Source organism: Crinia signifera, chromosome 3, assembly GCF_055691185.1.
Source record: "Crinia signifera chromosome 3, ASM5569118v1, whole genome shotgun sequence".
NCBI lineage: Eukaryota > Metazoa > Chordata > Amphibia > Anura > Myobatrachidae > Crinia > Crinia signifera.
In genome coordinates this window covers 178,651,043-178,723,131 of record NC_139219.1, presented here as the reverse complement: position 1 = coordinate 178,723,131, position 72,089 = coordinate 178,651,043, and the positions used below count along the sequence as shown (strand labels likewise).

The following is a 72,089-nucleotide window of genomic DNA, read 5'->3' as shown; positions in this document are numbered from 1 at the left end:
CTGAGTCCTGCAATGCACCCAAATGGTATTTTTTGGTCACATGTGAGGCATTGCCGTACTTGGGAGAAATTGGGGCACAGATTTTGGGGTGCTTTGTCTCCTTCATTCCTTGTGAAAATGAAAAATTTTGAGCCAGAACTGCATTTTTGTGTAAAAAATTTAATTTTTCATTTTCACTGCCCAGTTGTACCACAATTGGTGAAACCCCTGGGGGTTTGAAATGTACACTATAGCCCTAGATGAATTCCCTGAGGGGTGTAGTTTGCAAAATGGGGTCACTTGTGGGGGGGTTCCTAACTTTTAGCATCTTATGGTGCCTAGAAACCTACATGGTGCCTAAAAAATAATCTCATAAAAAGGAGGCTCCAAAATCAAGTAGGTGCTCCTTCTATTATGAAGCCTGTGGTTTGGTCAACGTGCACACTAGGGCCACATATAGGATATTTATGAAAACAAAATAATTGGGGGAATCAATTTTTAGTCACATTTCTCTAGTAAAATCTACTGTGTTCCTTAGAAAAATGTATTAAAATTGAAAATCTGCAAAAAAAATGAAATTTTGAAATTTCACCTACACTTTGTTTTAATTCCTGCGAAACACCTAAAGGGTTAACAAACTTCCAAAATGCTGTTTTGAATACTGTAAGGGGTGCAGTTTTTGAAATGGCATCATTTATGGGGGTGTCTCACATACAAGTCCCTCAAAGTCACATCAGAACTGAACTGGTCCCTACAAAAATCAGTGTTTGAAATTTTCTTGAAAATTTGAGAATTTGCTATTCATATTTTAAGCCTCCTAGTGTCCAAAAAAATTAAAAGGAGGTTGAAATAATGATGGAAACATAAAGTAGACATATGGTCTATGTTAGTTATTAACTATTTTGAGTGGTATGATTATTTGTCTCACAAGCAGAAAATTTTACATTTTGAAAATTGCAAAATTTTCCATTTTTTTACGACATTTTGGTATTTTTCACAAAAAAACACAGACTGTATCGACCCAAATTTACCACTAACTTGAAGTACAATGTGTCACGAGAAAACAATCTCAAAATCACTGGGATAAGTAAAAGCAAAAAAAAGTTATCCCCACTTAAGTGATACATGTCAGATTTGAAAAAAAGGGCTCTGTCAGGAAGGCAAAAACAGGCTGCGGCGGGAAGGGGTTAAACAACAATATAGGGAACCATCTAAAATACTTACATTCAGGAATGCCAACTTTGATTTGTTTAGGGAATCAATAAAAGAACCATAGTGGGATGTTCTATTTGAGGGGAAATGTGGGAAACTTTCAAAAAGTTGTTAGATACATTAACAAATAAATTTATCCCAAAGGGAAATAAGGGTAATATCAGCAGGACAAACCCGTCATGGTGCAACAAGAATGTAAGGGAAGCAATAAACAAGAGTTAAAATGATACAAGGCTAAAATGGATGGGGAGGCATTCAAAAAGTACAAAGAGCTAAATAGAATTTTTAAAAAGGAAATCAAAGCAGCTAAAAGGGAAACTAAAAAGCGAATAGTATTTTTTAAATACATCAACTAACAGTTAATAAAAGAGAACATAGGCCTTTTAACCAATGCTTATGGAAATAGCATAGGGAGGACCGTTAGTAGAATTTACAGGCATCCCAATAGGTGTATTGACTGATGGAATTCAAAAAATATATAAACATTGTTTTGATAAATCTGTATAGATAGATAATTATTTAAAAAGGTTTTTTTAATCCACTGATGTATTGTAGTTGATTAATGGTTAATAAGCCATCTTTGTAGAAAATGGCAGTGTTTTAAAGTGCAATCAATCACAGAAAGCAGAATAGCAGTGTGATAATTAGATGGTCAAATGCAGTATGATTGCAGTATAGTTGCTACTCGTGGGATATGCTTCTGGATGGGACACAAGACTACGACTACGAATTGCCGTATTTTTGGGATAGTAAATGTCAAAAATAAGTGTATTTCTGGATACAAATACACCTATTTTTTTTTACAAATTTCCTTTAGTAAATTTCCCCCAATATATCAGAGGCGGCCTCAATATTTACATGGCAACATCAATACGAATACAAATTGCCGTATTTTCGGGATAGTAAATGTCAAAAATAAGTGTATTTCTGGATACAAATACACCTATTTTTTACAAATTTCCTTTAGTAAATTTCCCGGTACTTATGTAGTATCTGGGCGCCCGATTTAGAAATCGGGTCGGATCGGGCACATCGCATCGCATGCGATCAAATCGGATACGATGCGATGGACCCGATTTTTCCATAGGATTCAATGTTAAAATGGACCGAGCCCGAAGCGTGGCGAGCGTAGCGAGCCCCGCGAGGGGACACAGAATACCGTCCGCTCACCACGCTACGGGCTCGGTGGCTCGTTACGCTCGCCACAGGTTTATATCCAACTCCATGCCCACTTGGATAGTAGGGGTATGAAAAGGACCCCTTTTTCCCATTGAATTCCATGTTAAAATGGACTTAGTCCATTTTAACATTGAATCCTATGGAAAAATCGGGTCATCGCATCGCATCGCATGCGATATGGTGCGATATCTCATTGCATCTGATTGTATGCCTTAACTTAAGGCATACAATCAAAAAATCGGGCGCCCAGATACTACATAAGTACCAATTTCCCCCATAATCTCCACCAAGATGTGCTGGCCGGCAGTTATTGGGTGGCCCAGCGTTTCCCTGCTTACAGTACATCTAGGAGCAGCTTTTTTAAAGAAGGGTGAGCCTGCTAGAACTTAACATATAATTCACTGCAGAGGAGATCCTCAAGGGAGAATCCCCCAAGAGTTCTGATGGAACTACGGGAGGATTTAGCAATTCCTCTGCATTAAATCTTTTTTTGTCTAGTATAGTGCCAGGGGACTGGAGAATTGCGGATGTAGTACCGATAGTTAGAAGAAAGAAAAGATGACGCAGTGAATTTTAGACCTGTGAGCTTAATGTTGATCGTGGGGAAATTATTTGATGGTATTTTAAGAGATGGAATCCAGGACTTCTTAGAGATTAATAAAATCAGTGGAAATCAGCATGGAAACATTGGTGCCAAATTAACCGAATACATTTTGATTAGGAAGTTAACACAAAACTAGACATCGGCAATGCTTTAGATGTGGTCTACCTGATTGTGCAAAAGCATTTGTGTGAAATGCTTTTGCACAATCAGGTAGACCACATCTAAAGCATTGCCACATAAGAGGCTGATTTACAAAATGGATGATTTTGGGACTAGAGTTTAACAGAGGGTAGTTGTAAATGTTGCATTTTTAAAACAGTGTTAGTGCATTAATGATATAGAGGACAGAATACTAAACAGATTATACATCTTTGCGGATGACACAAAATTGTTCAGGGTGATTAGAACAGGTGAGGATGTCTCCATGCTATAGAGCAGTGGTAGCCAACCCTAGCCCTCGAGAGCACTGCACTCATTAATCACTGACACATTTTAAAAGATACACAGATGGAGCTAATTAGCTCACTTGTGATTCTGTGAGGAGACCTGTAAAACATGCACTGTTGGTAGCTCTCGAGGACTAGGGTTGGCTACCCCAGCTATAAAGAGACTTGCATAAACTAGATGAGTGGGCAGATAAATGGAAAATGAGGTTCAATGTTGATAAATGTAAGGTTATGCATTTTATAAGACATAACCAGTGTGCTCTTATAATCTAGATGGGGTAGAATTGGGCAAATCCAAATTGCCAATAAACTAGGGTGCAGTCACGAATGCCAAAATGATACTAGCCTGTATAAAAAGGGGTATGGAGACTTGGGATGACAATTTCATTATGCTACTCTCAAGGCCCTGGTTAGACCTCATCTAGAATTTGGAGCACAATTCTGGGCCCCACACTACAAAAGGACATTATACAACTGGGAAAATTCCAGAATAGGGTTACCAAGCTAATAAAAGGGACAGAGGACAGAATAACCAAATTAGGATTGTTTACACTAGAAAAGAGATGTTTAAGAGGAGACATTATTAGCATGTACAAATATATCAGGGGCAATAAAAAGAACTATCAGTCTCCGACCTCAAAGCAATGAGGTTGCCTAAGACACATGGGCATGCGTTCAGACTAGAGGAGAGAACATTCCATACTCTTTTAAGGAAAGGCTTTTTTATGGCAAGGGCACTAAAAGGTATGGCACTCTCTTCCAGAAGAGGTGGTGTTGGCAGACACAGTGAATACATTTAAAATAAGGTTGAACAAACATTTACTAGAGAAAACCATTCAGGGGTACAAACCATAGCCACTATTTTAGCCCATAGTTGAAACAAAGGGCATAATGCAGGGATACCACATCTAGAACGGATTCAGTATTGAATCCCGGCGGTCAGGATCCCGGTGTTCAGAATCCCGACGCCGGAATCCCGACAGCCGAAATGCCGACAAGGGGGGGACGTGGATCGCCCCCCCTTGCGGGCTCGCTGCGCTCGCCATGCATCGGGCCCGGTGCCTTGCTACGCTCGGCACACTAATTTATTCTCTCTCCAGGGGTGTCGTGGACACCCCAGGAGGGAGAATGTGTCGGCATTTCGGCGGTCGGGATTCCGGCGTCGGGATTCTGAACGCCGGGATCCCGACCGCCGGGATCGTAACTGCATCCCTCTAGAACATACCCTCTAATGCAGGCATGTCCAACCTGCGGCCCTCCAGCTGTTGTGAAACTACACATCCCAGCATGCCTTGCCATTGTTTTAGCATTCCCTAATATCAAAACTGTGGCAAGGCCTTCTGGGATGTGTAGTTTCACAACATCTGGAGGGCCACAGGTTGGACACGCCTGCTCTAATGGGTACTGTAAAAAACAAAATGCTTGAACTTGTTGTACATACATCTTTTCTCAACCTCAATTACTATGTTAGTATGCTAAATATGAAGCTACTTATTGTGTCAAAAGGAGGTCCATATTATGTAAAACAAGCCATAACCCAAAACAAGTTGTGTGCTATGAGGATCAAGGTTTGTGCACACCTATAGCAACAATTTCAGGCTTTTGAGAAATTGCTTAGCAATTTATACCTTTACCGTTTAAGGTGTTTGCAAGAAATCATGTGTTATGTTGCCATTTTTTTTATAAAAAACTACTTATGTACATCAATTATGTCATTTTAGCATTAACAATGCTAAAATTGATTTAAAATAAAGGTCAAACATTTAAAAAAAATAACAACATTTCTTTGACACCAAACTAATAGTTGTTAAAGTCTTTAAAAATGTAGCAAGTAAGCAAAAAAAAAAAAAAAAGTTTCAACAATGATAAATGACTTACTACTTTTTGAAAATGCCAAATTAGCATACCAGAAAATTCTCAATTTCTGGAGCTGGGTAAGAGAAAATGTTAGCAGTTCAGCATTTGTTCATTTAAGTTACCATGTTTTTTCAATATGCTGTGTAATCATCCCATAATACCACAGCATAGAAAATATAAAGTCATTAGTTTATGGACTAGTGCAGTGGTGGCCAACCTGTGGCTCTTGAGCCTCATGCGGCTCTCCCCCTTGTAAAGGGCGAATCCTGCTCCCACTGCTGCCTGCCGCCCACCGTCTGTCCCAGTCCCTCCTGCTGCCGGTTCCCTGAATCCCTTCTCCTTCTGAGGAGAGGAGAGCGCGCATCGCACATCTCTCCTACCCCTTACTGTGCATCCTTGTGACTGGGCCATCCGCCAATCAGAGCTCGTGGGCCAGCAGCCAATCAGGAGCCAGCCAGCGAGCTTTGATTGGTGGGCGGCCCAGTCACAGGGAAGTGAGGGGGAAGGAGACGCTTGGTGTGCTGTGCGCTCCTCCCATCGGTGACATGACAGGAGGACTGCAGGGGGACACCAGACTGTCCTCTCCCCGCCTTGCAGCAGCAGCAACAACGGTGAGTGCTGCTGCTGGGAAATTTGCACTGTGGGGGCATAGCAGTTTGTGGCACTGTGGGGGCATAGCAGTTTGTGGCAATGTGGCGGCATAGCAGTTTGTGGCACTGTGGGGTATACCAGCTTTTTGGCACTGTGGGGGCATACCCGGCACCGTGTGGTGCATACCTGGCACCGTGGGGGGCATATGTGTATCTGGCACTATTGGGGACATATGTATATATGGCACTGCACTATTGGAGGCATATTTGTATCACACCCACCCAAGGGGTCCAAATAGACTACGCCCCTTTTTTTGGAGCATGCGCCTTTGGCGCGCGCATGATGACGGCTCTTTAGCTTGACTACCGATATTTTTCGGCTCTTTACCTCTGACCGGTTGGCCACCCCTGGGCTAGTGTATTGAATGTAAATACTCTAGCCCCTGCTGAAACCCATTGTTGTAATTTCAAAAGGAGTAGAGGAATATGCAGAGATTTGAAAATTAAATATCAATCCGCCATTCAGTTGTTGACTGAACTCAACCACAAGTTCATATTTTCTGGTAGACAAAACAGTATTGAACATATATCTTTATTACCAATTGAAAAAAAAAGTACGTAGAAGTGCACAGGTAAACTTAAGACAATTCGCTAAACTTTATGTACTACATAGAAACCCAAGAGTATGTCATTTACAGAAGCTTCAGTTGACCTAACAAACTTAACTATGTTCAACTTTGTTTTAGGATATCCAAAAAAAGAACAAATTATTAACAGCTCTACCCACTGCTAATGGAAAGAAAAATAAGATGGAAACCAAATATATTACAACAAATATGAGAGGAAATAACTATGACACTTGGTGGTATCCAATTAGCCATGAGATTTTCTCATGGCTAATGGATTCACCCGAAGCTATCCAATTAGTCCCGAATAGCCTGTAACACAAATTGTTAGTACAGTATAAGCACCCATATATATGTGGACACCAGTGGCGTAAGTTCCTCCCATAAATATAAATATTGGTGCCCCCACCCAATATATCCACAAAAACACAATGAAAACTCACACCTCTGTACAGGGGTGGATTTAGAACAAAACAGGGGTGGACCATGACAGGGGGAGGGGGTATTTTTGCATGCTCCCAAAACAATGGGCGTGGCATCACAGCAATTTCTTGGCCTCTAAGGTATGATGAGGAGAAGCAGTGGTGGAAAGTGAAAAGGTGACAGGGGGGCAGAGAAGGAAGAGAGTGTAAGAGAGAGAGGGGTGACAGAGCTATTGAGAGAAGAGAGGGAGGGAGAAGTGTGAAAAAGGTAGTGAAGAGAGATACGGGCGAGAGTGGGAGACAATAGAGAAGTGCCCCCTTCGGGACAGAAACCCGGTGGAAGGCGACTCTATTGTTTCCAGCAGTTTTGTCCATCACCCTATCTGCATTTGTGTAACTGTAAATGTATGCAAATAATCTCACACACGCAAACTAATTTGAGCTGCAGATTAAGAAAAAAGAACCCATACACACATATACCTACATAAAATCACACACCTATACACATGCATACTTTATATACATGCTGTCATACACATGCATACATAATTTAATCACACCCATGTACACATTCATACAGTACAATAATTACACACACACAAACACACAGATAAAAACATACAGTATATAATAGTTATACACAAACGCACACACACACACACACATAAATACATACATTGCACCTTCCTGAGACACACTCACCATGCTGCTGACTTCACTGTACACTATACCAGCACTCTCCATGCTGCTGGAGGGCCTGGCCTGGCACTGAATGACTGTACACTGTACAGTCTAGTTCCGTGTAGCCCCGCCCCCTTTTCAGCTGCCTGCTCCTTCGGAGCAACGAGCTCCCTCTTGGTCTGGGGCTGCAGGGCGAAACTGAAAGTAAACTTAAGCTCCCAGCAGCCCTGAGCTTCCTTCAGCAAGGGCTGCTAGGAACTGTAGTTCATATTCCTTTGATTACTGCGGTGCACCCAGTTATAGATGTATTTATCTATAACCTCAGAGGCTTGGTGCTGGCTCCTCTGTGCCCCCCCTAGTGGCTAACACCCGGCGGCCAATGTCTCCATTGCCTCCGGGAGTTACGCCACTGGTGGACACATTGTTAAAATAACTGGACATTTGCAATTGGCTCAAAATTATTTTGCATATATTAATGCCTGATACTATTTTTTTTTGTGATCAAGTCCAATGTGTATAAAGTCATAAGATAATGTTAAAGATTTATGACTATGTACTAAGGCACTTTGCAGAGAAATAAAGTGGATGGAGAGAAGTACTGAGAGAAGTAAGAGCTGGTACTTCATCTCCATCCACTTTATCTTTCTACAAGTCTTAGCCAGTGCAATCTGAGTGTTTAAATGTGTAAGAGGTCCATGTACTAAGGTCCATTGTGTGTTCATTCTAGTGGGACACCTTCTGGGAAGACAACTCTCAATTTAAAAACACATCTCTGCCTAAGAGCAGATGTGCCATAAAATGGAAAGTAGATTTCCTTGTGTTTGCAAGAGACTTTGGTAATTTATGTACAAATAGAATGGCATAGTAACTCTCATGAGCAGGGCCCTCTCTCCTTGTTTGCTTCTTAGAATAAGTCTCTGCCACCCTGATTGCGTCAGTGTCCGCTGCTGCAACTGTCTATGTACCATGCACTCATACTAATTAGCATTGCAAATTTCTGTATTGTCAGGCATTGCGGAACCCTTAAGGCACCATATAAATATACAATAGTAATAATAATAATCCTCTACTGGTTTACAGCAGTGTCAAGGATTGTTTGTGTGTTTCTTCCGAATTCTCTATTCCGTTATATATCCGCTACAAGACAACCTGGCAGGCAGCTTCATGGTTACCTATTTTTTGTTCCTTTTTTGGTAAGTTTTGAGAAAACTACATTGCACAAGATAGACTAATGTTGAAATGTTTCATACACACTGGTAACAACATACATACTAGTAGAAGGCATGAAAACAGATTTGAGAATGGAACGTAATATTTCCTATAACTAAAGCCACAAGCATTTGGATCAGGAGAGTTTGCCTGTTGTTGCATTTTATCACTAACACTGCTTAATCTATTACCGCAATTTAATGTATAGTGATCTAAGAACTGAAGTGCGAATGCTCATTAATCACTGCATGTCATACACAATCATTATTGACATGTGGTGTCACTAATGCAACACAGAGGATAATGACCTTATGCAAGCATACAAATGATTAACTATCTGCTTATTTTTATTTTTTATAGAACCTGAATAAAAAAAAAAAGGAAGGGTGTTAGGGTGTAGTTAGATGACTGAAATTAAGAAAGTAATTGATAGAAATAAAAGCATGTCTTGTGATAGAAATAGGACGTGTGTGTATTATAGGGAACCGGTGCCAATATAATGCTATTTCTTTCCAATGTCTCTTTATGCCTCTGGGCTGCACACAATACTAACATGCATGCCATTGGCCAATGTAAAAAGTACTGCATACACATCGGATAGTAGTGTTGTATCCATTCCAACATTCACTACATTTTCAATTCAGCGGGCAAATCCAACTGTTGGATTTGCCTGCTGCTCACCCAGCCGATGATGGGACGTAAGCAATGTCTGAGGCGGGCAGGAGGCTGGCGCTGGGTGAGCTGCTGCTGCCCACCCAGCACCGTGCTCCCTGCCTCAATCCAATTTTTTAAATATAAAAGTCGGATTGAGATGGTTGGAAACTGTTCCAAAACCTGTCGAATTTGGCCGCGTTTCCGACAAAAGCGGGTGGAGTGACGGCTATTTCGCCAATCCTCCTTGTTTCTGACAGGTTTGAACATTCCGACCTATCGGAAAAAGGCAGCCAGAAATGAATAGGTCGTAATCCCTGTCTTTCTGACAAGATGGCAGTTTCGACTGTAATTGAATATACCAAACAGTGGACAAGCATATGCATACAAATCAGGAAATCCATTGTGTATATAGATAAACCAATGTATGATTAAATATTTAAAGGGCCACTTTGAACACCATTACATTATTTTATTTTTCTAAACTGATGTTATTGTTTTTTTATGAAGATAATCTATGTAGAATTTATTTTTAAGCATAGACCCTAGGTCAGGCATGTCCAAACTATGGCCCTCCAGCTGTTGTGAAACTACTCATCCCAGCATGCCTTGTAATAGTTTTAGCATTCCTTAATTGCAATACCGTGGCAAGGCATCATGGGACTTGTAGTTTCACAACAGCTGGAGGGCCATAGTTTGGACATGCCTGCCCTAGGCTGTTCTCACACGTACAACTTATATTTAGTTGTTACCACATGTTTACAGCTACAGTACAGGCTTCAATTGACAAGCTGCGTAATGGCACGAAACAATAACATAGGTCAAACTTATTATTTTGATGCCTCGCAGAAGCCTTCTGATGCAATGATCTGACACCACAATAAGAGAACCAGTTGATCAAAGCCTATAAAAGTAAATTTTTTTAAAGACTCACAGTATAGTCATGTTTTCCTTAACATTCCTGTCAACACTCTCAAACTGCAGCACATGTTCCAACTCCCGGCACCCACAGAGACAAACTAGTATATTAACTAGTCCTTGCAAATGATGGTCTTGTTCAGATGTGGTGGCAGCTATGTCCTTTGGTATTTCTGTCACTTTATACAATTGCCAATGCAAGCCCTTCCTTAGTGTACATCTGTGTATAAGGATGCCAAAGGATTGCGGCACCTACTTTCGGTAGATGCTGTAATACCACCTGGTGCTTCTTTAGACGTGATCTGTCCTACCATTAAAACGTGCACATGCCCCATAAGTGCAGATTTATCTGTCGGAGTATGGCCTCCAGAGAACAAAATAGCGTCTATGTATGCAAGCACTTCAGTAGCACTCCCACAACACTGCAATAGCATGAATAGAAGACTGATGGCCCATCTCTGTGCATCTGTTTAGTCACCTCCCAGTCACCGCTTAGCACTTTTCCAAAACATTTCTGATACTGTGTGTCTTAATCACAACAGTGGCTTTGTGTGTGCACACTGTGTAACACTAGCATAGAGGGATTTTAAGGATTTTTGTGTACATACAATATTTTAAGAAAAAATGTCTATCTATAAGACAGGGCTTTCTGACAATTTTCTAAAATCACTTGATCTCTAGAATGGGCCACACTGCTGCTAAATAACCCAAGTTCACCAAAAAGCCTCAATGTTTGTGGGCTTCAATGATCCCCATACCCTGAAATATTCTAAAATGATCCATGCATGCAGTCTTAAGGTTCCCACACACTACAGTGATTTTTTGCCCGATTGGCCAATTTTTACAGTAAAACAGCCAGAGATGCATTTGGACATGTTAATGTGCTTGAGCAAGTTTGGGTACTCAGATATTTGTGTTTTTGCCAGCAGCACAGATCAGCCTGGAGAATTTCTGGCCATACCACCAACGGCATTCAATTTTTTCTGAAATCTTAAGATAAATCTGTCAAAATATACTGCATGACATATTTCAAAGGAAATCTTAAGCTAAATCTTAAAATCACAGATCTTTCTAGTGTGTGAGAACCTTAAAGGATGGCAGGAAGCATTTCTAGTATATATGCAGTCATATTTCTAGGACCCTAGATGCATAATGCAGAAAGACTGTTTGTTCCAAACATACCTAATTTTTCAAATTACATGTGGTCTAATCAAGGTCAAGCAGGTATGCACCCAGATTAAGTTACTGCTAGTCTACAACTAAGGGCTACAATACTCGGTATGTGCAGCGAATCCGGTTTAGGATTCTCTGCACAGTCGCCGTGTTCCATTCGCTGCCAGCCCTCCCTGTCGCCGTATTCAATGCCGCAGGGGCTCGCTGCCCATGAAGGCGATTCTTAACTTCGCCGCAGGCAGCTGGGGGACGGTGGCAGGCAAGGAGATGGAAGCCTCCCTGCCTGAACCAGACACTGTGGGGCAGAAGCAGGGCTCCTGGGGACACAGGCAGCAGAAGCTGCCCCCCGGGAGAGCTAGCAGGGGACTGGGGTAGGGAGCCGCTACACTGCTCGTGCATATGTAATGAGTGGGAGCAGTGTGAAGTGAATATATGAAAATGTAATGAGCGGCTCTCGGCCCTCTTCTGGCTGTTCTGTGTAAAAAATAAATAAATATATTCATGTGCTGTAAGCACATGAATAAAAATAGCATGTCCCTTCACATAATAAAATTCCTGATTTTTTTTCACCAGATTAAAAAAAAAAAAAAAAAAAAAAAAAAAAAAATTTAAAAATTTTAAAGATCACATTCCAGTTCACCATAAAAAGATGGCGATTGCTACACGGTGACACACAGCGAAAATCACCTAGAAAGCAATTCGCCATCTGATCATCGAATACAATCACATTGAAAAACCATAGCGAATTGCGGTGACTATCAGACGGCGAATTGTCCATCATTCGCTGTTCACCGTCGGTGAATAGTGCACGTTGAACAGGGTGAATTAGTTTTTCAGTAAAAAGATTCACCTTACGGAAATAGCACGAAAATAAAAATAAAACGTTCACCGTAGAACATGGTGAATCGGCCTCATTGAATACTGCCCTAAGAATTAAGCCAATGCAACACAAAGGAAGTTTCATGAGCATCTGTAATGGTTTCCAGTCTGTCTTGCCTTCCCCTCCTCTGACCCTATTCTCCCTTCCATGACCTTTGTTTGACTATAGATTATGATTTTATACAATGCTTACTCAAACAGCAACATCTCACTATCCCTGTGTATATTCCCCATGTCCAAATAGCTGTGAGGTACAACTAAAAGAAACAGAAGCTGACATTTACAGATATAATAACACATTTTATTACATGCAAAGTTGTTAAATTATGTATTTTTTTTACCATTATCTTTTATTTATATTGTGAAAAAACATCACATGGTGCTGCAAAATCAGATTTTTACCACCAGTCCCTGCCTTACTGGAGCGTACAATCTTATTCCCTTACCACAGGCACAAAAAGTATGGAGAATTTACAGAGAAGTCAACTAACCAACCATGTTTTTGGATTGCGGAGGGAAATCAAAACACCCATAAAAACATGGACAAATTATAATCCAGAAATCAGCCAGCTGGTGGGAATCAAACCAGAAATGCCAATTTATTAAATTTATAAAGTGAGTTTAAATAAAAAGCAGGGACGTGCAGTCAGGGGAGGCAGGGGAGGCAGTGCCTCCCCTGTCATCAATGATTAATATAATAAAAAAATACTTATGACACATAGTTTGTGTCATACATATATGCTTTATATCATTCTATTTATTATGACTACATTTTCTTTTTCATTTGGTTTAGGAGGCACCAAGAGCGGTGCCTCCTGCTGTCTTACGTAAAGTAGCAGATACAGGGGGCAGGAGGTGGGCGGAGCCGAGCGCCGGGCTGCAAAAGCCCATTAAAAAAAGGTGCATAGGCGGCACCTATAGCAGTGCCTCGGTGACAGGGACGTGATTTCTGCCTATATGAAAGCACACCCCTGTCACTGAGGCAAATGTGATTGGGCACAGTGGTGCCACCTCAGTGTTACAGGGACGTGCTTTCATATAAGCAGAAAGCATGTTCCTGACTGTCACCAAGGCACAGGAGGGGACGGACAGGCTACGCGGCACAAATACAAGTAGAGGAGGGGGTGAAGGGCGCAATCGCTAGCTGACCTGGGGCTCGGCGTCTGGAGGATCGGGCTGGACGGCGGGGCTCCCGGGGAAGAGCTGCGGCTCACTGTCCTGCTGTGGCTCGGTCTACAAGGCACAGGAGGGGACGGAGAGGCTACACGGCATGAATACAAGTAGAGGAGGGGGTGAAGGGCGCAATCGCGACCGCACCTGGGGCTTGGCGTCTGGAGGATCGGGCAGGACGACGGGGCTCCCAGGGAAGAGCTGCGGCTCACTGTCCTGCTGCGGCTCGGTCTACATGGGCTGCTCGGCACTCAGCAGTCTGCACTCACCACCACAGGCCGCCCAACTGCTCTCCTGGACTTCCCCCAACCAAAGCCAGGACCCCAGGACAGGTGAGCGCTGCCGGGAATGTGTACACGGGGCCAGCCTGACAGTTAGCTGGGGCTTGACCTACATGGGCATTGCTGTGGCAAATAGTCCCTGGAGAGGGAGAGGAGTGCAGCAGCAGTGCAGGCAGTAAAGTTAGGAGCTGGAGGTACTGTCCTGCTTGCAAACATGTAATTTTCGGAATTCTTCCAATTTGCATATCCTTGCCCACAGTTTGGGGTAAAGATATAGGATTTGTGCTCACAGGGGGTGAGATTCTAATTTACTCGCTATATAGCGAGTTCGGCCCCATCCTGGAGTTTAGTTGCCGAGCCATTCTTATACATTAGGGCGGGCTGAGGGCGGACAGGATCGCCAATAGGAAGGCCCAGCACTTTCATGGGCATCCCCATGAAAATGCTAGGCATTTCCATGACTACACAGGCAGGCCGATGCCTGCCAGGAGCGGGTGGCGGATGTCACAAGATGTCCGCCGCCCGCCCTGTCTTCAGGCTGGCACATGCAAATAAAAGTCAGTTCAGACTGACTTTTATTTGCGAAGCTAGGAGAAAATCAGTCGATGGTCAGCGACCATCAAATGATTTCTCCTGTAGCAGAGACATGTGCCTCACCAGCTCCTAACCTCACCGCACGCCACTGATAAAAAGTACATCAATGGAATTACTGGTGTGAGTCATTTAATTGTTTAAACTAACTTTAATGGAGTTTATCTACAAATCAATATAGGGAGGCTGTGGTTCACAATAAGTCAAGGTATGAATTGTGTACAATATTCAGCAATACTGATTTTGAAAGAATGATCAGGTAGACTGTCGTTAACCAGTTTGAAAATCATCACAGCCAGACATTTTATATGCATCTATGTCAATGCCCCATGCACAACTATGTTCACAACAATTGTCAAAATTCTACTGCAACTTAAAAGAATAAACTTCTGCAAAAATGTTCAAAACACTGAGAAGTACATCTGCACTTCACCCTTGGGTTCATGAGAACTCCTCCTTTTTCCTACTAAATGTGTTGCCATTTTGCCCCTTATGCACTTAACTGTATGTAATAAAGGACAGTAATAGAATGTTGAAATGACCTTTATTTTCAAACATGACTTAGTAAATTATTATTTTCATTTTAAATATAAATGATTTGGCCTTCTATTATGCATATTGAAGCAAATAATGTTATCGGAGTCTTGTGGAACTAAATATTTGTGTTAGTCTTCAAAGAACAAGATCATTGCAAAAGCTAATCTGATCATCTTTAAGTATTTCAAATATAGATTTAATAATTCTATTGCTTAAATACCATGGTACATTATATTTGCAACTTATGTAAAATTATGAACCAACACACTAGGTAAAAACATTCATCTTTGCAAGATACCACCTTTGCTTGTGGCCTAAAATCAGACATGGTGTAAACTGCATAATGTAAAGTTACACTGATTTATGTTGGGCATATCTACTGTTCCAGAATGGTCTAAATTATCCCATATATGGCCACTAATATTTTTATTGATACATAGGTACTGATGGAGACTGATTAAATACTTGCCTTTTCTAAACTTTACTGTATGTATTTCTATATAAAACAGTTTATCAACACACGTATGAATATATAATGAAAAAGAAAACATCCACACAAATTTGTATCCAGATTTTTGTGGTTTTTATGCCTAAAACAATATCTGAAGTGAAACAAGGGGCTTTATCAGCAGTGTATACATGAAAATGTGAAAGCATCCATCTTATTCTGCAAAAGTTAAAAGTGCTTCATTATAATTTCATTACTTTCTAAAACAATAACACTTCTTACTAGGTTTTCTTAAATACAGTAGCAAGTTAAGTAGATTTTAAGCATGCATCTGATAGTTATTTTGCATAGCTGTATAGAAATCATTTCAGTGGTTACATTTCTCTAGAGGGCAGTCACATACAGATACTAAGATGATGTTATCTCTGAAGCAGTTTTGGCCGTTAAAATTGGATATTTAGGACTGATGGTCATTATCACACTATCAAATTAGAGGCAGTTTTTAATGGCCAAAAAATGGACCACCAATCGTGTGAAAATATATGGGACCGGGTAGAAATCCCTGATCCCATGTGTTATAGCAGGTCCAGTGGCTGCGTAGCAAGGCTTACAGCAGAAAGAGCTAAGAGACAGCTCTGCTCGTTACATAAGAATGGTATTTATATAGCACTTTCTTCTAATAGTACTAAACTTGCTTTACAGCACAACATACAAAACAAGCTTAACAAGTGACATTAGTGAAATGCTTGCGTAAACAGGAAAGTCTTGAGTCTATTTTTAAAAGGATTCCAGAGTGGAGACCTCTGGAACTGAGGGGGGATTTCCATAGAGTTGGTGTCACAAAGCTGAAAGCTTGACACCAAGATCTATTCAGGGAGATTCTAGGTACTGGTAATAGCACTTCATTAACAGATTGCGGTAATCATACTGGACAGTAAGGGATCACGATCTGCTTCGAGTACCTTGGGCCCTGGTCATGTGCCATATGACTGATTGCCATCGCAGTCACACGAAGCTATAGAAGCTCAGCAGAATCATAAATCATTACTAGTAGCCTGAAGAAACAAACCAAGGGAAAAAAATGAATGGTGGTCAAGCTCTTCTTGTAGCCTGTCACAGATAATAATGTTTCAAATAAATAAAATCACTTTTTTCATGGTATTGATGCTTCAAGTTAAATGTGGTAGCATAAACCATCTCAAATTACAATACAGTATTAAACAATTTGTTTCACTTTAGAGTGATAATATATGAAAAACAAAATAAAATTGCAATACCACTACCAAGTAACTTTTTTTTCTCTAAGCATTGCCACCACCGGGCTTGAAGAAGGTGTTTTTAATAAAAACAAGGTGCTTTTTAAAGAACAAAGACGACAAGATTTATAAAATTATCTAAAATTACACTTCAAGAAAGGAATAGATTTTTAAGCATCAAACATTTTAAATGCATAAAAAAACTCTAGCTCTGTAAACTTATGTATTGAGCATATGACTGGAAGAGCTAGGGTTAACAAAATGTAACAAAGTCTGTAGTTCACATATTAGAAAATGAAGATCAGAGCAGCATAGGTATTTATTGGGTGAAACTCTTTTTGATGGACACATTTGGAAATCTGGAGGAAAGTTCCTGAACTACTCTGCTGTCAATCTGTGAACAGAAGGAAACATCCAATAGAGCAAGCTCCTTGCAGCATTCCAGTAACTTCCGTAAGGCAGCAGGACTCACCATTCTAGTACCTAGGACAAAACAAAGACATGAAATCAATTAATAAAAGGTATTTCTGTATCATTTAAACAAGATGTTCGTTTATTGACTAGGTCACAAATATAATGTGCGACTGATCTTTGCAGCTAGGGTTCAATATTATATTTGAAAATCACATTATGCTTAAATATCTACAGTGAATAGGATATTTTGACATACTAGATGTAGATTAAAGTACACAATAGTTATAGTTTTTCAAACAAGGTGATCTGAACTCATAAAAACAGTGTGACCACTCATGTTTAGGATATACATCGGTGGTATAATAAGAAACATCTGAAACCGTTTTTTTCAGGTTCCTTGAAAAGGTTTTAAATATATATCTGGTACAACTGTTTCTGTGAACAAGTCCTGTTTCCACCATCTATGTCATGGGTCTTCAACCTATGGCCCCCCCAGATGTTGTGAAACTACATGTTCCAACATGCATTGCCACATTTTTTCCTATAAGAGCATGCCAAAACTGTCAGGGCATGGTGGGACATGTAGTTCCACAACATCTGGAGGGCCACAGGTTGAAGACCTGTGATCTATGTCCATACAAAATACTTACAAAAAGAGTATACTTGCAGTACAGGTAGCGACATTCAGCATACTGGGCACAAGGGATGCAGTCAACGTACTGACAACCATTGGCAGACCTTCAGAATACAGTCACGTTAAAATTGCAGGCAGTCAAAATTTCACCATTTTAAAAGTCAACATGTCAAAAAGTTGCCAAAAGGTTTTCAAGATTTTTTTTCTTAGAAATGGACTTGTTCTTACTTCACGATCCATGTGGGCATAGAGTTAGATTATAATAGCGTCCTCAGCATGGCAAGTGCAGCGAGGGGACATGGTACCCTTTTTTGGTGTCCATGTTAAACTGTCAACAAAGACACCCCCCACCCCCAAAAAAATATATATTTTTTATAAACATGTTGTCATTTTGACTGTCTGCCAATGCTTTTCTGTATTTTGAATGTTGGGAAATCATACTGAACCCATGCACACTACCTGAGATCATTGATCTCTAGGATAAATAAACTACACTGCAGTAATGAAGAACACCTTTGCCATATAGATCAATGCTGTCCTGAATGTATCCATCTTGCAGTAGACATTTCACAAAAAAAATATACAACTAACATGACAATGCAGGCCCGATTCAGACGCAGACACATCTTCCATCCTTCCCCCTCTGTGCAGAATGTGCAAGGACTGAGATGCCAGCTGTCAGTCCATATAGTCTGTGAAACACCTGATGGTTCTTTCGACACCACCATCTGTCACACCATAGAAATTTACACCAGCCCTTTGGCAGGTACTTAGTGGGCCTGAATCCGAGTCATAGAAACATAGAATTTGACGGCAGATAAGAACCACTTGGCCCATCTAGTCTGCCCCCTTTTTTAAACATGTTACCTCAAACCATGTGTGTGTTTTATGCACACAGTTGGCTGAAGGTTTAAGTACTGCCCATACATCCCGATTGATATGGCATTAACATAGGGCAAGCAGAACTAATCTAAATACAGGGAGTGCAGATTTTTGTGGGCACTCCTAAAAAGGTAACAGTGGAATGATCGGGCTGACACCAGCTGCGTCTTATGATGCACAAATGCTCACACAGTACGGGGATGTGGAGATGGAGAAACTGCACCTGCCATAGGACTAATGAAAGTTTTGATGGTGCATCTAAAGCAGTAGTTCCCAACCCTGGTCCTCAAGTCCCCCCAACAGTGCACGTTTTCCAGGTCACCCAGCAGGTGCACTCATTATTCAGACACATTTTAAAAGATCCACAGGTTAATTATGTCACCTGTGATTCTGTGAGGAGACCTGGAAAATGTGCACTGTTGGGGGTACTTGAGGACCAGGGTTGGGAACCACTGACCTAAAGAAACTAAGAGATAAATTTGCACAGTTGAAAGTGTGCAACTCATAATCAGATATCCAAAGTAAGCGATTAAGCACCTGTGTACACACAAACAATTCAGTGACATGATTGCAACATTCCAATGACTCGCACAAAAGACAGACGATCTCCGTGCATCCGTTCAAAAACATCTCCCTGTCCCATCCAGGAATAATATATCTTTAATGCCGTGAGTCTAAGTTGAATCAGTGCCTTTGTGTGTACACCATGTAACATGTGCAAATCGGCAATGCATGCAGCTCTGAATCAGGCCCTGAATGTGCTCTTATGATTTGAGCTGTAAGTTTATTATTGTATTTAGTAGCTGGCATTATTTTAGGACCTCTATTCTGTCTACACTCTGTCTTCAGCAAATGTATGTTTGCATTTACCCTTCAGGGAGCACGAAAGGTTCTGTTAAGAAGACATCTCAGGATCATTGTCAAATGGAAAAGTTTTACACTTAAAAGATTGATGTGTTCTTGGCCGTATATTGCAATCTGCTCTGACAATAAGTCTCTATAGGAAACGTTTACAAACTGAATTTCAGAACTATGAATTGCATATCTACTGTTAAACTACTCTGAAATAACATTTATACTGCCAAGCACCAATGAACATGAGCATATATTTTTAACTGCACTTACCTAAAATGTCTAGATACTGAAGATGTTGACAATTTGCAGCTAGTTCTTCTATATCAGAGTCACAGACAGAGCGGTTAGCTGTAAGGAAGAGTTTTCGTAGACCTGGAAGCTTACGTGCAAGGCTTGCAAAGCATCCAGTACCACTATGAAGTGTAGGACACCACCCAATGTCTAGCTCTTCAAGAAGAGGACATCCAGAAGCCAAATCCACTATTCCTTTTTCAGTAATATTTTTACATCTCCACAAGTCTAAAGAGCGTAGCTTTTTGCACTTAGCACCTATAACTCCAACTATTAGGTCATAGTCTTCAATCTGCCAAAATAAAAAGATGGTCATCAACCAAAAAGGTGAGAGAGTATTAATGTGAAATAGATTTACCTAAAATAGGGGAGTTACATATCAGGATGGCAAAGTTGCTAGTTCTATTCTGTAGATGACACTTTGAACATTAAAGCAGTGAAAATATTAAAATTTGCCTACAAGTCAGATCTGTAGTTATCTTTTGAAGACAAAAGCTCCATACACAATATTGTTTACAAATGATAGCAACAATTTCCCTTGAACTCCAAGGCAGATGATATACAGTAGTGCACATATACTGACTGAGTGATCTAGTAGTGCATATATACAGACTGAATGATGTAGTGAATGATATCGTTCAGCGAGTTTACTGGGTCTCTGCCCCGTACATGCAGTCCTTGGCGAAATAGGTACAAATGAGCTGCGCGTCCAGATAATGGGGGGGTTTTCGAGAACAACACATAGTTAATGGAGCACGCACCAAACTATGAGCGTACACACTGGACAATAACTGAACAAAATAAATGAGCTATATTGTTTGTAACATCGCTTCATGTGTATGGGTCATTACATTGCACTGCTAGCTACTGTCGTATTCTCATAGCATTCCAGAGAAATAGGTGTTGTCCAGTAATCCAGGTGCTAGCAAGTACAGCCATAGCTTTGGCAGGCCCTAACAGCAAAACGGTGACATGTCATGCTGGGATGTGAAGTTTTACAATACAAAGGGTTTTGAAGGCACATTTTACGTACCATTAATATGTTGCTCTTCTACCAATGCAATCCATTGCTTTGAAAGTCCATGCTAACATTTTAGAATGCAACAGTGGTACAAAAATTAGTCATCTAATTTGAAATAATGTCATATGCTCGTCAGTGGTCAACAGGTGCACACAAAAGTTTAATTGCATTGTATATAAAAGGATTGTTTAAAACAGGTTGCGCTGCCTTAAATCAACTTGATTCAACCCCTTCAGTGGTATGCCCGGAAATTTCTTGGGCTGAGCAGAACGGCGGGAGCAGGTTCTGCAGAGATATTTCCAGGAATAACACTGTAAACAAAGGCATTGACCCACTGGCGCACCACCACCCCCCCTGTCGCTGATCCTCTCCTTCACCGATCCTCCACTTCACCACTCTGGGAGGAGCAGCCACGCTCGGCCGGTCGGGTGTTTGGTCGTCCAAACACCGGAATGCCCGAACAGACAAAAGTCTGAGCGCCCGAACACCCGAGCCCCCCTGAATTTCTCCAAGCGTCCACAAACAGCCGAAACAAACAGCAGCGGCTGCCCCTTCTGTGGTATTTCTGAGCAGGACAAACCTGCCCTGGTAAGTTTGTCCTGCCCCAGGAAAATCCACCATTCAAGGGGTTAAAAACTGCAAAAGAAAAGTTATAAGAAGCTCTCAAGTTTGCCAAAGAAAAATATCCACAATTAAATACTCTACTACCAACATTAGTGAAATTTCAAACAAAAGCAACCCTGTTTCATGACCTATTGTTTGACTATGATGTTGTGTCAAGTAGCACCAATAGACTGGTGAAAAATGCACATTGTTTCCGTAATTGTAGCTGTTAATGAAAATATCATGGTAGCAGTTGTCCAATTGCTGCAGCATGATCAGCTGATTTGAAGCTGAGAAAATGTTAGGTACTGACAAAGCTGTAAAACTAGTTTCTTTTTAATGCATTCAGTAAACCTAATGTGTACACTTAATCATATTTGCGAATCAGGCAATTGCCAACTATTGTAACTTTTTACAAAATTGCTGTTTCTTTCCTTTTGCAGTTTGATGTATGTGTAGCTTGCCATGATTCATGGTGAAACGGTCAAGTCATTTATATTAAAAAGTTACAGTACTTTGTATTATTTTTACTTTGTGCATTTGTTTACTTGACGATTTTATAAAAATCCAATAAAAAAAATTTTTTATCACTTTTTTCAACCATGCTTTAAAAAACTCTGGGGTAGATTTATTAACACTCCCTGCTTCGCCTCAGTAGCGAAGCGAAGCAGGAGGGGACACCGACAAGATCTACTAAGATCTTACTGCTGAAGCGGGGGAGCGCTAACTCCCCCCTCCGGCGATGTCCCCTCCAGCTGACAGCGCGTCAGTTAACATTGACGCGCTGTCTGCTTCTCCCCGGCCGGCTGGACTGCGCATGCGCGGGATCTCGCTACTCACGTGAGATCCCAGCGCAGCTCAGAGCCAGCAGCAGGGACAGCACTGTCCCTGCTGTAGGCATAGGGCATCGCCGTCTGCAGCTGTTGAAGTCAATAGCTGCAGGCGGCGGAGGCATAGCGCAGCTACGATATTTCGTGCTGCGCTCTGCCTCCTGCCCAATTTATGAACGGTCAGCATCGCTGACCGTTCATAAATTGGGCAGGAGGCAGGCGCGCAGCACGAAATATCGTAGCTGCGCTATGCCTCCTGCCCCACAGCGCCATTAGGCATGGGGATAGCGCATATTCCCCTGATCGTTTGTTCATAAATCTACCCCTCTGATTGGCTGAACTACTGCTTTTACATAGAAAAAAGCCATAGTTAGAAAAAAGCCATAGTTAGCAAAGCGGGAAGGGGGATTCATATCCATATATTTTGAAATTCTTATGCCACAGGGTTTTCAGAGAAACTCGTGTACAACTAAATTCCCCAGTAGTTTTTACTATCCGTTATATGTGAGGTAAGTGTATTATGAATATTTTACTATTGTCGTCACAGTTCAATGTTTGTTTCAAAATTTGCAGTAAAAGTCTTTTATTGCGAGAGTAAAACTTTTAGTAATTTCACTTTAGTTACCTTTCTTGCCTAAATAGTTGTCCTGCATAGCAGTCCATTAAAGTAAAACACTAGCCTTTGTGGAATACATAATGAGTTTTACATTAAAAATTATCACAAAAGTAAATATTCTACATTCAGCTAGACAAATCCTTATCTAACAACATTGTCTTTATGTGGAAATGACAGGGTTACATAACTACTATATAAGCTAAGCGTTAGGACAGTAGTCATGTTGCTGATATCTGCAAACAGGATGCAACATGGCCGACAATGCCAAGCTGCAGTTTAGGGTACTTACCAAGACACAGCTGCCAAGGTTAAGGTGCTGTATTTCTAGACAGAAGTTCAGAATGCTAAGCAGTGCCGTTTGCTGCCATTGGAATCATGTCAAAAGTAGATTTGAGAAACAAGAAAAAAAAAAAAAGAAGAGAATAGGTCAATCGGGTCATCACCTGCCTCACTTAAAATGGAGCTTAAGGCTTCCCTTACAAACATTACAAAAGCCATTTAATGAGTCCCTAGGTAGCCTAAACATTGATTAATTTATAGTCTAAAAATCATTACCTTCCTAAATGTCTGTCACTTTGGACGTGATTTCTTATTCCCTAGAGGAGAACTTTTCCTTTAAGTTTGGCAGGCGTTTTCCCAAAGGATCTCTGTTCGAAAGAACGATTAAGTTCAAAGACATAGGGAGGCCAGGTCATAAGCATAGAGACCAAAGAGCATCCCATAAGAGCGGGCAATGGAATCTCTGACATCTGTATCCAAAGAATGATAGAAATGCCAATAGAGCTGAGGAGAATCAGCACTGAGTTTCTGACCTTTGTGTCACAGGATTCAATGAGCTGACAAGGATACCACTGACTGTCTATCTAGTTCTATAAAGCCAACATGCACTGAAAGTGCTCAGTGCAGACTGTAAGTCACATACAATGGAGAGGAAATATTTAACAAATTGAAAGAAGAAAAATAATTGTATTAAACATAAAATGTTATTTAAGTAATGGAGTGGAATAAATCCATAAATTCTCCTGAGATAGTCTTTAAATCAATGCCACAAATAAAATACATTTTTTTGTGGTCATTTTTGGAAAAAGACTTTGGAAAATAATTTATTTGAAACAGCATTATTACTGAACTGTTGTACAGGAGCCAATAAACTGAATTTTGGTGCACATTGTTGCATGGCAGCCCTAAGATGTCACAATTTAATACAGGCTTAAGGCCTAATTTAAGAGTATGATGTATTATAAAAGTTTTCTTGCATAACATATGCATTCCTGAAATGTGCATGCCCACTAAAACTGGATTTCATTTTTGTATATTGTTCACTTGCAGCAGAGGTGAAATGGGGGCAGGTAAGAGTATACAGGCTATGGTAAGTCTGTGTTCATTAATGAGCTGTAGATGTATCCCCAGATAAGTATCTTAGGAATTGTATCCTGCAGAGGCAAAACTACCATTGGTACAGCACACAGGGGCCGCTGAGGTCTAAGGGGCCATAATGCTGCCCTGTCACCCACTGTTTTTCCCTGTCAGACTTTGCCTACCCCAGCCACCTACCAGAAGCATTTTGGATAATGGATTATTTCGTATTCAAGAATATTTTTATATTTCAATAATGTATCTTGCATTTATGTTGTATAAACACAAATACATTTTATTTTTGCATGAAACAAGGTATCTCAAGCACTGAATTTGAATGTCAAGCAATAATTTTTTCTTGCACATATTTAGTGCCAGTTACTTATGTCCCCAATAGTGCTAGTTACCGATGTCCCAGTAGTACTTTTAGCAAAAAAAAAGTATTCTGGAAAGTATTATGGTTTTTGGAATAATTTATACAACAAATATTTGGATAAGGGATACTCAACCTGTATATGATACTTGATTACATTAGTGTGGCGTAGACACAGGTTAAAGAGACTTCAGCATTGAAAAGTATAAAAACACTTATGTTGATGGATGCCTGGCATGTATACCACTGTTTTTAGGTCTATGTATCTTGAGTATGTTTCCTTCATAGGTTCGGTATGCAAATAAATCAATTTCTAATTTACGGTTGGCCTGTTTGTTGTATGAATCTCCCACCAAAATCCTAGCTTCCAGAGAGGACAGTGGTCATTTATGAATAGCCTGCTAGTAATCTCTTTCAGTCACTTCAGGGTGTGTTTTCTTATTGATATTTAAAAGGACAATGCTTTTACTAGCAAGGCAGGCTTTTATATATCAGGTAGAAACCGGATTTGAAGTGACAAGTTTTTCAACCAGACTCTTTATAAATAAACCCCCCAAATTCTTAGCTGTTCCTTCTCCTTCAGCATTAATTGAAGATGGCTATAATGGTAACGTTGCAAAAGAGGTCTTCACTGAGAGGTTACTCAAAGCAGCCTGAATGCGTTAAACTCGGATATTATTAAAACTTCAAGAATGTGTTTCATTTGACATTATATTTGTTTTGAAAATATTGGAGTTATTAAATACTGCTAACTATATTAAGTCTCAATACAATTTTCTAGCTGTACATATCAAAACACATCGATTTTACAAGCATTTCATATTTAAATAGCTGAAATGATATTATATAGCAGCAAATTACTAGAATAAAAACAGTCAACCCGCTAATTTGCTGAATACACGGGTTATTTGTAGTGTGAACGGGTCAACCTGGGTCACAAATCTTGGGTTGATGACCCTGGTAAAAAGCAGGGTCGGTGGCCTGGGATTTAAGACCCGGGATGACCCTTTCACACTACACAAATTACCGGGTAGAAACCGCTTCACCCTGTAATTTGCGGTTAGGTCTGAAAAGGGATATAAGAGTACATACAGGATAGCCTCACTTTAGCAAGGTATTGACATTCTTATGAAGCTATTAATCTCTGACATCCCTGGCAATGCTCAAGTCATTACAAAGGTGTAAATAAAAGCTGTATTTGTACTGGGATATATAATAGAGCTGCTTCTTTTACAGGAATAAAATAGATTTTATAGATGGCAAGGACATGATACAAATTGTTTCTACTCTAGGGGCTGGACATTTCAGTTTTTTTATCGAAAAACCTTATCCAGATGAGAAAGTAGCACATAGCATTGAGTTTAAGCACTATGTGGTAAAATTTACTAAGATGGGAGTTATATTTAAGATGGGATGTTGCCCATAGTAACCAATCAGATTATACTTATTTATTTAGCACCTTCTAAGAGATAATGGAATCTGATTAGTTGCTACAGGCAACATCTAATCTTCAACAGAACTGCAATCTTAGTAAATGTATCCCTATTATGGGGAAGATGTAGGAAGCCGTGAAAAGGGCAGAGAAGAAGTGGACCAGTGGAGAGGTGGCAACCAACTCCACAGTTTTCACTGCTTCATACATCTACCTCTATGTTCTGCCATGTGGTATGGTATATTTTTTTACATTTAGAATGTTGACAGCTTGTATACAAAAGTTTTGAATGTCAACATTCACAATATCAACACTATGAATAGACAGTCGGCACATCGACAATGGGATCCCTTGTTCACTTGTACTCTATACTTAATGACCGATTAAACCTAATCACTAACCATAATTGATGCCTAAGCCTAAAGCCAAACCCAAAGTGGTTTGACCAAGTCAAAATTCTGACAATGTTGACACTATCGGACAAAATGTAATAGCCTCTGGTTTTGGCGGTCGTGTGGGATGCTGGCCAAACTCAGAGGTTTTTTTTTAAAACGTGCAATAATTTACAAGGCATGGTTTTACTTTGAACCCGACTGCCCCTTTAAAAAAACCTCTAAGTTCTGTTGACATCCTGCATGGCCACCGAACTTGAAGGCTATTACATTCAGACCATGTATACATTCTGGTGTTGACATTCTGAGTGTCAATAAACTGACTGCATAGCCTACCATCAGGGAATGCCATTTTCAGCCTGCCATTTAATGGAAGCACAGGGTTAAACAGTCACTGCTAACACTATATACTGAACAATCAACAAGTTGGTCCACATATACTGAGGGCTATTTATTGCTCAAAGATGCAATCAAAACAATCTTTATCTCATGATTCAAGATGAACCGATAGAAAAAAAACAGTTGCTGATCTGTTGCTTTTGCTTAGAGCAATGATATAGGTGCAGGTTTGCATCTGAGCATCGAAGCCCTCACTATTCAGAAGTTTATATTCCACTATGACATTTATGTTTTATTTACAAAATATATACGGTTTGCAGTAAAAGGTTTTTACACAACTAGTAGAATTCAGTCCTAACCTCAATTTTTGTGCGGTAGAGAACAAGGCGTTTTAATCCAGAAAGTTTTGAAATATGGCTGAAAGCCTGAGGAGGCAGCTTATCACAAGAGGCGAGATTTAATTCCTGAAGATTTGGACACATCTCGGCTATGGTTTCCAGGCATGCTTCATTTAAGAAGTGTCCACAGGCTAGCTCCAGGCGCACCAGCTCTGAGCCACACACTTTTAGGAGTCTGGAAAGGAAGGAAAATGGTTGTCTTCAAATGCTGGGTACACATATCAAGTTATAAAAAAAAAAAAAAATAATAATATATGACACTGGCGCTGAATTACATTTTCACCATAGACTTGCATACTAGGAGTCAAAAACAAAGTGGTCAATATTGTAGTATTGTTGCACTGCACCTGATTCAGATGTTAATTAGCTCCACTATGGTACTGCAGCAAGATGCAACACACCTCCTGCATGCATTACCGATTCTTCCTAGGGCAACTGATCAGCTGCCTGCATGACCCATGGGGCCGCTCACTGCATCTACTACACAGAGGCCAGGAAATCTCTGTACACAGTGAGAGATCATGTTCCCGTCCGTCCCCTACAATTACGGGAAATGGAGGTAGTAGCCGCAACCTCCCTGAAATGGAATAACGGTCAATCAACCGCCTAATGCTGCATTGTGACCAACTTTGCAGAAATACACTATAGAGTACAGGGCCGGTACATGCACAAAGCACCATAAATGTACATCTGTACTTTGATATATAAACTGCTTCTACATCGAGACCTGAATCAGGCCTAATGTGTTAATAAAAATGGTAATACAATCAGTGACCGGAGCTAGAGATTGAAACATTTTTGACTGTAGCATACACACTAAGACTCTTTAAATAACAAACCTTAGTACCTAGCTAGGATAATGTGTTACCAATCAAATTCCAATGCTGTAAGCAGAGTTTTCTTCAAATAGATGGTCAGTAATTCTCTATCTTGTAGCATTCTGAAATAATCACCAGGCTGTTTAAGACTTCATTAAACTGATCTGGTGAATGGAATTCTTTGTAAAGACTGCCCAACGAATATTCACAAGCAGGGGGCAGTATCTGGGATGTCAAAGCAAAAATAGCTGACACTAGATGTAATAAATTAAAAATGAATAGTGAATGTGTAACTCAAGTGTTCAGGAAAGTGTTTGTGGACCGCATGAATACTTGCACATACTGTAAATTTTCCCAATGCAATGCTGGCAGAGAAAACTTTGCAAAGGATGGTGGGAGTCCAGGATAGATTGTATATCCTTGCCACAGCACTATATTCAAAGCTGAGCTACAGTATGCTGATGTTCCTAAGAACAATATAAGGAAATAGTATAAGTCCCATATTGTCCTACACAATGGAAGTACCACCACTAAAACCTTACAACTTCTAACCTCCTTTAAATCAATCAAAAGTATTAGCTTGTATCTCAGTAATGCACCAGCAGGCTTCTCTACTGAAAGAAGACAAAGCAGAGATGGGAATTTTAAGACTAATGAGAATGAATAATTTACGCACAGTAAGAGGTTTTGTAAAATGTATTTATAAGTTGAAGAACTCAACATAGCAGTCTTAATGCATGATCATATTTGATTTGTTTCATTTCAGATTAACAAAGAACAACAATACCATATGTAAAGGGAATGTTTATCTACTTTTGAATGTTATTAAGGGGAAGATGTATTATAGCAGTGCAGATCATGGTGATAATGACAGGGGTGCATAGCATACAGCTGATACCACTTCCACCCAATAGATGAATAATATATCTACCAATAAGTGCGCTGTGAATATGTCTGACAGATTTCCCTTCTTGCTCACTCCCAAAGTCAAGTCAGCACAAATCTCTTCCTTGCAAGCGGTGTGTTACAGCAACACTAAATGCAAATGTTAAGGCAACTTCAAATTTCAAAGTTATTCAGTTGCAACGAATAAAGACTACGCCAAGCTGGGTTTTCCCTTAACAGTCCCCTCTATTGCAATGTACGATAGATGCTTGCAGTGGATGCTGCAAGGTAAAGGCCCCCATACACTATGCGATTTGGTCCCGATTTCACCCAATTCAGATGGATCGGGCAGTGAAATCGGGCCAAATCGCAGGTATAGACACCCGGTCCGACCCAATGCGCGGTCCCGTGCGCATCGGGTCAGAGTCGGGAGGTCGGACCAGCTGCACATAAGATTTGCTAAATCTTATGTGCAGCCTGGCAGGGGACACATGCGGCGGATGCTGGCGAGGGAGACGGGCAGGGGGAGCCGGAGCAGGGAGCTGTCAATGCTCCGTCCGATGGAGGGAGCAGGGGGGGGGCGCTTCTAGTAGCGCAGAGGCAGCGGACGCTGCGGGGGACACAGGTGGCAGTAACGTAGAGGCAGGCAGGGGGAGCCGGGAGCTGTCAGCGCTGGAGAAAAAAAAAAAGCCCATACAATGAATGGGCAGACTGTGATTGGCTGAGCGCTCTCTCAGCCAGTCAGCAATTGGCTGAGAGAGCGCTCAGCCAATCACAGGCCACCCATTCATTGTATGGGCTTTTTTTTTCTCCAGCGCTGACAGCTCCCGGCTCCCCCTGCCTGCCTCTACGTTACTGCCACCTGTGTCCCCTGCAGTGTCCGCTGCCTCTGGGCTACTAGCAGCGCCCCCCAGCCACCTCGCAGCGTCCTCCACCCGCCACCTGGATGTCCCTTGCCCCAATGCTCCCTCCACCTTGTAGCTCCCCGGGAGTTGCAAATGATACATCGCATGCGATGTATCATTTGCAAAACTTGGCACATCAGTGCCTAATCGTGTGTCCCCCTCCCGGGGAGCTGCAGGGGGAAATCAGGTCCGACTTGTCCTTAGGACAAGTCGGACTAATGTATGGGGGCCTTAAGTTTACAGCAAGGACAGGCTTCAGCCAAAATCGACCAGCCCCTTGGTTGCTGCTGCAATGTTCACTCAGTCTCCCCATGCTGTGTTACAGAAGAACAATAATAAAAAGGAATGCTCATTTAGCAGTTCAAAAGGCATTTTTTTATATTGCCTATGTGGCATTGCAACTAGCTATTAGAGCCAGAAAGCTGCCTCAGCACACCTAGCTCATATGTGTGTGACACATCTACAGCTTCAGAGCAGCATGTACAAATGCGCTTGGTATAACTTTGTAAAAAGTGAGGTAATGAAACCTGTAAAGTTGGGTGAAAAAAATGAGGGATTGGTTGATCTAGTACAAAAAGATTTAATGTCTAAAATACATATAGCCAGAATACATTGATAATTCTCTAAAATCACATAAAATTCATATCTCACCAACCAAACTGGGGAAAATGTATGGCCCGGAGAGTCCCAAGAGTCCTGTATAGGGCTGAGATGTAAATCGTCCTGTATGGAGCTGCAATGATATGCCCAATTGGAGCAGTAGGGAGGGAGGACCAGATGTAAGAATAAGGAGCGGCTTAAGTTGACACGGATTGCCGACTCCCTCCGCTGGATGGACTGGAGCGGGATGGGTCCTCTACCTCTACCTTACTGTAGGAATTTGTAATCCAAATGGAACCAGTGGAGGTGGTATTACCGGACTGGGATCTGTGCGTGGCCCAAGGGGACCCCCAGGTCCTGGTGAGGCGTGATGGTTGTCTCCAATGTAGCAGATGGTGGGGAGGACTTGAAGATGTTGATAAGGAGCGGCCCAGGATGGCACAAATAACCGACTCCCTCCGCTGGATGGAATGGAGCGGGATACAGTCCTCGACCTCAACCTTGCTGCTAGGACAGGGCTGGGCAATTGCGGCCCTCCAGATGTTGAGGAACTACACATCCCAGCATGCCTTGCATCAGTTTCAGCATGGCCACATAGCAAAACTAATGCAAAGCATCCTGGGATGTGTAGTTCCTCAACATCTGGAGGGCCGCAATTGCCCAGCCCTGTGCTAGGACTTGGTGGTCCAATTGGACAAAGGGTGGTAAGTAAGTGCATAAATAAGCACTTCCGGGTTCTTTAGGGGTACCAGTTTGGTATTCTGGAAAGAGATAGAAACCTGAGTCCTGACCGGTTTCGCTGCTCCAGGCAGCTTTGTCAGAGGATAACAGGTTTAAAACATGGCTGGCTATTTATTTCCTGTTACATGGGTCATGTGACCAACTTGATTAGATCAACCAATCTATTTTATAAACAAATAGGGCGCTAAAGTAGGAGGCAAGTTACTATAAATTCATACACAATATTATACAATAATAAGATATACACTAAAACATAGTTTGTTAATTGTAAAGTGCTTAGATTATGATCGCTAACTTGTGCAATCAATTTTGTTAGTATGGTAGTCATGGTGACTGAGATTACCTTATCGAACGTGCATTTCAATTGGAGGAATAACCTATTAGTTTCCAGGTCATTCTGCCCTGATGGTATGTGGGCTTTGAGAGCGGAAGTACCTGTGGTGCGACCTGTAAGGGCGTCCCCTCTATGCTTTAATGGCGGGGGGGAGGATTGCATGTCAGAGCTTGTTGTCCCTCCCTGAAAACGGAATGGAATCATTCGTCAGACTGCATTTGAGTCTACAAGCATAGGTCTACACCATTAGGTTGACTTGCATTATGTCGACCTGACTGAAGGTCGACATGGATTAGGTCGACAGGGTCATAAGGTCGACAGGTGTTAGGTCGACAGTGAAAAAGCCGACATTTTTTTTTCAAGCGTCGACACAGAAAAAACAAAAAAAACAACATGTCAGCTTTTTCACTGTCGACCTAACACCTGTCGACCTTATGACCCTGTCGACCTAATCCATGTCGACCTTCAGTCAGGTCGACATAATGCAAGTCGACCTAATGGTGTAGACCTATGCTTGTAGACTCAAATGCAGTCTGACGAATGATTCCATTCCGTTTTCAGGGAGGGACAACAAGCTCTGACATGCAATCCTCCCCCCCCCGCCATTAAAGCATAGAGGGGACGCCCTTACAGGTCGCACCACAGGTACTTCCGCCCTCACAGCCCACATACCATCAGGGCACTAAGATAGAACAGTTAGACAGAAACACGTTACTGGTAGATAAGAACAAGGCAGCAGACAGCAAGGAAGGATATAAAATATCTTTCATAACACAATATAACAATGATAAGAAACAAGAGGTAGAGGACCCATCCCGCTCCAGTCCATCCAGCGGAGGGAGTCGGCAATCCGTGTCAACTTAAGCCGCTCCTTATTCTTACATCTGGTCCTCCCTCCCTACTGCTCCAATTGGGCATATCATTGCAGCTCCATACAGGACGATTTACATCTCAGCCCTATACAGGACTCTTGGGACTCTCCGGGCCATACATTTTCCCCAGTTTGGTTGGTGAGATATGAATTTTATGTGATTTTAGAGAATTATCAATGTATTCTGGCTATATGTATTTTAGACATTAAATCTTTTTGTACTAGATCAACCAATCCCTCATTTTTTTCACCCAACTTTACAGGTTTCATTACCTCACTTTTTACAAAGTTATACCAAGCGCAGCTCAACACCCCTTTCTTTTCTTGTTCATTCAGTACAGGACTAACTATCCTGTCCCAGAGCAGCAGCTAGGGAAACACAGCTCCGGCCAGGCGCACCTGCACCCAGACCCACTCTGTGTGGTCAGGGTCACCACCACCCCTTTTTCAGCATGTACAAATGTTTACTGAGGTTTAGGCCGGCCAGTTATATGCTTTTAAAGCTGAAATATCTTTAAAGTGCAAAATCACCTCTTTAAAATATCTAAACAAACATTGCTCAATATAAAAAAAAAAAATAATAATAATCAGCACTATTGCAAATAGGACCTTTTTTACAGTTGTGCTCATAAGTTACATACCTTAGCATAATTTGTGATTTTTTGGCCATTTGAATATCAATGATAACTCACAAATTTTTCTTTCACTCATGGCTAGTGGTTGGGTGAAGCCATTTATTGTCAAACAACTGTGTTTACTCTTTATAAATCATAATAACAACAGAAACTACACAAATGACCCTGATCAACAGTTTACATACCGCAGTTCTTAATACTGTTTATTGCCCCTTTAAAATCAATGACAGCTTGAAGTCTTTTGTGGTAGTTGTGGATGAGGCTCCTTATTTTCTCAGATGGTAAATTTGCCCATACATCTTGGCAAAAAGCCTCCAGTTCCTGTCAATTCATGGGCTGTCTTGCATGAACTGCACATTTCAGATCACCCCAGAATGGCTCAATGATATTAAGGTCAGGAGACTGAGACTAAACCTTCACTTTATTATGCTGTAGCCAATGACAGGTCGACTTGGCCTTGTGTTTTGGAACATTGTCATGTTGGACTGTCCAAGTACGTCCCATGCGCAGCTTCCGGGCTGATGAGCGCAAATTTTCCTCCAGTATTTTTTGATAACATGCTGCATTCATCTTGCCATAGATTTTGACCAAGTTTCCAGTGCCTTTGTAGCTCACACATCCCCAAATCATCAGCGATCCACCTCTGTGTTTCACAGTAGGAATGGTGTACCTTTCATCATAGGCATTGTTGACTCCTCTCCAAATGTAACGTTTATGACTGTGACCAAAAAGTTAATTTTGGTGTCATCACTCCAAATGACTTTGTTCCAGAAGTTTTGAAGCTTGTCTCTGTGCCGTTTGTAGTATTGTAAGCAGGATGCTTTGTGGCATTTGCGTAGTGATAGCTTTCTTCTGGCCACTCAATCATGCAGCCAATTTTTCTTCAAATGCCTCCTTATTGTGGATCTTGAAACAACCACACCAAATTTTTTCCAGAGTCCTGTATTTCAGCTGAAGTTATTTGTGGATTTTTTCTTTGCATCTCGAACATTTTTCATGGCAGCTGTGGCTGAAATTTTTGTTGGTCTACCTGAACGTGATTTGGTTTCCACAGAAGCTCTAATTTTCCACTTCATTAGAGTTTGAACACTGCTGATTGGCATTCTCAATTGCTTATATATCTTTTTATATCTCTTTCCTGTTTTATACAGTTCAATTACCTTTTCCTGCAAAACCTTTGACAATTCTTTTGCTTTCTCCATGACTCAGAATCCAGACACGTCAGTGCAGCACTGGATGAAAGATGCAAGGGTCTTTCAGGAGACCAGAAACTCACTGACCTTTTATACACACACACACTGATTACAAGCAAACAGATCACAGGTGAGGATGGTTACCTTTAGTAGCCATTCAAACCCATTTGTGTCAACTTGCGTGCATGGGCCAAAATCTCCAGGGTATGTCAACTTTTGATCAGGGTCATTTGGTTAGTTTCTGTTGTCATTATGATTTAAAAAGAGTAAACACAGTTGTTTGACAATAAATGGCTTCAACTAACCACTAACCATGAGTGAAAGAAAAGTTTGAGTGTTATCATTCATATTCTCCGACAAATGGCCAGAAAAATCACAAATTCTGCTAGGGTGTGTAAACTTATGAGCACAACTGTACATCCCCAATTTAGCTTCTTTTTATTGAGGTTGTCCATACATCATTTTTCAAACTAAATGAAATGCAGTGTAACTGTACCATCATGGAGATAGAAATTCAAATAAAACATCAAGGATAAATGTGGTAAAGCAAACACATTTAATATGGGATTCATAAGCAAAATGGCAATATATGGATTAATTATATATATATATATATATATATATGTAAGGGCAGAGTCCACACTCAATCGCTTAAATCTTCAAGGGGGGGTGCTCCAACAGATGATTGAACATCATAAGGTATATAGAATGAAGAAATGGGCACTCACCAAGGACTTAATCAGCAACATCAGTTTATTGTTGGTACATCCGACGTAACGTAACGTTTCGATCTAGTATAGACCGTCATCAGGAATAAGTACAGCAGGTAAGGTCAAGCTCATATTCAGCACAGGCAACCTGGTATCCATCCTCCTTGACCTTACCTGCTGTACTTATTCCTGATGACGGTCTATACTAGATCGAAACGTTACGTTACGTCGGATGTACCTACAATAAACTGATGTTGCTGATTAAGTCCTTGGTGAGTGCCCATTTCTTCATTCTATATATATATATATATATATATATATATATATATATATATATATATATATATATATATATATATATATATATATATCTCTATATCTCTATATCTCTATATCTCTATATCTCTATATCTCTATATATATATATATATATATATATATATATATATATATATATATATATTTTTTTTTTTTTTTTTTTTTTGCTAAAATCCTACTGGGTACATCTGTAACTGGCACTCAGGGTTCGCACCAGGGACTCATTTTTTATGAATGGCTGGTTCATCTGGGACCCAGCCATTTCGGTGTGCACGCCGTGGTAATATGTGTGACCAGGGCGGAGGGATCTGTTTCCCTCAGTTGTGATGCGACCGTGGAGAAGACACAGGGTGACTTAGGGCCGCTTCATACATCTGCTGGGCGCGAAAATGAAAGGGTCCCTGTAACCGCAGAGTCATAGGCAGCATTGCATGGAAGCCGCGTAAGCTGTGCCTCAACAACAGATGGCTGGAACCAACACCAGAAGCAGTTGCTCATCAGGGGAACAGAGCTGCGGCTGGTGTGAGGACGGAGCACGAGGAACTGAAACCAGCATTGGGGGCCAGAACCAGGGAGGTGTGACAGTGAGGACGGAGCAGACCCGGGCAGGAAGTAGAGGTAAGAGGGGTGCATGGTCCATTTAGCAGGCTGCTTGGCTGTGTCATGTATGGGGATTTATTGCTAGCAGGACTCGGGCTGCAGACTTCCCCCCTCCTCTCCTTCCTCGCAGTGCTGCTCTCTTGTGTGTCACTGTCACCAGGCTCTGAGTGCTGGCTGTTAATGGCCCACTTGTCCCCTCCTCCCTTCACTGCATGGCTGGCAGAAAGGCTGCAGCTCACCAATTAACTCTTAACAGGCAGAGATGCCTGTAGGAGAGGAGCCTATAGACTCTGCTGGGATTTCCCTCACGTTCCTGCTGCCATTACTTTTAATTTTGTTCTAGAAACAATGGACAGGGGCAGAATCCTGATTGGTGCAGCACAGGTGTCCCTATTCCGACATTATGCCTTTTTCTAGTATGTGTATCTTGCTTTATGTGAGTGAGCAAATTGCCAATTCATTACCCCCCCCCCCCCCCCAACAGCTACAGTTTTGGGGTGCCCAAATCTGTTTGCTTACAAAAAAAATGCTCAGGCTGGCCCTTGCCTCAGGGTATATGCCATATGGAAGAGAGGAGGAGGCTTCTGTATGTGCCATGCTGGGGAAGGGGAGAGGAGGCTTTATTCCGTTGGGACCCAGAAAAGTGAGGGGTCCCAGGGACCGATAATTTTGGGGGTTTTCACGATCACTGGGCACTATTGGGAAAATAACATGTAACTGGCACTAAATATATGTGGAAGGACATGATTGCTTGGTATTGAAATTGAGTATCTGAGATTGTACACAAACTTTGTTTCATGTTTGAAAACATTGGGACAGATGTATTTAGCCTTAACAAGAGATAAATGCGAGTGTGATAAGGAGAGATAAACGTCCAGCCAATCACCTGCCAACTGCCATGTTGGCTGTGTCAGTAAGAAGCTGATTGGCTGGATGTTTATCTCTTCTTATCACACTTGAATTTATCTCTTAGAATTTGAAGGCAGATAAGAACCACTTGGCCCATCTAGTCTGCCCCTTTTTTTAAACATGTTACCTCAAACCATATTTGATCCTCATTTTTTTTGTAAGGATATCAATATTCTTATCCCAAGCATGTTTAAATTGTACTACTGTATTTGCGTCTACCACTTCTGATGGTAGGCTATTCCACTTATCTACTACTCTTTCTGTGAAGTAATTCTTCCTCACATTTCCCCTGAATCTTCCTCCCTCTAGTTTTAGTGCATGTCCTCGTGTTCTGTTGCTCCTCTTCCTGTGAAAAAGGTCTCCCACCTGTACCTTGTTAAAACCCTTGATATATTTGAAAGTTTCTATCATGTCCCCCCTTTCCCTTCTCTGCTCTAAAGTATACATATTAAGATCTTTTAGTCTTTCCTGGTACGTTTTGTGATGTAGGCCATGCACCATTTTAGTTGCCCTTCTTTGTACAGTCTCTAATGTATTTATATCCTTCTGGAGATATGGCCTCCAGAACTGAACAAAATACTCTAGGTGAGGTCGTACCAATGACCTATACAGTGGCATTAGTACTTCTTTCTTTCTACTGCTGATACCTCTCCCTATGCAACCAAGCATCTGACTTGCCTTCTTCATTGCTTTGTTACATTGCCTACCTGCTTTTAAGTCCCCTGAAATAGACACACCTAGATCCCTCTCCCTCAGTAGTTTTCATTATAGTGCCATTTATACTATATTTAGTCTTTGGATTTCTGAGACCCAAGTGCATGATTTTGCATTTTTTGGCATTAAACTGTAGTTGCCATGCTCTTGACCATTCCTCTAATCTACCTAGATCCTCAATCATTTGTTTTACCCCTCCTGGTGTGTCTACCCTGTTGCATACCTTTGTGTCATCTGCAAAAATGCACATTTTACCCTCAATTCCATTTGCAATATCACCAATAAAGATATTAAAAAGCACCGGTCCAAGTACAGATCCCTGGGGTACTCCACTTGTAACCTTTCCCTCCTTTGACTGTACTCCGTTTACTACAACTCTGTTTTCTGTCCTGCAACCACGCTCTTATCCATTCAACTATCTTAGAATCCAATCCCAAGCTTTCAAGTTTATTTAACAGTCTGCGATGTGGGACAGTGTCAAAAGCTTTACTAAAGTCTAGATAAGCTACATCTACAACCCCACCTTGATCTATTACTTTAGTCGCCCAGTCAAAAAAGTCAATAAGATTTGTTTGACATGATCTTCCCCCAGTAAACCCATGCTGTTTTGGATCCTGGAAATTGCTGGTTTTCAGATATTCTACAACTCTTTGTTTTAAGAGGGTTTCCATCAATTTCCCTACTACTGATGTAAGGCTCACTGGTCGATAGTTGCTTACCTCTTCCTTGCTTCCACTTTTGTGCAGTGGGACTACATTTGCTGTTTCCAGTCCTCTGGGATTGCTCCAGTAGCTAGTGACTGGTTGAATAATTCTGTTATTGGGTTTTACCAGCTCCCCTTTAAGCTCTTTTAGTATCCTTTGATGTATCCCATCTGGCCCCATTGATATATCCACTTTCAGTTTTGAGAGTTCTGTGAGGACTTTCTCCTCTGTAAATGTACTGGTCTCTCCCTCAGTTTTCTGACTATACTTGCAACTTAACTGTGGCCCCTTCCCCTCTCTTTCAGCAGTGAATACAGAGCAGAAATAATTATTAATATTATCTGCTATTACATTGTCCCCCTCAAGAAAACTTCCACTCTCTGTCTTCAGTCTAATTATTCCACTTTTTGTTTTTCTCCTTTCACTTATATACCTAATAAGTCCACCCCCCCCCCCCTTTACCCACTGACTGGGCCATTTTATCTTCAGCCTGTGCTTTTGCACATCTGATTACCTTCTTAGCCTCCTTCTGTCTAACAAGATTGTCCTCTTTGTCCTCATTCTTCTGCGTCTGCTTAAATGTCTTAAAGGCCAACTTTTTTGCTTTCACAATACTTGCTACTTCTTTTGCAAACCACAATGGCTTTCTTTTTCTTGTGTTTTTCCTAACTCTTTTGACACAAAGTTCTGTTGCTTTTAGAATTGCACTTTAATTTTTCCCACTTATCCTGCACTCCTTCCAAGTTGGCCAAAGAATCCCTTACAGAGTTTCCCATCTCTACAAAATCAGCCTTCCTAAAATCTAACACCTTTGTTTTTGTGTGCGATGAGTCAGTCTCTGTCTTTATTTTGAACCATACTGCTTGATGGTCACTGGATCCCAGATTTTCACCCACATTTATGTCAGATAATCTGTCACCATTTGTAAGTATTAAGTCTAATATTGCGTCCTTACGAGTGGACTCCCTCACCAATTGCTGGAGGGATGCTCCTTGCAAGGAATTCAGCATGTCCCTACTTCTGGTGGAACTTGCAACAGGCAGCTCCCAGTTTACATCGGGTAGATTAAAGTCTCTCATGATTATCACCTCTCCTTTTAATGCCATTTTATTGATGTCCTGCAATAGGCTCTTGTCTAGTTCCTCTTCCTGACCTGGTGGTCTGTAGATCATCCCTATACGAAGAATCGCCTTCTCCCCTGTTTCTATAGTCACCCAAAGGGCCTGTTTTTTCTTCAATACTTTATATTAAGGTAGTGTTTATATATTTTTTCACATATATTGCAACCCCTCCTCCAATTTTTCCCATTCTGTCCTTCCTAAATAAAGTATATCCTGGTATAGCTATGTCCCAGTCATGATTTTCATTGCACCATGTCTCTGTAATAGCCACAATATCCAGTTCATCCCTTGTCATTATTGCAATTATTTCTTTGATTTTATTTCCTAAGCTCCTAGCATTTGCACACATAGCTCTTAAAGTTGTGTTTGTGCTTCTCCTGCTGCTAGCTATGTTCATCTTTCTGAAAAGCGGAACCAACCTAGGTTGGTATGGAGCGCTTACCAGGAGTTGCTTTGGTCAAGTAGCTGCTGCTGGAGGGAGTAGTCAGAGCTCCCAAATGGAAAGGAATAAATGAATAAAGGTATATAGCAGCGCTGATATTACAAGGTAGAAAAATTTATTACACAATTAAAAACAGAAATAGGTAAAATACATTAATGAACCAATTGGTTCATTAATGTATTTTACCTATTTCTGTTTTTAATTGTGTAATAAATTTTTCTACATTGTAATATCAGCGCTGCTATATACCTTTATTCATGTTCATCTTTCTGCCTATATCCATTCGGTTTTGATCGGCATTATCTTCTGTTGCAGTTGATAGGCTTCCTATTCCATTTGCCTGCAGAGACAATACCTCTAGGTTGGGGGAGCAGATTTCTTCATTCTTATTTGGTTCACTGCCCCCTCTGCTAGTTTAAAAAGTTGCTTATGAAGCTTCCAAACTTCTCACTTAATATTCTCGTTCCCCTTGAAGATGGGTGCAGGCCATCACTTTTATATAAGGCTCTGTCTTGCCAGGTAGCTTGACTTTGACCTAAATATCCAAATCTCTCCTCGTTGCACCAATTCCTTAGCCAAACATTGAAGTTTCTGATTCTCAGAGTTCTATCTTCCACTTGGTGTACTGGCAATACTTCTGAAAAAGTTAGTGGTTGCCACCTGTTTTAGAGTAGTTCCTAACTTTCTAAATTAATCTTTTACGGCCATGACTTCAGCATTAACCAGGTCATTTGTGCCTAGGTGGACGATGACATCCACCTCCCCATCTTTTCTTGCTGCCTTCACAATTCTTAGCATGTGTTCTTTATCTCTTGGAGCTGTGGCTCCAGGTAAGCCTTTTTTTTAGACATTAAAGGATTTGTCACTTGTGTGTATGATGGAGTGGTGGGTAGCATGTGTTATTGACCTAGATGAAAAGTATGAATTAGTAAAAGGTCAGCTTTCTCAAACCACAAGGACATACAAATACCCAGGGAAACCAGACATTCTTCTAGTTCATCATTGTGATATACAGACAACAGTAGACCCAATGACTACAACAACCGGATGTGTGTACACCATTACAGAAAAATAAACTCTGTCTGCAACTCCAAAACTAAACTCATGGAAAGCATGAGCAAAACCTGGTCTGTTATAATGTTATATTGTGGTTTAAAAAATAAATAAAAACTTTATTATAGATGGAGCCCCTCATTGTCCGGCTCTCGCCAGACCATCCATTAAACTGGGATGCACGTGCGTCTCAGTCTCTCGGCAGCTGGGCGTTTAGGGGGGTGCTTCGGAACAGGGTGGGAGGAAGCTTTGGAATGGGGCGGCAAAGCGTTGGGGACGAGGGGGGGGGGGGAGATCACCGTCACCACAGGGTGCGCAAGTGTCTTGTGGGCGTGCGCCCCTGATTGGAGCAGACGGCTGGCGAAAGTTTCACCAGCACCTGCCTGAATGACGGGCGCTACATCTGTAATACACTGTCTGCAAGTGAGAATTTTGTATAATTTAGCTGCCTGCTTGCCAGTAAATTATTCTCATCTCATTATCCCATGGGAGTCCCAATGTGAAAACTTTAAATTAAATATGGGATAACTCATAATAAAATAAAATAAAAAAAAAATACCTTTTTAAAATAAATTTAGGTCAAAGGTCAAAGGTCATGGTCAAAGTTTATTAAACTTTTTGTTTTGTACTACCTTACTAAATTAAAATTGACAAAAATATCTAGTCATAAGCTTCAAAATGACACGACTTTCATCTCTCTGTCTTAATTAGAACTAAAGGCAAATGAAAAGACAATAAGTTTGCTTATTTTGTTCATTTTTAAATGGCTCCACCTCAGAAAATATCCAACCTATGGGTCCTTATTCTATTTGATTCGGACGGATGCGTATTTCGGACAGGAACTGAGTGTTCTTAGCCCTGCCTACCGTACAGATCACTCACACTGTCTGAATGCGGTAAGATGCCGAGCGAACGGACCGCGAGTGGATGTTTCATGTGAATACCTCCTCCATTGTTGGAACCTCCCCCAACCTCCGATGGTCGCCAACCATTAAATAATGGACCGAGCAGTCCGGCAGCACCGAGTGCTCCAGACCACTCGGACATTTTTCCGTATGAAAGCAGGGATATGGGCGGGCAGCTGACATCCGGCTATGTCAGCTGTCCGTCCCCACACGTGCGTCACGGCTGCATTACCATACGTACGCCCAGCGGTTTCATGGGGACGCCCATAAAAAGCGGGGCATACGCATATGTTAATGTACCCAAACAGCTTTTCATGCCCATCTCCACCCCCTGCTCGGATGGTTCTGTACGATCGTTTTCTGCACGTCCGAACACGCCGTGTTCGGACGTGTGAAGCATTCGCACATGCGCAGATACACCTCTGCACATGCGCAAACACCAAACATCGACCGTCCGACCGCACACGGAGCCATCCGACTCAATCAGAATAAGGGCCTATGATGCTGAAATTTGGTGTAAATTAGTTTATCAGACCTAACAAGCACAGCAAATTTCATTGAAAATCGGTGATGGTCATGAAAATGGCTGTGTTGATTTGATGTGGAATGACCCTATAAGCACCTCTAACTGGGATTAGGATAGTCTACTTCTGATCAGTGATTTCAGAAGGGACATGGAAAAGAAGCATTTACATAATGAACATTCTTATTTAGTATTTAGTTGCCTATGAATGAAAAAAGTACTTTTGAATCTCCATAAGAGAAGCAAACAAAACTTGAACCTGGATAAAGTGAGGAAACTGATATGTGAGTTACCTCTTTAAATAAAACATGCCGTCCTTTGAGATTGCATTTAACTAGGTTTGGGGTTACTTAGAAATGTCCTTATATTTGAAAAAAAAAAAAAAACAATTTTTTTTTTTTTTAAATAATGATAACTTTTAATGAATCAGAAATGCACTATATACATTGTTAATGTGGTAAATGACTATACTAGCTTGTCTACTTGTCCAGTTGTGCACTTGGGGCCTCCCACTTCTATTTTTACTCTGGTTAGAGCAGGTTTGTCTCTGAAGGAAGTAGTACACACTGTTGTAGGAAATGCTCAGTTTCTTGTCAATTTCTCACATGGAATAGCCTTAGTTTCTAAGAACAAGAATACACCGTTGAGTGTCACATGAAAAGTTCTCTTTTTCTGGCCAGTTTGAGAGTATCATCACAAATGTGATTCTCCAGATATTCCATTAGCTCAATAGAAGGGCAGCTTCTATACTTTATAAGAATTATTCATCTTAATCTACAGTGCATTTATGATTCATTTATTAAAAATATGTAATGATATATTCATTTTGTTATTGGATTAAGTGCTTTATTCAAATTTGAATTTCTTAAAACCTTAATTTCAATACCATTTTAAAAAGGAACACACAAGGAAATAAACAGGTTAAAATCCCATGAGGCAAGACTGTCATAGCATCTGCTAAAATAGTGCCAATATCACCATTAGCCAGGATTTAGTTCTTGTCTGGAGCACAGTTTCATTATGAACTAGTGTATCCAACTCATAAATTACACGATCAATAAGTGAAACTACCTTCAGTCTAGCCTCTGGATATTTACATGCCTGGAGCAATGTATGGTGCCTTCACACTGGAATGCTAGCAATAAAACAAAGCCTGCAATACTACTTTGTTTGATGAGACAAGGGTTTGAAAACCGAAAATGTTTTTAAAAAAATATTCTCAATTGTGTATTAAATTATAATCTCTGTTGCACATTTTGTTAAAAGACTGATGTGATTTTTAATTATTATGTCATTGCCTCTGGCTGAGTCCAGGAGCCTTGTCAAGGTTACATGCTTGGAATGATACTTCACTCCTGAACAATTACATGAGCAAATTTGGGAAAGGTGTAAAACTATTTAAAAATCAGAAACTGCACCATTATTTCTTTTCAAAAAAGCCCAATGGGCCTAATTAAATAGGCAGACTATTTTCACATATATACAGAATGGTATTGACCAATTAGTCATTTGCAGAAATTCCACATATGTGCTTGTCTTTAGAGATAAGCAAAAAAGGAGAAAGAAATTAATGTAAAAAAAAAAAAAAAGAAAAAGACAGACAACTTGCTTCTGGTGTGTTTCTGTTCTGCCACATTCTCCTAAGAGAAGTAAGACATTGATACTAGGAACGCTTTAACATTTCAGAGCTGTAAATGCTAGGTTTGTATCACAACTGCACCCACCCTGACTTCTTCTAGCCTCTAAAAACCAGGGATGGGAAACCATTTGCCCACCAGCTGTTGTTGAACTACACATCCCAGCATGCACTGCAACAGCTTTGCATGCTGGGATGTGTAGTTCAACAAAAAGCTGGAGGACCAAAAGGCTCCCCATCCCTGCTCTAAACTTTCATACCTTTACATTAACACAGAATATTTTTCAACTACCCATTTAAGCAGCATAAGTAGACTAGCTAATTACCGCCTATTTACAAAGTTCACATAAGCCTTACAAGGAGTTCTCTTTCTTCTCTCTAACCTCATTCCAGCATTGCTGTATGACTGGACCATATGAGCCACAAAGTATATTTTAGCATTGCAAGATGGCTGGATCAATATGCAATATGTAGCACTTCTCCTAATGTCTCAAATTCCTTTTTTTACTATTGTTGCACAATTGCAAGCAAGGCCTTTTAGTTGGTCTGTCTGTTGTCAACCTAGTCTTATTTTATTACGGTCACAATTGAAAAGTGCAGTGCACTATATTAGCAATATATATGTAATTATAAAATAAAAAAAAAAAAAAAATGTACACATTTACTCTGTTGACAATGCTCCAAGAGGTGTTGTGCCTGCAATTTGCAACACCACAGGAGCATTGACTTGAAGCAGCATGGTATCACAAAACACAAGGCAGACACATGGATCTACTCTAGTTGCAAATCAGGAACTAATTTATGGAAGCACAATTGTAATCAGTCAGCACACTGGTGCAGAGGAGATGGGTCCAAAGGGAGAACCCCATCCTAATTTAGGCAATGTGGGTTGAGCATCTCTCTTTAAAAATATATCATCTATCGTTGAAAAAGTCTTTGAAGAAGAACCCCAACATCTACGTATAATATTTACAGTGTTCAATTTTCAGGGGCAATCAAAAAAAAAAAAGATCCACAATCAGAGGCAGCTGTGCGCACTATGTATAATTATGGAAAAGCACCATCATTCATTTACCATGCAGTCCTAAGGGGGTACAAGGTAACACTAGACATTATGTGCTTGCGATATACTGCCATTACAAACATCCACACGTCTTGACAGATTGTAGGATTTGGTTGACGTGTGACTAAGTCAATTTCACTAGCTTCCACTGTTCAACGTTTAGCCGACATATGAACATCAGAACTTACATTATTCATTGTGCTCCAGAAAAAATCTTAATGGTATTTTGCTGTTAAAGTTTGGTGAACACTTGGAATAAGCAGAACCTAGGGGGTCATTCAGACACACTCATCGGGCTAGGAATCAAACAATTCTCAAACGACTGCACATGACACGTAGAGCACATGCGTGGGCCATCCGCTTGGGGGCATGCCGTCTGCTTTTTCTGGGAGTGTCCCAGAAAACGCAGGAGTTACCTGGCTGTTAGGAGGGAGGCCCCCTGACGTCATCAGTGAGTCCTGGCTCACTCAGTGCTGAGAGCAGGGGAGAAAACATTCCATGGTGAATGTTTTTCCCCACGGTGTGCACAGCTGAGTATGCATTCTCACCCGTGCACAGGGACGGAAGCCGCATGCATTCAGTGTGCAGCGGCTACCTGCGCGCTGGGCTCTGAACACTTGCAGCCCAGGTCCGATTTGAACCCCTAGTTTCAGGGATCAGAACAGTAACTGCATCATGTGAGAAAGAACATCTAGTGCTCCCCAGATGTTTGGAAATGAACAACTTGTTACCTACAGATCAGCTGTGCTGAGAAACATCTGAGGTTTGGATGGTAACAAAAACAACACCCTTGTTTTTTTTTTTACTTGAGAGTGCAGAGTTATTGAAACGGTATAAAAATGACATAGGAATGCATAAAAGAACCGTTTTGATTTTGTGAACAACATGTTATCAACAGCACTTCTGAAGACAACAGCCGTTATTGACGCTTTATTTTCATAGGCATATCTTCTACAGTCAAATGTCAGCGTGAGGAAGTGCCAGCATAACCATGTAGTTTATATGCTGGGGATAATAGTGTTACAAAATTACAGACCACAGGTATTTTTTATTTTTAATGACAGGCCACTAAAGAGCATCATGAAAAGCTTTAATCATTACTAAATAATGGCGTCATGTGTATCTTAACATACGTTCATTTGAGTGTTTATTTCAAACATCTTAGGTCTGCATTTAGAATGCTAGACTATTTAAGCTTAGCAGCTGACACACTGCCTCAGTGTTATTACTTAATATGCATATGAACCATTTGCGCATGATGTAATTATGCTATTCATTCACTGCCTCCCATAATGTAGAGAAGGGTAATCCTATTCATTCAGAATGCAGCTGCACAAATCACTGACTGAGCCACTAGAATACCAGAAATACGATTATGGTTATCTTTTTAAAATCAACATAACCAGGAATCTTGCCTCCATCATGGCGACTGATATTTCTCTAGCTTTAGATAAGGTCAGTCATTTAAGCCCACCATTGCTAACATTCCTACAATCTAAATCCTAACAGTAAATAAAGATTAAATAACATATCTTATGGTTTCTGCATACGGGACAATTTGGTAGCCGCCGATATGGCAGTGTGCCGGCTTTGGCTGGCAGGGTGGGAAGGCGTGGGTGCCATGTACTTTGTTCAGAGATAGTAGAAGTAGACTGTGCGGCACAGTCTACTACTTCCGTGCATCGGGATTGAATTGGGATACGGTGGGGCAAAACACGGTGCGAGTTGCATTAACTTGCTATCGATTTTGATTATATAGTCAAAACCTATAGCCTAAATCACACCATGTGCAAACAGCTTGATAAAAATATACATAATTAATAAACTAATAAGAGTAGATTCAATTGTTGTCGATGAGAGTTACAAAAAAAAAAAAAATGCATTCTAGCCAATCATATGGAGGAAAGTGTGTCCTTTTACTATTCTAGTACTAGTTAACAGAACCAATGCCAAGGAGAAAGAGGGGAGGACCTGCAGTCGTGTTTTGCACATCCGCTGCACAACAAGAGAGCGTGAGCATGGGTATTATGAGAAAATGCTGCCAAATAAAATATATAAATCACCACTATGAAGGAAGAAGAACATTTGTAACAAATATAAAGTTAGAGTTTTTGTATAGCAACATTTCTTGAGATCTGCGACATAGTAATTTGCACTCGGGTACATAAATGCTAACGTACATGTAGTGTATGTTAGTAACTACATAGGCGTGATCCTGGAGGGATCACTAGTAAATGTATATTATTTCAAAGCCTCAAGTTCAGAAAATTAAGTGTACATACTCAATTACTGTTCCTTCACTGTTATCGCAAAGATCTTCAATTCAAAACATTGAATTCAGAAATTTTACTTGGTGCACTTGTATACAGACTTGTAGAATACATTTAGAGGGTTGTCAATTAGTGATTAATTTTGTATAGTAAATAAAATCATTATTTCCGGTCAAATTTACATTCAATCTATTCAATTAAAGTGCCAAACAAAAAAAACACATGGATCTGCAAATTATTCACCGATCCACAGGATTTAGTCCAAAATGTGTCAGTTTTAGACTATTTTCCACCAATGCAGATTTGGCTTAGCAAAGCCGTACCTGTATCTGCAGGAAAAAAAAAAAAAAGTTGAATGCAGGCACAATTGACTAGAAGGGAAAAGGACATTACTGAATACAAGATGTACAGTCAAGCTAAAGCTTAAATGAAATATAAAGTTCATCCAATATTCATTTGTACAATCTGTCAAATGGATATTGGATGAACTTTATATTTCATTTAAGCTTTAGCTTAACTGTACATCTTGTTGTGAGATAGCACTTTTTGTTGGGACATTCGTAGGTTTGTATTACGGTATTTTAGGTGCACATGGTCTAAGAGGCATTTAATAAGGCATGTGGAGAGGTACATTGTAATGATTAACTCTGTACAATAACTGTTTATTAAGGTGCCTTCCCTTCCTCCTGCTTTCCAATTCTTTAAAGTCTTACACAACCTGGGAAGGGTTCCTCCCATTTTACCATGGTGAGGTTTCTTGCTTTAACTTGAAAAATACATTCTGATAATAGAATTTCAACTATTAATCCGAAAATTCCATCAAGATTGAATATGTGTGGGTCCAAATATGAACACATAGTCATTGAATTTAAGGTACACCAGAATTTAAGAAATACATTTAAGTTACCTGCTAAATCCTGAGGTAGAGATAAAGCCCCTGTTGCCAGTCCAAGATAAGTTTAGCCACTGGACCAGAGTGCAGCGTGGCAACAGGTACTCCAGAGAAGCATCATTCAGATTGGCCCAATAAGGCTGTAAACTTAGGTGAGTATACTGAAGAGGGTCACAGCAATGCTGATACAGGAGCTTGCAAGTCTGCGCCAGCCGACACAAGTCTGTAAGTGCTAAGTGGCTAATGATCAACTGGATTAGCTGCGAGACAAAGATTTAAGTAATGAATCAATGAATCAGTTAAACAGATTGTATCAAATGCAAAATAAAATGAACACATTTTTATAACTGAAACCATAGTAATTTACAGCTATTGAAGAAGTACTTTGTTCTGTACATGTCTATATTATGTGGGACCAAAAAGCTTAACAAGCTGTAAATTGTGATCAAAATGCTGCTATTTGTATATTCAACACTAAATAGAGAGATAAAAGCCGTATGATATTAGTAAAGGTGAGTCAGAATAATTGTAATGCAAGGTTTCTGCATATAATCGTCTCCTAACAATGTAAGTTCAATGTAAAGCAATTGCATGATATGATAGCGTTATAGGAAGCACAAAATTGAAGCCTTATGCGGGCCGTCAAACTCATGGCCCTCCAGCTGTTGTGGAACTACACATCCCAGCATGCCCTGGCACAAATTTTATATAATGGATTGCTGAAACTCTGGCAGGGCATGATGGGATGTATAGTTCCACAACAGATGGAGGGCCATGAGTTTGACACCACTACACTAGACCAACTAGTTGGTCTGAAAATCTGATACTGTATGGGGGGCAAATGCCAATAGCAATTTGCTCACAAACTTAGGAGAATGGACAAAAACATTCAGAGAAATTGTTTAAACCAAATAGGTCCAACTACAGTACAGTGTCTGAGTGACAGTTGTTGTCCATTTCCCGATTTGGGAAACAAAGGACTTCATTACAAATTACATTTGCTCCTATCAAGTACCAGGTTTTTATTCCATTCAACCAACTAGTTGGAGGGTTGGAAGAAAGTTGGTCTGATGTAAGGCCAGCATAAAGCTGAGTACACATTATACTATATGCTTCATGAGCGATATTTTTAGTGTTGTCCCTTGAACTCCTAGGCAAACAATGTAGTGCATAAACACTTAATGATATTGTTTATGATATCCTTCAGTGAAGTCATCCTGACATGGCTCCAAACATGCTGTATGTGACGTAGTCAGGATTGACCAGCATGTACAGACGATGACAGGGGTTTTTAACAACCCACGCGAGTGCACATTATAAACGATTTAGTGGATACACACTAGACTATATGCACAATTTATTGTTAGCAATATCCATGATCGCTATTTTGTTAACGATAGATCATCTAGTTTGTGTGAACACCTTTTGAGTTTGGAAGAGGGATAATAGTCAGGTGCAACAGCCATATACAATACATAGCACAATTGGTTAAAGAAATCAGAAACAGGTCTATTCACAGGACACAAAACCCTCAATATAGCCAAATACTGTAAGTATGTGAATAAGCAGGTCAATTCCAATAAATGCAAAGCCATGCTGGCCAATCACTGTCACTCTGAAGCATTTTAGGCTTGATTGGAACTGAACTTTTCATCCCGACAATGTCCTGCGCCACAAGGACAAGAGCAGTAATAGACTACTTTGAGGAGCATGAAACCTATACAAAATATTATTCATCTCAGATACCAGACTTCAACCTATTTGAACACTTATGCCTTATGGAATAATGCTGAGCCGTGCCCATAGGCGTGCGCACGGGGGGTGCCGGGGGTGCACAGGCACCTCCTAATGCCTGCATCCCCCTCACGCTTGTATGCAGTGCAATTTTGCCAAAGGCAGCGGCGGCTCTGCTCATGCTTCTGAGCCGAGCCGCCTGCACTGACCGGAGCGGGTATTAGCTGTGGCCGCGGCGCTGTCCCCATATATGCGCCCGCCCACACACTTACTTCCTGTGCGGCACTGACCGGAGCGGGTATTAGCTGTGGCCGCGGCGCTGTCCCCATATACGCGCCCGCCCACACACTTACTTCCTGAGCGGCACTGCGGCACATGGTTTGCTGCTATGTAGTGTGGCCGTGCTGCGCTGAAACAAGTGCCGCCCTGGCACCATCCATGCTGCTGCGGCAAGCTTCAATCACCGCAGACAGCAAAGAAGACTCCCGGCAGCAACAGGTACAGGAGCTGGACATTTAGGAAGCTGCCTGTGCTTTGTGGGGGTTCGTTTGTCAAAGCATGGGGGAGGGGGAGGTATAATAAGTAAATATACTTGATAAGGGTAGGGGTGGGAAAAGATATTTACATATAAATATGGTGCGTGGTGTGAGGGAGGAACTTATGTAAGATGTCGCAAATAAACAGCCCCCATACACTATACAAACAGCCCCCATACAATATGCAAATAGCATGTGTCTGACGTCCGATCAGTTCCGCATTGGATCAGACACGTAGATCATACGTGCTGCACGTATTATCTCCTGGTTGGACTCCCTCCCAGCAGCAGGGATCGGGGATTGCATTTGTTACATCGCACATGATGTATCAAGGGAATTGGGCAGGTTGCCCACTGCTCTCCGCCCAGCCGCTGTCCCCGCTCTCCCAGCACTTATGTGGCATAATATGTAATATGCATTATGGCATGTTTTCTAATGTGTAATTGGCATTACAGTGTGTGTAATATAACGTGTAATGGGCTTTATGGTGTGCGGCATAATGTGCAATGGGCATTACAGCATGTGGCATAATATGTAATGGGCATTGCAATGTTTGGTATAATGTGTAAAAGGCATTACGGAGTGTGGCATAATGTGTAATGGACATTACGGTGTAAATTTTTGATGCACACCCTGTCTCTACAGTGTGTACATGGTGTGTGTGTAGTGGGGGGGGGGGGGGGGGACACAACTCATTCTGAAGCCCATATACATAAATAAGTCTGTTAGTTTGTATTGATGCCCTGTAGACGGTGATAGACACGCCCATTAGGCAGTGATAGACATGCCCCTCCAATGGTGCACCCTCTAATAAAATGGGCTGCGCACGCCTATGGCCGTGCCGATGCTGCGGTGATGACATTTTGGGCCCATATATTGAGGTTTACTTTAGTTTGCCAACTTCCTATACATTACAGAGTGTAACTGCACGTCTGCTCATCATTACATAAGCCTAGCAAGAACAACACTTTTGCTGGAAAAAAAAAAACTAAAAAGTTTTGCTTATGTAGATGTACGGTAGCATACATATTCACTACCACAATGATTGAAGACTAAACAGTTTGTACCTTTACTTAAATATTCTACAAGAGATACAGCTGGATGGCTTGGTTTTCGTTTTGCAAAAAATAACTTCTGTGCTACTGCAGCATTTGAAAGCTATTTACAGTCTGTGCCGTAAGTGTTTTGTGGCCACGTTCCAGGACAGACTGGCAGCCAGGCTACTTATGCCAGTCAGAAATATGTCTAGAACCGACCAGATGGTTTTTTTTAATGGTAATATGTAACTTACAACATTTTCTTTCCAAATGAATGAAAAAAATAAGCACAATTATTTTGCCATTTTAGGAAGCTTAAGCCTGGTTCTTGCCGTTTAAAAACAAGGGATATTAAAATATGGACAGCATGTACAGTTTTTAACAGTAACTGAATAATGTCACTGTGCTAATATTTGGGTGACAGACTGCATAACAAAAACAGGCACACCTGGGATGCATTTAGCAATAGTTTGCCACCTTTGCATTCAAAATAATGACAATTGTTAATAGGGGAAGGATACGGATGACCGGCGGTCAGCATACCTTCACAGGCATTCCAAAGGAGCGATTCCCAACAGGGTTCAGGTAAGTATATGTACTCTCCCCAGGCCACACCCAAACCCTCCCTTCTAGCAGACATCTCTAACCTCTTGTCCTGCAGTTGACCCTAACCCTGCCCACTAAAGCAGCCTAACCCCAAGTACAGCCTAAACATAACCCTTCCTTCCTTGGCTGCATGAGACCTCGCCTCACATACTCCTGGTTCAGGAAGCCAGCTGTTGGCATTCTGGCATCCTAACCCATTGGATGGTGACTCATAATAACCCCTGCAATGTCAGCCTAATGGCACATTGAGGAATAGTAGAGCATTCCTTTATGATTAATGGAGCAGGGGGAGGCACATAAACATCTAAGTTTCAAACCAATTATTTTTCCCACTACAGTGATAGTACAGTAACACAGAACTAGGTATCAGAGCATGCTAATTGATTATGGGAGTACCACATATCTCAAAGCATAATACAGCATACAAGAGCATGGTCACAGGCAATTGTTTTTCCAATGTTTGTCTTTGGGATTCACTGCAAAGATAAAGATTAGAAAAACAATTGCCTATGCAAAAAAAAAAAAAAAACACAACTCCAAAACAACAAATCTAGGAAACTAAATTATCCCCTTCCACTCCAAGGCATTTGACTATTACCGTATTTTTCGGACCATAAGACGCACTTTTTCTCCCCAAAAAAGTGGTGGGAAAAGTGTGTGCATCTTATGGAGCGAATACGTGGGTGAGCCCCCTCCTACCTGGGCAAGGCAGGGAAGTGATCCGGCTGGGCAGCAGGGTCAGGTCGGCAGCGAGTCCTTGAGGTGTATGTGATATCAGTGGTGGGGTCCCTGCAGTGGACAGGAACTAGTAGTTCCCATCCGCTGCAGGGACCCTGCTATGCAATCTTTGCTAATTCTGTACTATTTACATACAGTGCATACAATCTGCACTATATAGTCATTGCTGCTCTGTCTATCTGCGTTTCGATTTGTGTTGTCACGGGAGCGCAAGGTAAAAAAAACCTGTTCAATCTGCATGCGATTTTGACTATATAGTGAAAACCTAATGTCAAATCTCACCATGTGTACATAGCATTAGTCGAACAGCAAAGGAATCTCACAGTGTGTACACACCATTAGTCAATCAACACTTCCCCATTCAGTTCTAAGTAATTACTGAAAGTGACAGTTATTAAAGGACACTCCATATAAAACTGAACAGGAAAGTACCGATTGGCTGATAGAGTGAGAGCATCATCTTTATGTGACAGGTAGTTAAACAGTGCCTTTTGTAAGCGGACCGATTCTTGGTGGATCATAGCTGAAAATTTAAGGCTGCGCTAACATCGTAATGCAGACCAGCTTTTATGCAGACTGATTGTCACTTTCAATTTTCAGCTCCAAAAGGACAGAAATGGTGACTTACGTAGGCCACTGTTTTGTACATAAAGCCCAAGCACCCACAGAACATCTTTTAATAAAGTGCAGAATTCAACTATGTATTGAAACGGATACACAACACTATATGCTATATGAGTTTACCTGAAGGGTAAAAAAGGGGCAGACTAGATGGGCCAAATGGTTCTTATCTGCCGTCAAATTCTATGTTTCTATGCTATGCTCCTAATGTACAATAGTCACTCATGGTTTCTTCAAAACATTACTCTGCAGATATGAAAATTAGTTTTAGCATGTACAGTGAATCCGGAAAGTAGTCTTAGTTTTTTTTTTTATTATTACTACATTTTCAATATTCTCCCCCCAATAACTTTTCACTGTCATTATGGGGTATTGTGTGTAGAATTTTAAGAGAAAAAAATATAATTTATTCCATTTTAGAATAAGGCTGTAACATAACAAAATGTGGAAAAAGTGAAGCTCTGTGAATACTTTCTGGGTGCACTGTATATTATATTTTACACTATCACCACTATAAATTAGACTGATCTGTAGTCTTACCTCATAAGGCAGCTTATCAAAATAGCCATTATTTGTCCATTCCCTGAGGCTGGAGCTACTAAACTGATTAGTAAGGCAGTCTATTCCACAGCTGTCATCATAGTCATCCTCGTCTAAATCGTTCATATTAATGGTAGTCGTTTTCAGCGAAAGCATTGGCTTCTCTTTAATACCATGTAATTCCACAGCATCTAGCTCTGTGTAATATTCCAAGAGAGAACTGTTGGTTTCCAGTCGCAAGAGGTTTGTTGGGAAATCGATTTCTTTTATACATGGAGTGAACTGGAGAGCTTGAGGAGAATGTACACTTCTGGGTTCTCCCGACCACAAAGTTTCCCACCTACAAGAGAAACAGATATTACCAATTTTATCTGTTCGTAACAATAAATTTCTCTCTCTTTTATTCTACAGTATGGATTTTAACAACTCCAAATCTAGCACTTTAGACGGATACACATTAGTAGACATCTTAAATGAATCTGCGATAAATACAGATTGTTATAACAAATTCTTAAATCATTACATTCAAATGCACTGTATACCTTGTGGTGCACACTCCCGCGAGTCATGTGTTATCTGTACATGCAACTCCATTTAAATTTGGCAGAAATCCAACAAAATCCATTACGTATATCGTATGTAAAATCACTATAACAATATTGTTTATCGAGGAATTTCAAAGGAAATTGTGAGCCGCATAGTATTGTGTGCATCCTGTCTAGCGTGTACTCAGCATTAGGCAGAGGTGAAAAATATTTTTGAACCATGGCACACTAGAGGATCAGAATTTATTTCACAGCACCACTAAGCCAAAGGTTTTTTATTGTAAAATTCAGAAAAACAAATTGAGTAAATTGTGTTTATAAGCCATCCTTAGATTCAGTTATATTGTGATGGACAGGATTTACTTCAGTTTGTCCACACGTTTTGTTATGGGAAGCCACAAACAATGGTTTTGCCTATTATACTGACAATAATTTCAATTTGTCCTGAACCACCACCAACCCAAAGCAACCCTGCTAGTGCCTCAAGTCATCCTGGCTGGGAAACACTCACTTAGGGAGAGCTGTATTAAACCTTGGAGAGAAAAAAGTGGAGAGAGATAAAATACCAACCATTCAGCATTTATAATTTTTCAAACACAGGTGCAACACCTGGGAGAGAGATACAGTACCATTCAGCATCTAGCATTTTACTACGGTCTGGTTGCAAAATGACAGAATCTGATTGATACAGATGGAGTGCCTCTCAGCCATAGCCAGGGCTGGCCAGAATGCTCGAGCATCCCACACGAACGTCTCAGTTTCGGGGCGGCGAGGGATGCGAACCCTGCCCGTCTCTGCTTCAGGGAGACGGGCAGGGTTGGTTGGTTGAGGGGGGGGGGGGGCATTGGCGATCTGACCGCCAGACCCCCGCTGGATGAAGCATGCTTCATCTGTACTATAATCTCTTCACACAAAATTGCGCATCATATCAGACCTGCTGTCATTCTCCTGCAATTTTTGCTCCTTTCCTGTGACCGATTACCGCAATCACAGGAAAAGAGCCCACATTGTAGATGATGGAGGCCTTAATCCAAAATTGGTTTTATTGAAAGATTTCAAATAAATCATAAGCTTAATAACTTTTTACTGTTAATGTTAGAAACATTAAAATATGATTGATCAAGGTTTGTAATACATAGCAATGTTTCACAGTATTATTATAACAAAAAGGTTAAAATTTGTATTAAAAGGTTAATGCAAACAAATGAAAATGTATCTATACATCTTACAAATGAAAGCACATCGGTTTCTTTGTTTGTCTAAATTAGAGAGTCACCGAACCACAGAACAGATTGCGTTGAGGTTTCCCCACTGTGTAGGTCAATGGTTACCAAAAAAAAAAAAAATCACCGCACCCTATAGTATATGCTTTTTCCCAGCTCCCCTAGGCAAAAGTTTCTTATTGGCAAATGTAGAAATAAAACATAAAAAAAAATGAAAGTATAATGTTATATAGGATATTATATGGTGAGGGACAGGACTTACTTCTGTTTGTCCACATATTTTATGATGGAAAGCAACAAGCACTGGCTTTGCCTGATACATTGGCTCCAAATAATATGAATTGTTCCTGGACCACCAATTGAAGGCAAACCTGCAAGTGTTCTGTGCTACCTCAGAGTGCCATGGCACACAGTTTGGGAATCAATGGTGTAGGTCAGTGGTTCCCAAACTGTGTGCCGTGGCTCCCTGGGGTGCCTCGGGACACTTGTTGGGGTGCCCCAGGTTGGTGGTCCAGGACCAATTCAATTTTTTTATGGTTAATTATTTATGGGCAAAACCAGTGCTGGTGGCTGCCAATCATAAAATGTGTACAAACAGAAGCAAATCCTGCCCTTTAGCACATAACTGACCCTAAGAATCGCATATAAAGCCAATCTAATTAATTGTTTTTGGGCCTAGGGGTGCCGTGAAAAAATTCCGATACATTAGGGTGCCGTGATTCAAAAAAGTTTGGGAACCCCTGGTGTAGGTAATTTTCCCCAAGCAGATTTCAGGCCACGGATTTTGACCCCAAAGACTGAACACCCAAACTATTTCCAACGGTCACAAAACACCATCACAGTAACAGCTGTATCACTCCACAAATGTAACCACTAGCATCATTAACAGAGACACTAATCCAGGGCTTTACAAATTTCTTTAAAATCTAGGAGCCAGGATGAAAATGTAGGAGTCAGATAAATTAATAGGGACAGTGCGCTCCAAAGGCGTGCCCCCCAAAAAGCGGCCATTACATACAGATGTAGCCCTCTTCATCCTTGCAGGGGCTAGCGATTCTATCCACCAGCGGCGCGCGCGCACGAGATGCTCCAGCGCCCTGTGGCTACGGAGCCTGCCAGGGGTCCTCGCCACATCCCCCGCCGGTCCCCCCCCGAACTGGGCAGTGTCTCCCTGAAGCGAAGATGGGCAGGGAGATGCTGCCCAACCCCCGTGATACTGGGACGCACGTGAGACGCATGCGCGTCCCAGTCCCTATCGCCGGCGCTCGCCAGTGAAAGGGATCTGGCGGGCGCCGGTTAAAGTTGGCTCCATCTGTATACCACATGCCGTAATGACCATTACACCACACACTATAATGCTCATGACATATAATACCACATGCCGTAATTACATAGTATGCCACATAAGTTCCGCTTATACCTACATGCTCGTTGCTATGGATTTCTTGCTTGTCGCCAGGGGTTAACATACTCATTTCCAATGGGGTTAAGATGCTCTGCCAGGGGACAATATGCTTGTTGCTATGGGGTTACCATGGTCTGCCAGGGGGTAACTTGCTCATTGCCAATGGGGTTAACATGCTTGTTGCTAAGGGGTTACCCTGTTCTGCCAGGGGTTAACCCACTTTTTGCCAAGGGGTTAAACTGCTTGTTGCCATGCCATAGTCTGACAGTAACTGGGGGTTAGCGGCAGCGGCGGTGACCATTTACACCCGGAGAAGCTGCTGTTATGTCCAGGGGAGGCCGGGCGCTGACAACGGCAGCCGGGTACATATCCACCCGGAGGAGAAGCTGGAGCTGCTCCTGTGTGCGGGGGAGACCAGGCTCTGACAGCGCTGGCTGTTGGGTACATGTGTGAATCAGCCAGAAGAGGAGCCGGAGCTGCTGCTACTGCTTCTGTGTGCAGGGGAGACCAGGCTCTGACAGCCGGGCACATGGGTGCAGTACCGCGATGCCGGCTCTAGAGGACATATAGCCGCGGCGGACCTGCTCTGCCATGTACCCGGCCATTACCAGATTCTACTTCCTCCCCACAAAAATCTGGTTGCCAGGAAGCAGAATCTGGTCGCCGTGGCGACCTGGGGTTTGTCGAGCCCTGCACTAATCACAGAAAAAGAAGCTCAACTGACAGCTGCACAACTATTCTCTCTCACCATACATCATCTCACATAAAGTAGAAGTATTTAGGACAGGAACTATTTTTTAAAGGTACATATACCGATTTGGGTAGTTGGGTGCTTGAAAACACTTCAGCATCATATCTGGTTGAGCTTAAATAATGCCTCATACAAACTGTGCAATTCTGAGTAGCTGTCAATTCAATTTTGACTATATAGTCAAAGACGAACCAAAATCAAAACAAACAAACAGTTTTCACCCGCATTTGATGCCGATTCAATCCCAATGCACAGCCCCACGCCATTGAAATTGAATAGAAAAATGAGACTGTGCAGGTGCAGGCTAGACTATATTGTACAGATCTGTACTATATAGTCAAAATCGAATGAGTTTTGCATGCCGTGCGATTCAATCCAGATCGAATAGGGACCAAATAGCAAGGCAATCGCCCATGTGTACACTCTTTAAGAATCGCATAGATTTGAAATGTTGCGGTTTGCACAACATACATATTGGGTTATAGCATCTAATCTTGGCTAATTAATCCTCATGATGAATAATGTATTCTAGTATAATTTTTTTTATTCTTTAATATATTTTGAGCCAGTTACTGCTTGAGTGGAGAAGGGTACCACAGCTCAGATGAGAAAGGTACATATTCAAATTCAAAAAACAGAATGACATTTACATCAACAAATAGTTACCAACCAGATATTGCTATTGAGAATATGGCAATCACTCCCACCACTCAAGCTCGCTGCCTAGGTGTCATCCTTGACTCTGAACTTTCCTTTGTTCCCCACATTCAATCCTTCTTGAAATCATGCCACATGCACCTAAAAAATATAAAAAATTGCCCTTACCTTACACAAGACTTAAAACTCTAATGCATGCTCTCATCATCTCATTCATTGATTATCGCAAAAGTCTCCATATTGGCCTTCCCCAATACAGACTCTCACCACTACAGTCCATCATGAATGCAGCTGCGGGGATAATCTTCCTAGCCAGATATTCATTGTCTGCAAAGCTACAGTACTCGGTCAGTCACTTCATTGGTTACCTGTAACCAACACAAAATACTTCTACTTACACACAAAACCATACTACATTAACCTTCATATACCATTCCTAACCAATCAAATACCCACTGTACAGGCCACACACATTCTCTCTTTCACATTTTCCATCCTCATGCCCAAACTGCTGGGTCGCCGTATCATACAGCACACCAGGAACCTTTGCATTCTGGTGGACTTTATACAATAAAGAATATCTATCCATTGGTCTCAATGCCTATTTACCTGTAGATTGGCAGCTTGTGAGAAGGGCCTTCATACCTTTGATAGTCTCGTTTTATCACTGTCTCCTATTGTAAAGTGCAACGGAACATGCTGCTCATTATAAGAAACGGTTAATAACTAAATTGAGAAAAATTTGTATTTGGATTTAATACTTTACATTTTTTTATTAAAACCAAATACATTACACAAATACTGGAACTTCTTTGGTACTTGTGTATTATAACGGCGGCCTATTTGCATACGTACGGCACCGTAGGGAAATGCGGGTTTTTGCATGCGATGCGATTTTCCTATGTAATTTATTCACTGCTTTCTGCCCGCAGGCGGTGCGATTCGATTGCATGCGATCGTACAGCACACTAAATCGCATGCAATTTTATAGGGTGCGATGCCATTTACTTTACACTTCTATGAGATGCAATGAGATTGTAGGCATCCCCCCCACTATCAATGCCACCCCGAAGCGTGGCAAGCCCCGCGAGGGGCGGCGGAATGCATCCTCCCGACCTTTTCATACCCCCCACTATCCACATTGGCGTGGAGTTGATATTATAAAGTGTGGCGAGCACAGCAAGCCACTAAATACGAAGCGTGGCGAGCGCAGTGAGCCCCACGAGGGGACACGGAATACATGTCACGTAATCCGCGTCCACGCGCCACACTATGTCTAATCAACTCCACACTGACGTGGATAGTGGGGGTATGAAAAGGTCGGGAGGACGCGTTCCGCCGCCGCTCGCCACGCTTCAGGCTGGCGTGGATAGTGGGGGGGTGCCTAAATCTCATTGCATCGTATAGAAGTGTATAGTAAAGTAAATGGCATCGCACCCTATAAAATTGCACACAATTTAGCGTACGGTGCTATCGCACCGCCCGTGGGCAGAGAGTAGTGCATAAACATAGGAAAATCGTATCGCACGCAAAAACCCGCATGCGATGTGATCCGATTTTTTTTATGCAGAATCGCCCACTAAGCAATTTCCTTAGTGGGCACCGTGCTAACACTCAACTACCACTTCTTTATTATACTGATGGTTTTATAAGGAATATAGGCATCCATACTGCACTACTGGTACAAATGTAAAAGTGAATGTATAATTTCCTTAGGGAGGTGACTGTTATTCATTAGCGCTTACCTCACGTCTGTTGGAGTGTTTTGAGAGTAGGGGTTGGCAGAACAAGCAAGAATCTTCACCACCGAGCCTGGATGATAAGTTTCCAGGATATGAACTGCTGTAGGATAAACAGGTTCCTCGAATGCAAGCTCTACATAATCCTGGCTGAAGAAACTTGGTGATGTTCTTTTGAAAGGAAAAGGGGTGCTAGGGCACTGATTCCACCATTTTCCATATGTTCGAAACACAGCAGTCTGGGTAAAATCCCCGGAACTCGGGTACACATTGGGAGTGCCTGCTAAGTTCCACATGGTGTAGGACATGCTGTTTTCACTTCCATAGTGAGAACTGAAGTCCAGAACTTCTTTGGCATACTGCACAGCTTCAGTAGACATTGGCAAAGCGCGGCTGTTTGATTCAATGGCTCTACGACTGTTAATCATTTCCCCCCTACTAGCTAACCGGGCCCGCCGCTGGAGGCAGATATAATAATACATGCTCAGAACGGTGAGCATGGGAACGCAAGGTGACAAGTGACCAATAAGTGGCACAGCTCGGCTTCTGGGTATCAGCAGGTGACAGCTGACCTGGTAAACACATCCCTGCAGAAAACACAAAAATACAATTAAAAAACAATTGCAAAGAACATTCCACCTGTTACTGAAAGCACATAACAATACTGCACAGTATAACAAGGATGCACATCATCATCATCATCATCATCATCCCTACATGTGCGCTGCTAGCCACACACACCGCTGAATCACACAGCAATTATAACCGCTCTAGCATTGACAGCCCTAGCACACCTACGTACCGGGATCTCCACACGCCGATTTTGTCGGGCGCTGCACCCGGCAAAATACCTCTGACACCGGGCACTCTGACGTCACGTAGCCAGCGAGTCGCGCGGCACTGACCTGCCATGTAGGAGCGTCACCGCAGCGCGACTCACTGCCTGCGTCACCGAGAGCGTCACACTGACGGTAGAGCATTGGAAAGATCCCTCCGCCAATGTAACAGGAGGGGCGCGGTGGCCGTTGGGAGGAGTCTCCCGGCGCGCCGCCGCGCCGCCGCAGCGCGCTTGTACTGTAGAGAGCAGCGGTGACTGAGTGCATTAGAGATGGGCAAAACGGGTCCCTGAGCGGACCCGGGTCGACCTGGGTCGGTCAGTGAAAAGATCTAGATCCTTTGGGCGGCTCTGCAGCTCAGTTTGTGTAAAAAAGACAATTATTTATGGTTTGAGTTAGTGTACCATACCTCCCAACATGACCCTTTCCAGGAGGGACACAATGCTCTGTTTCTGGACTTCCCTCTTAATGTTTGATTGTTATTACCTGTGTGGAAACACCTTTCTTACCCATTTACCTGTTTAGAACAGGTAATAGCAATCATTCGTTAAGAGGGAAGTCCAGAAACAGAGCAAAGTCGTAGGTTAGAGATTGGGAACCTTTGGCCCTCCAGCTGTTGTTGGACTACACATCCCAGCATGCCCTGCTACAATTTGCTATTTGGCCATGATAAAACTGTTGCAGGGAATGCTGGGATGTGTAGTCCAACAACAGCTGGGGCCAAAGGTTCTCTAACCCTGACCTAGGTGGTGCACTTAACATAGATTGTTCTCCACAGTATTAGCCCGTAGAATCTACCCCTCTCATCCGAGCCGGGCAGTGCGATGTGTAGGCATAGACTACAATGGGCTATCGCCATCTCAGAATGGCGGTAGCCCAGGGGTGCGAAGCCAGGCTGCTCGATGTTGGTACATCGGGCAGCTTCGCATCCCCCATAGAAACCTATGGGGATGCGGCCGGCGGCGCTGAAAGGGGGATCGCAGCAGGGATCGGAGATTCCTGCAGCGGTTCCCCGATGATACATTTAGGGGATACTGGCTTACTAGAGTAGAAGATACCATGTCTCTGGTACATGTACAGCTGCTAGCCAGGGAGTACACGGAGGGTGTCAGAAGGAGAAGAGGAGCTTACAGCGGGATGCGGCTCCTTAAAGCGTTCTGTACATTGCACATTTAAGAGAAATGTAATGACATCATCTCCAAGCGCCAGGCCCGCGGTGATCCCCGCCGGGACCACTGATCGCCGTGCTAGGGACAGCCCAGCACCAAGGTAAGCTGCTGGGCTGCCCCCAGCCCCCGTGCACCCCTCCAGCCATCGTCCTGGAGGTGAATGGATGCCTCACACCGGCATCCATTCACCTCCTCCGCTGCTGTCTGCTGAATATAGCAGACAGCAGCGCAGGCTGTCTGTGCCCCCCTGTCCAACCTGCGGATGCTGCGGTCCCCCATTGATAAATGTAAATAGTAGCCGGGTCGGATGACCCAGTGTACCCATTTACACCGACTGCCCTCTACCCAGGTCATAGTCATGTTCTACCCAGGTCAGGACCTGGGGAAACAGTCGTTTGGTCGACTGAACTAGGTCGACATTAGGTCAACAACACTAGGTCGACATGCTGAAAGGTCGACGTGGTTTTAGGTCGACGTGGTTTTAGGTCGACATGGAACAAGGTCGACGTGGTTAGTAGTACGTTTATTTATAAGGCGCCGCAAAGTGTCCGCAGCGCCGTACATAGCAAACAAAAACAAATGACAAGGTAACATACAGGGTGTGTTGAAAAAGTCAACATGGTTACAGGTCGACGTGGTTTTACGTCGACATGGAACAAGGTCTACATGGTTATAGGTCAACATGAGGAAGGTCGACAGGTCATAAGGTCGACATGGGGATTTTCACTGTTTTTTGAGCCGACATGTGCCGACAGGCGGTATTTCATGCCCTACCATCCACTAGGGCATGGAGTGAGATTATAATAGTGTGGCAAGCGAAGTGAGCCACTGTGCCCGAAGCATTGCGAGCGATGCGAGGGTCCGATTTCACTTCCAACTGTGTTGACATTCGGGTCAAAAAACAGCGAAAACCCCATGTCGACCTTATGACCTTTCGACCTTCCTCATGTCACCCTAACGTCCATGTCGACCTAAAACCACGTCGACCTTGTTCCATGTCGACCTCTTCCCATGTCGACCTTTCTGCATGTCGACCTAGTGACTGTCTGACCAACGCTTGTCTGACGAACAATCCAGTTCCCAGGACCTGGGTAGAAGTCCCGTGTAAAGGGACACGGCGTGTCCCATGTACACTGCCGCTGACCGGGGTCTGACCCGCTGAAGACCCGGGGTTTTGCGGCGGTGTAAAAGTGGTATTAATTTTGCTCGTTGCCAAGGGAGACTAAATTTGCTTATTGCCAAGGGGGATTAAATTTGTTCATTGCCAAGGGGGACTAAATTTGCTCATCGCCAAGCCCCCCCCCCCCCCAAATGAAGGTTAAAAGAAGGCCCCCTCCCCCTCCAAATTAAAGTTAAAAGTACTACACAGCCCAGCAAACACAGATCTAGTAAAAAAAAAAAAAACATGTGCACTGCCTAACTAAAGTCTGTGTGTCTGTGAGAATGTGTGTTCATACTTCTACACACCTTTCTATGATACTGTACTAGTAGAAGATGGTGAAGCAATCTTGCAATGCCTCTGCTGAGTCTGCTGTTGACCTCCTTCAGGGCTTCAAGAAGAATCTAGATCTGCACATGACACAGCAGCAGCAGCAGCAACAGCACAAGCAGCCTTGTTTTTCTATTCACTCACAGTCTCCAATGAGAAGAAAATATCTCAGCTGCCAAAGGTGGCAGTGCTGAGCTCAAGCAATGCATTGTATTGTATGCAATGTAAAGCGAAACTGATCCGGATCGCCATTTTGGGATCAGCGGCTCCCTCGTTCTTTAAACGGAACCGTTTAAAAGAACCGGATCGTTCACGAAAGACCCATCTCTAGAGTGCATGCATGCTGCCTGCGTGCTTGATGGGTTTTCTTTTCTGGACAGTGACTGCCCAGCGGTCGGTGGCTGACTGTGCGTGTTGTCAGTACAGTATAATATATATGCGCCTGGTGTATATCAGAGGCACATCAAATTTACATACTTAGCAGTACAAAAAAAGTTTGATTAATGTTATGCTCGTGATAAAGCCACTGGTTTCATTGTATATTAATCAGCAATGAAACGAAAAGTATCGTACAAGCTGTAAATATATGTAGTTTGCATTGATATTTGAAGCTGCTAATTGATACCATATAGAATGAACAATCCCATACTTTTTACTGTTAACAAATAAATATATAAAAGACCAAAAATAGATTCAGTACGCCAAAATACGAGGTAATACTTATTGTTAATTTCTGAGTGTACTATCAGGGTTGCCTACTTTTCACCCCTTGGGTGGTACATTTCTGGGCACACCACTAATATGCAGAAGGTGCGCGCCAGTAGTGTCCAGGTGTGCACCACCTCTAGAGCCCCACCCCATCACCTCCGCTCCTGCGGTCGTATGCCGGCACTCCCCTGACCCCTGCCGCCATTCATTTTACAGCAGTGACTTAGGTGGCAGGCTCGGGGATGTTCGGGGGGACTCGGGAGTGCTCAGGAGTTCAGGCGACTTGAGTCCTCCCAAGCCGTCGCGAACATCCCTGAGCCTACCGCCTGTGGTCACTGCTGTGACTGGTGGCAGGGGAGCTCAGGTGAGGGGGGGTGGGGGGGGGGGCTCCTGCAATCTATGGTGGATTTTGCTGGGGCAGGACAAACCTGCCATGGTAGGTTTGTCCTGCCCCAGCAAAACCCACCTCTCAAGGGGTTAAAGTCTCCTCTCTGGGAGACTGTCATCAGCACTATGGGGTGCGGTGCCTGATGTAGAGGTCATCAACTCATGCGATTAGCATCTTTAGCCCCCTCCCCTGAAAAGCCACGAATCATGAAAAATTAACTCTGCTGCGTGGGAGATGCGAGGAGGGCCGCCAGTATCCGGGAGGGTTGCCCACTTTTCCATGGCTGAGCTGGGAGGGGGACCCGATTTTCGGGAGCCTCCTGGAATAGAGGCAACCCTGCTATAAGTATGTATAAAACTAAAGCTGGACATACAGTAGAATGACCTACTTACAATGAAGATCGTATGTGCTTAAAACACATACGAATTGCTTACTACGGCAAACCATCCCAACTAATCATATGTGCAGCACATATGGTCAGTGGAGCGATCTCTCGACCCGCGTGACATCACATCTTTATCGTACCGAAATACCTCAATCGATCTCACAATCCGTCAAAATCGTGCATTCGGGCCTGGAATCGTTCTGACGTATGGCCAGGTTTAGAAACGCTTTTTCTATATGTACTGGAAATATTGTTTAATGACATACAGGGGTCTTTTTACAGGGGACCACAGCAGATATTAGAAATGTCTGCTGTGATAATGATCCCACATTTTCAACCGCAAAGCTAGCTTCCAAAGAAAGCCATGCTTTCAGATGGCATTAGCCATTGTAGCTGATGGAAATAAGATCTGTAGTATCCCTCCTCAGCACTCAACACTCATGCATGCAAAGTAAGTCAGAAGCCACTGGCAAATTAAAGTAAATTTTACTTTTACAACTTGCATGGAAAGTACCCTATCAGGGCAATAGTATATACTGGCAGTACATAATTGCTTATTGATGCAAATAGTGTTGAAAACAAATTATAATTATTAGGTCAAAAGCCAGATAATGATTAAGGCTCACAGTGTGGCTAATGAATGTGTTGAACAGGGCTCCAATAGGTACCTGATAAAAAAGAACACATTATATATATATACTAACTAGTTTAAAGGCTATAAAAATGAAGGCTTCTGCAATAAACTTTCACTTTGAGCTGTGACAGGTTTTAGCCCACAAACTCTCCATCCTACTCCCAGTTCCTATCTGCTCCAACCTCCAATCTTTTTCTTCATAGCTCCCTCTCTCCATATCCAGACATTTTGAAATAGAACAGTTTCCTTGCTAAAATTGCTTTCACTTTCTGTGATGAAATCTTTTAGCACACAAATGAGTAATTTGGTCGGTTGAGTGGCCTCTAGTGGTCAATGGCGGTACTTCACCTCAAAGAGGTGAGGAGTAGTTAGCCTTTTATATATATAGATGTGTTGCATGAAAGAAAGGTTAATTGATTTGATAACATTATTAGCTAATTAGTTTCTAAACATACTTCAACATCCAATAAATACTTAAGCCAGAGGTTCTCGCACAGGGTCCACAAGGCACCCCAACTTTCCAGATTTTAAGTACTGTATATCCATGCCTGGCCACAGGTAACTTAAATTGTACCTCAGTCAATTTGATTTAACCATCTGTGCTGAGCTATGCATTTACTTGAGGACTGCATTTGTGAACTTTTGACTTAAGCTGGGCACACACCTAAAGATGTATCTGTACAATCTGTCTGGTGGGAACAAAAATCTGGCAATGTATGGGAGCATATGACAGTTAAGCATTTGCTTTCAAATGCTGAAAAATGGATCAAAATGATTGTTTAGGTGCGTACACGCGTACAGATTTTCTGTCTGATCTATCTGATGGGAACAAAAACCTGGAAATGTATGGGAGCATATTACAATTAAACAAAAAAAAAAATTCTTACCAAATGCAGGAAAAATTTGTTATATCAGAACGATAAAACAATTTTTCAGACTGATCACTGTCTATTTTCAAGTGTTTGGGAACAATTTTTTTGATTGTCATATGCTCCCATATATTTCCAGGTTTTTGTTCTCACCAGATAGATCAGACAGAAAATCTGTACGTGTGTACGCACCTTTAAGATAAGTTTGTTAAATCTAACTGCTTTAACCAACTTGTCTAACAGATTGTTCTCTGCTATCCTGAATTTTTAAGCAAATGGTTGATTTTCCTTTGATCCCATACATTACCAGAGTTTTGTCGCACCAGATAGATTGGAAAGATAAATCTGTACTGTAGGTGTGTACCCAGCTTTAAGGTTATTATAAACACTTTTCAAGACAGGGTTTTATTACTCATCTGTTCTCCTTACTTATTAATATTGTACATATTAATGTCATGAGTAGTTACTGCTAGCTTCCCTCAGCAGCAGCAATAAAAAGACCACATAACCAGGGCCGTTTCTAGAGGTGGACAAGCCGTGCAGCTGCCCGGGGTGCTGCACAGCTTGTTCGCCGCTGTTAAACAACAGCAAATCCGGCCCTGTTATGGGGGTGATTAGATTTATTTATTAACAGTTTCTTATGTAGCACAGCATATTCCGTTGCACTTTACAATAGGAGACAGTAATACAACCAACTGGGTATTTACAGACAGTATTAGGTTTACTTATTAGGGAAAGGGGAAATTGGGAAATTGGAGTATAACCGCACTGGTATTTTTTATATGTAGGAAAGATAGTTAAAGGAAACCGTGAAAAACTGACTTAAACCTTGGACAGCAAGGTATGTGTCCAGTACACTGTAGGTTGATTGGCCTGTTTAGTGTCTAGTTTGGGACAGTCAGTGGTGCACCCCAGAGTGCACAACTAAGTGATCTAGTATGCCGGATTCAAGTCATAGATTACGATCAATCCTGTGCTGGATCGCCCAAACACAACGAACTTGGAAGCTAAGCAGCAAAGGGCCTGGTCAGTAATGGGAAGGGAGACCTCCTATTTATTTATTTATTTATTAGCAGTTTCTTATATAGCGCACACAGATTCCGCAGCGCTTTACAGAGAATATTTGACCATTCACATCAGTCCCTGCCCCAGTGGAGCTTACAATCTATGTTCCCTACCACATGTACACGCACACACAGACATTCTAGGGTTAATTTTGTTGGGAGCCAAATTAGCCTAGCAGTATATTTTTGGATTGTGGTAGGAAACCGGAGTACCCGGAGGAAACCCACGCAAGTACGGGGAGAATATACAAACTCCGCACAGTTAGGGCCATGGTGGGTATTGAACCCATGACCTCAGTGCTGTGAGGCAGTAATGCTAACCATTACACCATCCGTACCTATGAACACTAGGGGCCAAATGTAATAGGGTGAGAGATTTTGGGAGAGTTTTCCCATGTTTTTTAAAGCAGCAATCAATTACACTGCAAAACCAGGTTGATTTTGCCTTGTAATTGATTGCTGCTTTAAAAAACATGGGAAAACTCTCCCAAAATCTCTCACTTTCTGAAACTCTCACCCTATTACATTTGGCCCTAGGTGTCATACCAATCCCTGATATCAGGCGAAATTCACCAATAAAATATATCTCACAAATATTACAATGGTGTCCCTCCTCTTCAAGCTTACCCTAATTTACTTACCTGGAATAAATATTGTCTTATTTACCTTCACTTTTCCACACATAAATCACCCTTTAGTGTTACACAATACTAACACCACCCTTTTTTATCCTATATGAAGGATGCACCTACTAAATACAATCCCAGCATCCAAAAAGTACTCTTTAAAAAGTCTCAAAAAATTCTCAGATACTTACCCTTACCCCTTAAAAGCATGCAATGACAAAGAAAGACCATTTTAAGACTTTATGAGACTTCTTCTCCAGGACTCTCTTTCTTCAGCAATCTAGCACAGATCCCGTTACAAATATCCATTGAACTGTTGGATCCCAGACTGCTATAATAAATAAGGAACTCTTCTATTATCAAGGACCTCGGGTATTCTCTGTCATAATCCCGAAGAGAAAAACCCCCCACTATTACCACCAATGTATAATATGACATACCACTTAGGTATTGACACAACATGATCAGAAAAAAGGTATACAAACCCCAAAACACATACATTTGACCGTCTGCCCCGGTGTCAACAACATACAGTTTATGAGGACCCAACTTGTCAAAATTAAATGATCGGCAAATATTATATAATTACATAGCATCATGCCTCATACTCTGCAAGACCCCACTAAATATGGTGCAGTCACACAATATTCTTATAATGCCGCACGGCGCCTGGTGCCAACGACTTGTTCACTAGAAATACCCACACAGCAATATGTAATGTAACATGAGCTTTCCCACTGGTGCGCTACCAAAATATAACAAATAAGTGCCCACAAAAGGTTAATATACACAGCTGACTAGGGTAGCTATATACACAGCGTCCTATGCAGCAATCTATTGGCTGCTTGACACGAGCCCCCATAGCGTCACTGGTTGAACAACCAGGACACAGATTGGATATTAACAATGTCAATCAAACAGCCCAGGGCACCCTTTGGTGCAGCATCTAAATAAAGACACTGACTAGCAGCAGTTAATGAGGACCTTACATGCCAAGACAAAATGATCAACAAATATTATATAATCACATAATATAATGCCTCATACTCGGTAAGACCCCAGTAAATATGGTGCAGTCACGTAATAATCTTATAATGCCGCACGGCGCCTGGTGCCAATAAATTTGCTCACTAGAAATATCTGTACAGCAATATGTTATGTAACATTAGCCTTCCCACTGGTGCGCTACCAAAAGATAGCAAAAAAGTATTCATAAAGGGTCAATATACATAGCTGACCAGGGTAGAGACATACACCGCGTCCTATGCAGCAATCTATTGGCTGCCGGACACGAGCCCCCATAGCGTCACTGGTTGAACAACCAGGACACAGATTGGATGCTAAAGATGTCAATCAAACAGCCTAGGGTACCCATTGGCGCGGCGTCTAATAAAGACACTGACTAGCAGCAGAAGATCACTCACACACACCCCCCTGTGAACAAACGCAACAGCGAAACGTACGTCAGGGTTGCCGGACCACGTGGTGTACACATGTGACCGGCCAGGCAGGAGCTCAGACAGGAGGCAGCACCGTAGGAGACACAGCGGCGGACCTCATATCAGTAACTGTCACAGACTGATAGGTCCCTAAGGTAACCACTGGCTCAGTCCAGTGGATTTTTCTTTTTCTATCACCCGGTCACTCTTACACAATTATTATTTGACCAATACCAGGTATATGCAAACTGTGTCACCACACTGCCCCCTGGGGAGCTCATATGCAAGTTACAGCAAAGAAAGTTTTTTCTGTTTAGTGCAATAATCTGCCTTCAGTGAGATCACAGGTTTTTTTACAAAAAATGATCCAATGATTTAAATCCTAAATATTCCTAGATACCAATATCATGGTGAAATCATAGGAGAAATGAGGATCACATTATGCAAGTGAAAAAAAAAAAAACAGTCTTTCGCCCCTCTTTTTCAAGTGGCAAAAATTGCCTCAGATTTTGTAATATATTTTTGCAGCACTTAAACTCAAAACTGTCAGTACAAATATCAGCAAGGAACATTTATTTTAAAATATACCCATTAAAGTTTTGTGATTTTACATTGTATCATGTACACTATTTTGAAACTGTGAATAAGGGTGCCCCCACCAAGAGTTTTCTTTTTCTCTTTTCCTCCCTTGGCAAGTAAAATATATTTACAGACAGTCACAAGCTTACAATCTTTAAGGAAATATGCATTATTTCCACTAGAATGCAAAGATTTGTTATATGCTGTATGATACATTGACCTAGCAATTTGGCCAGGGATCAGGAGGATAGAAAATGCGAAAACTAGAATGGACTGTACAGTGGGAATGTGATTAAAAAGGAACGGCATATGAAGGTTACAAAGAAAGGGGGGAAAGGAAGAGTGTCTCGGTGTGGTGCACCTGCAGATTTAGATAAAATATAACCTTTATTCATTAATTTCTAAAAAGCTGCAAAATATACAACACAAATACATAAATGGACAGTGAAATTAAAAGGAATAATCCTCACACCGTGAGGCTCCCAGGATCTGTGTCCCTTCTTTTTATCTGGGTTTTTCTGTAGTGGTGCTTGTGAACATGTGTAACAATGTTGCGTTTTTAACCACGGTAACAGTTAAAACACAGATATTGCAACAGTATCCAACTGCCAAACAATAAAGGAGAATCCTCCTATCAGTTTAATAAAGGCAATCGATTGGTTGCTTGTTCGGGCAGTCTAACAGATCTAGGTCTGTTGTCCCGGTGCCAGGCGACTCCCGTGTGGAGTAGACAGTGAGGTGCCCGTCTACAATGGGCACAGCAGCGGCAAGTATTAGCCCCGTCCTCCCTGTGGCTACAAGGACAGCCAGTGGGGTGAGGATGGCAATAGGCAGCAGCCGCGGCTTGCTGGCTTGGAGTGACAGCGGTAAAGTACAGCCGCTTCACTCCTGATAAGCCGTCTGCCTGCAAATGAACACTGCGCAGTGTTCAGTGTTTAACACCGTGTCTGAGGCTAGAGGCGGGTGGGAGAGCCGGCAGCGGGAACGCACCATTTAAACTAAACAGATCAAAATAACATTTCAGTGGGAGGGGAAGGCTTGGAGCACACACTAGGTGTGTCAGGTCTGCGTACGCTTTGCAGAGAGCTTCAAAGGACCAACCCGGCTGACATCCGGAGGCTCCTTAAGTACCCATAATTCATGCATATTCATGGTATGTAAATGAGAAAGGAGGTGGCTATAGTAATCCACCTGTCTAGAGCTGGAATTCTTACATCACATACTGTGATATCCCATTCATGGGTTTCTAAATGATTTAAGAGCCGCAGTGCGGTGACTGGACAGTTATGTGTATCTGTCTGTGTCGATTGTTCGTGTCGACTGTCCTAGATGGAAACATGCTAGTCGCATACTGCAATATTCCATTATCATGAAGTGTGGTACTGATGTATGAATATATTTCATGAGTGGACCTGTTTGTTTGAAGGTTAAATGTCTGGTTCTGGAATTTGATAAGCTTGCCTGAAGAGTTGAGTAGGGAACTCTTGCAGGTTTGGAGACTGGAGGAGAGTCTTATTGTGCATGGGAGAGCATTACACAGATTGGATGCGGCCCGAAGTAAGTCCTGCAATCGAGAATGGGAGGAAGTAATGTGTGCAGGGCTGGTGCAAGGCACCGGAGCGCCCCAGGCGAGTCGGGGTGGGGGCGCCCCGGTGCCGGGGTGGGCGGTGGGGGGGTGGTACCTGTGTAAAAAACTTGCATCCCTGCAGTGCTGGAGCGTGCAGGGGTGTCCGTGCCGCCGGGGGAACCTGCGGCGCTGTCATTGTGTATAAGCTGGCCGCGGA

General features: G+C 41.9%; 1 protein-coding gene across 2 annotated transcripts; it reads right to left on the bottom strand.

Moving 5' to 3' along the window:
* Positions 1-12,757: 12,757 nt before the first annotated feature.
* Positions 12,758-61,114, bottom strand: FBXL4 (F-box and leucine rich repeat protein 4). Of its 2 annotated transcripts, none has more exons than XM_083177003.1 (8): positions 61,025-61,114; positions 60,126-60,706; positions 53,800-54,139; positions 48,003-48,247; positions 27,107-27,320; positions 23,145-23,216; positions 19,765-20,077; positions 12,758-17,192 (listed from the first exon to the last, which is right to left on the bottom strand). In XM_083177003.1, the coding sequence occupies exons 1-8, from the start codon at positions 61,097-61,099 to the stop codon at positions 17,029-17,031; spliced, it is 2,004 nt and encodes a 667-aa protein (XP_083033129.1). In that variant the 5' UTR covers positions 61,100-61,114; the 3' UTR covers positions 12,758-17,028. The 2 variants fall into 2 exon arrangements, with proteins under 2 accessions (XP_083033129.1, XP_083033130.1); XM_083177004.1 differs by having other exon boundaries at positions 60,922-61,061.
* Between the last annotated feature and the right edge of the window lie 10,975 nt (positions 61,115-72,089).

Bases quoted from the DNA above. Each gene is read 5' to 3' on its own strand.
- FBXL4 (XM_083177003.1), bottom strand. From the start codon at position 61,099: ATGCTCTACCGTCAGTGTGACGCTCTCGGTGACGCAGGCAGTGAGTCG. The intron at 60,707-61,024 runs GTCAGTGCCGCG...TGTTTTCTGCAG, and splicing joins GTGACGCTCCTACATGGCAG to GGATGTGTTTACCAGGTCAG. The intron at 17,193-19,764 runs GTAAGTGCAGTT...GTTTTGTCCTAG, and splicing joins TCAGTATCTAGACATTTTAG to GTACTAGAATGGTGAGTCCT.